General features: G+C 45.6%; 1 protein-coding gene across 1 annotated transcript; it reads left to right on the plus strand.

Moving 5' to 3' along the window:
- The first annotated feature begins 11,436 nt into the window (after positions 1–11,436).
- On the plus strand, positions 11,437–46,060 carry LOC144598677 (beta-1,4-galactosyltransferase 4-like). The gene is made up of 7 exons (XM_078408929.1): positions 11,437–11,531; positions 17,136–17,531; positions 18,251–18,483; positions 19,148–19,335; positions 33,778–33,900; positions 42,259–42,363; positions 42,587–46,060. Exons 2-7 carry the CDS (start codon positions 17,288–17,290, stop codon positions 42,768–42,770), a joined length of 1,077 nt encoding a protein of 358 aa, XP_078265055.1. The 5' UTR covers positions 11,437–11,531; positions 17,136–17,287; the 3' UTR covers positions 42,771–46,060.
- Positions 46,061–63,580: the final 17,520 nt, after the last annotated feature.

A 63,580-nucleotide genomic window follows, 5' to 3' on the forward strand; every position in this document is an offset into this window, starting at 1 on the left:
TAACCGGGAGGCGGGGAGGGAGGGTGGAGGGAGGGAGGAGGGAGGTGTGGAGGGAGGAGGGGAGGGAAGGGGGGGGAGGGGGGAAGGGGAGGGGGGAAGAGGGGGAGGTGGAGGGAGAGGGGAGGGAGGGGGGAAGGGAGGAGGGAGGGTGTCCTCCCCTTTTCCCAGTACCCCTCTTTCCCCGTTGGGCCCGTCCTCGTAGGGTTTCCATTGTAACCGGGAGGTGGGGAGGGAGGGGGGAGGGATGGAGGAGGGGAGGGGGATGGAGGGGGGGGAGGGGAGGGGAGGGGGGAAGGGGTGTGAGGGGAAGGGGGGGAGGGGGAAGGGGGGGAGGTGGAGAGAGGGGGGAGGGAGGGGGGAGGGAGGGTGAAGGGGGGAGGGAGGGGGACCTCTCCTTTTCCCAGTACCCCTCTTTCCCCGTTGGGCCCGTACCCGAGGGGTGAGGGAGGTGGGGAGGGATGGGGAGGGAGTTGGGGAGGAGGGGGGAGGGAGTGGGGATGGAGGTGGGAAGGAGTGGGGAGGAAGGGGTTGAGGGGGGAAGGGGGACCTCCCCTTTCTTTTTTCGTAACACTTGCCCCGGTGACCCACGAGCATAGGGGCCCCATGCTGATCTGTGTATGTTAAGTGACTTGCAATTAAAAACACAACTTTAAAAAACAACCATTTGCTTTTCGCAACAATGTAGCACAAGCATTGTGACGTCACAAGCTGAAGACCTTGAAAAAAAAGGTTAAAAATTTAAAAATGTAAATTTGTAAAGAGCAGACACCCAATAGCAGCTGCTTGGCACAGGGGCATTGTGACATCACAATGAAGATTAATCCGCACCGCAGCGCCCCCCTTCTGTCAAAACTTCGATAAATCAGGGGGGGCAGCGCATTAAAACCTCTGTAACTTAAAAAATATATGACCAAATTAAATGAAAATATCGCGGCCGGTCAGACGGGAGGTTGGTGATCAAGGCGGTGCAAAAACCGTGGCGCGACGGTTTACAGTTTTGCCGAAATCACTGATATATACACAAACCCAGGATACAAAACTATTTATAAACAAGATCTGAGTTTTAATAGTATAATAGCACAAGTGTGCCCGTTGGGCCCGTCCTCGTAGGGTTTCCATTGTAACCGGGAGGGAAGTGGGGGGTAGGGAAGGGGGAGGGAGGGAGGGAGGAGGGGAGGGGGAGGGAGGGGGGAGGGGAGGGGGAAGGGGGGAGCGGGGGAGGGAGAGGGGAGGGAGGGGGGTAGGGGGGAGGGAGGGGAGGGGGCAGGGGAGGGGGGAGGGGAGGGGAGGGAGAGGGGAGGGAGGAGGGTAGGGGGGGAGGGAGGGGGAGGGGAGGGGGGGAGGGAGGGGGACATCCCCTTTTCCCAGTACCCCTCATTCCCCGTTGGGCCCGTCCTCGTAGGGTTTCCATTGTAACCGGGAGGAGGGGAGGGAGGGAAGGGGGGAGGTAGGAGGGAGGTGTGGAGGGAGGAGGGGAGGGGGAGGGAGGGGAGGGGTGGGGAAGGGGAGGGAGGGGTGTAGGGGGGGAGGGGGAGGGAGGGGGAGGGGAGGGGAGGGGGAAGGGGGGAGGGGGAGGGAGAGGGGTAGGGGTAGTGGGAGGGAGTGGGGAAAGGGGGAAGGAGGGGGACCTCCACTTTTCCCAGTACCCCTCTTTCCCCGTTGGGCCCATCCTCGTAGGGTTTCCATTGTAACCGGGAGGAGGGGAGGGAGGGAAGGGGGAGGGAGGGAGGAGGGAGGTGTGGAGGGAGGAGGGGAGGGGGAGGGGAGGGGGGAGGGGGGAAGGGGGGAAGGGGGGAGGGAGAGGGGAGGGAGGGGGGTAGGGGGGAGGGAGGGGGGAGGGGAGGGGGGAAGGTGGAGGGAGGGGGACCTCCCCTTTTCCCAGTACCCCTCTTTCCCCGTTGGGCCCGTCCTCGTAGCGTTTCCATTGTAACCAGGAGGGGAGTGGGGGGAGGGAAGGGAGGAGGGAGTTGTGGAGGGGGGAGGGGAGGGGGGAAGTGGGGGAGGGGGAAGGGGGGAGGGGGGAGGGGAGGGAGGGGGAGGGGAGGGAGGGGGGAGGGGAGAGGGGAGGGAGGGGGAGGGGAGGGACGGGGGAGGGGAGGGAGGGGGTCCTCCCCTTTTCCCAGTACCCCTCTTTCCCCGTTGGGCCCGTCCTCGTAGGGTTTCCATTTTAACCGGGAGGGGAGTCGGGGGGAGGGAAGGGAGGAGGGAGTTGTGGAGGGGGGGGAGGGGGGAAGAGGGGGAGGGGGAAGGGGGGAGGGGGAGGGGAGGGAGGGGAGGGGAGGGAGGGGGAGGGGAGAGGGGAGGGAGGGGGGAGGGGAGGGAGGGGGAGGGGAGGGAGGGGGACCTCCCCTTTTCCCAGTACCCCTCTTTCCCCGTTGGGCCCGTCCCCGTAGGGTTTCCATTGTAACTGGGAGGCGGGGAGAGAGGGGGAGGGAGGGAGGAGGGGAGGGGGATGGAGGGGGGGAGGGGAGGGGGGAAGGGGTGGGAGGGGAGGGGGGAAGGGGTGGGAGGGGAGGGGGAAGGGTGGAGTTGGAGGGAGGGGGGAGGGAGGGGGGAGGGGAGGGGGGAAGGGGGAGGGAGGGGTTGAGGGGGGAAGGGGGACCTCCCCTTTCTTTTTTCGAAACACTTGTCCCGGTGGCCCACGAGCATAGGGGCCCCATGCTGATCTGTGTATGTTAAATGACTTGCAATAAAAAACACAACTTTAAAAAGCAATCAGTTGCCTTTCGCAACAATGTTGCAACCATCTCACACAAGCATTGTGACATCACAAGCTGAAGACCTTGAAAAAAAAGGTTAAAAATAAAAAGATGTAAATTTGTAAGGAGGAGACACCCAATAGCAGCTGCTTGTCCATTGTGACATCACACGCTGAAGACTAAATCCGCACCGCAGCGCCCCCTACAGAAACTTCAATAAGGGGGGGGGGGGCAGCGCTTTAAAACCTCTGTAACTTTAAAAACATACGAACAAATTAAATGAAAATATCGCGGCCGGTCAGCCGGGAGGTTGGTGATCGAGGCGGTGCAAAAACCGTGGCGCCACGGTTTACCGTTTTGCCGTAATCACTGATATATACACAAATCCTGATACAAACCTACAAGATCTGAGTGTGCCCGTTCAAAGCGGGCCCGTTGGGCCCGTCCCCACACCCCCCATTCTCTCCTCCCCCAGCCCCACTCTTACTCTCCAAGTGTGCCCGTTGGGCCCGTCCTCCTGATCTGTGTATGTCAAGTGACCACTATAACCTTCTTTTTTTTTTTTTTCCTAATCAGATGTGCAGCACTTTGGTCAACATGGGTTGTTTTTAAATGTGCTATACAAATATAATTGACTTGACTTGACTTGCAATAACAAAACATCAGTGCTTTTCTGGAAACTTTTCGAAACAATGTAGCCGTCACAAGCTGAAAACTAAATCCTTTTCTGGAAACTTTTCGAAACAATGTAGCCGTCACAAGCCACAAGCTGAAAACTAAATCTGCACCGCAGCGCCCCCCTGAAAAAGGGGGGGGGGGGCAGCGCTTTAAAACCTCTGTAACTTAAAAAACACGCGACCAAATTAAATGAAAATATCACGGCCGAGCGAGCGCGAGATTGGCGATTGAGGCGGTGCGAAAACCGTCGTGCTACGGTCCGCCGTTTTGCTGCAATCGCTGTTACGAATAAATATACGATATATTCAGGTCAAACCCAAAAAAAAAATATAAACAAGATCTGAGTTTTAATAGTATACTAGAACAAGTGTGCCCGTTCAAAGCGGGCCCGTTGGGCCCGTCCCCACACCCCCCATTCTCTCCTCCACCAGCCCCACTCTTACCCGTTGGGGCCGTCCTCCTGATCTGTGTTTGTCAAGTGACCACTATATTTCCTAATCAGATGTGCAGCACTTTGGTCAACGTGGGTTGTTTTTAAATGTGCTATACAAATATAATTGACTTGACTTGACTTGACTTGACTTGACTTGACTTGCAATAACAAAAAACAGCACTTTAAAACAATCCTGGAAACTTTGATAGATAGATAGATAGATAGATAGATAGATAGATAGATAGATAGATAGATAGATAGATAGATAGATAGATAGATAGATAGATAGATAGATAGATAGATAGATAGATAGATAGATAGATAGATACTAGCGAAGAGGGCCCGTTGGGCCCATTCCCACACCCCCCATTCTCTCCTCCCAAACCCCAATCTTACTCTCCCCACACCCCCCTTTCCCCACGACCTCCCCTTTTCCCAGTACCCCTATTTCCCCCACCACCAAGCCCCCTCCGGACGACCCCTGTTGTCCCCCTCCCCAGTCCCCATTCTCAGACCCCGCCACCATTCTCTCTCCCCCAGACACACTCTTACTCTCCCCCACCCCCCCTTTCCCCAGCACACCCCTTTCCCCTACTCTCTCTTGCCCCCAGCACCAACAGGTCCGGGAGGGGGGGGGGCGGGAGCGCCATTGGGCCCATTCCCACACGCCCCATTCTCTCCTCCCCCAACCCCAATCTTACTCTCCCCACACCCCCCTTTCCCCACGACCTCCCCTTTTCCCAGTACCCCTATTTTCCCCACCACCAAGCCCCCTCCGGACGACCCCTGTTGTCCCCCTCCCCAGTCCGCCACCATTCTCTCTCTCCCAGACACACTCTTACTCTCCCCCCTTACCCCAGCACACCCCTTTCCCCTACTCTCTCTTGCCCCCAGCACCAACAGGTCCGGGGGGGGGGGGGCGCGGGGAGCGCATCAGTGAAAGGTCCGGGGGGGGGGGGGGTGCGCATTAGTGAAAGGCCCGTGGGGGGGGTGGGGGAGCGCATCAGTGAAAGGTCCGGGGGGGCGGGGGGCGGGGAGTGCATCAGTGAAAGTTCCGGGGTGGGGTGCGCATTAGTGAAAGGTCCGTGGGGGGCGGGGGAGCGCATCAGTGAAAGGTCCGGGGGTGGGGGGTGGGGAGCGCATCAGTGAAAGGTCCGGGGGGATAGCGGGGGAGGGTCTCCCGGGTGTAGGAGAGAGGAGAGAAGCAAGGGGAGAGAGGAGAGGTGAGCCCATACGCACAGACGCACAGCAGCGCCACGCTGAAAGCCTTCAATAAATCAGCAGGAGGGGGGTTGCGCGAGCTTTTTGACGTCACACGCTGAAGGCAATTGAAAAAACGGCTGTTTTTTAAATTTTTACTAAAACCTCTGTAACTTAAAAAAATACGCGACCGAATCAAATAAAAATATCATTTTCCAGCAGCGTTCAGCGCGGTGATGAAAGCGGTGCATAAATCGTGGCGCTACGGTTTACCGTTTTCCCGAAATCAGCCGAAATCGCTGAAGGGGGGAGAGGAGGGGGGAAGGGGGGGAGGGGGGAGGGAGAGGGGAAGGAGGGAGGGGGGAATGGCGGGTGGAGAGAGGGGGACCTCCCCTTTTCCCAGTACCCCTATTTCCCCGTTGGGCCCGTCCTCGTAGGGTTTCCATTGTAACCGGGAGGGGGGAAGGGAGGGTGGAAGGAGGGGGGAGGGGGAGAGGGATGGAAGGGTGGAGGGAGGGAGGGAGTGGGGAGTGGGGAGTGCTGGGTCCAGGACAGATATTCAAGATATACACGTTCAGGAACCTGAAGCTGTCCACTCTCTCCACCGCTGTCCCATCAATAAAAAGAGGTTCATGGATCCCTGGCTTTCCCATACTGAAGTCCACAATCAACTAACATTGAGAGCAAAATTGTTGTTCTCACACCATTTAATCAGATATTCAATCTCTCTCCTATTCTCCGATCCTTTGTCACCCGATATTCGTCCAGTGGTATCATCAATGAATTTAAATATGGGATTAGAACTGTGTGGTCAAGAGTTTGGAAGGAGTAGAGCAGGGGACTGAGAACACAGACTTGAGGTGTTCCTCTGTTGACGGTTATCAAGGAGGAAGTGTTGTTGCCAATTCATAGTAATTGTGGTCTGCCGATGAAGGAATTAATGATAAGCAGAGACCCAGTTTTCTGAGTTTGCTGATAAGTTTGGAGGGGATGATGGTGTCATGATGCCAAGCTGTAGTTGATAAACAGCAGCTTGATGCAAGTGTTTTTATTGTCCAAGTGGTCCAGTGCAGAGTGGAGAATCAGTGCAATCACATTCCCTTTTGATCTATTGTGTCTGGAGGTGAATTGATCTATTGTCACTGGAGGCAAATTGTAGTGGATCCAGGTCCTTGCTAAGCATCACAAAATCTGTTATAACTTTGTTATGTTAACCACTTTGTAATTGTCCTGCAGCTCGTGGGTGAAAGTTAGAGAGACTGAGAGAGAGAAAGTGGAGTCTGAAAGTTGAAAAGTGGAGATATAAGAGTCTGAAATCTTAAGGTATGGAAGATGATAACTGGAACCATGTAATAGAGCAATGGTGGGCAGATGCTACAAGGAAGGGGAGAGGGGTGGCAAAACTGGGAAATGGACGGTTGGGAATGGGTCAGGAGAGGGAAAAGAACACAGGGGACATGGATTACCTAAAAATGGAAAATTCAACATTGTAGACTGGCCCAGCAAGAATACGAGGTGCAAGTTCTTCCAGCGTGCCTCCACATTTCCTTATCTCCACCTGACTTCATTTGCCCCTGCTTTTTCTCTTTTTTATTTGTCTCTACGAATCACCCACTAGACACGGTCTCCCAATTCCACACCAACACCCCTTTCTCTCTCCTCTCCCCTCCTCTCTCCTCCCCACCTGGTTCCACCAATTACCTGTCACTCCTCCCTTCCACCATTAGCCCTTAACTGGCTATTTTCCCTCAACACTCTCAGTCCTAATGTAGGAGCTCACGTTGTCGACCTCCCCAAGGTTAAGGAACAAACACACCAGCCCTTCAGAATTTAAGAAATAAAATTACAATAAACCTGCAGATGATGGAAATCCAAAATTAAAATAGAAAATGTTTGAAGCACTAAACAGATCAGAACAGATACTGGAAGAGAACAACGACGTTTCGACCAGAAATCCTCACTCCGAAATCAATACTGCTAATGCAGGAAGGAATTGTCAAAGTTTTCACCATCTAATGTGTTGCAACGTATGCCAGCCCGAAAAAAAGACAAATAATCCAATGTTAATTTTGTGCCATCAACGTTTGGAATGACTTATTAAAATACTGGATAAAACGGGACTTCCAATTCATGGACATGGTCCTCGGTGGAGTTGTATGATCGGTTGAATTGGCATTTGTAGTTGTATTCTGCAATGCAAGGTGCTGGTGTCGCGCCGGGAACGTTGCAGAGAGGACGGCTGGCGTTGGGCGAGCTGAGGGCAACAGCTGAGGGAGACCTTTGACAGCAACCCTCGCGCCCGGCGCGCAGCGGCATCTCCGGCAGGCGCGCGCGCGTCCGCGCTGCCCCCCCACACCCCTCCCCCCCCCCCCCCACCCCCCTCACAAGCCAAGCGCAGAGCGGGGTTTGAAGCGCGGACTCGGGCACTTGCTTGCATGCTGTGGCTGGGGGAGGCGCGCGAGCTCGCCCGCCCGGGGCGGTTACAACGCGAGCGCGCGCCCGGGCGGGGTGGTTATAGCGAGAGCGAGAGCGCGCGCGCGCCCTGCTTGTCGTCCCGTCCCGTCGAGGGGTTGATTTCCACGGCAGCCGTCGTCAGGTGAGTGCTGTATCTGCTGTGGATTTTGTACGCGTGTATTTCCTCGTGCGAAGGGGCGTAGGAAGCGGGGGCTTACATTGAAACTGGCGTTTCCGTTTAAAATCAGTTTGTTTAGTGGTAGTCTGGAAGTATTTGTTTCCTGGTGGCACCCACTGGCACTGGGTACAGATGTCTTCAGGAGTGGTGACCGTGCAACGGAGAGGGACCCGCTGGTTGTGATTACACTGATGGTCAACCGCACAGTTGTCAACCGCACTGTCCTGCCCCAGTTGCATGTGTGTGCCGAATCAGTCTCGTTATTTAAAAAAAAAATTTAAAAGCCCGTTTCTGTAGCGCCTTTCATTTTCCCCCAGGATCTCCAGCATTTCTTCAGCGAAGTATTTCCTGTTGGCTAAATAGTGGCACGTATTTAAGGGGACAGTTTGGGGAGGAAAAACTCGATAAATGTGTGTTTAATTGAGAAATTAGCTCAACGAGGTAAAGAAAAAAAGCGATTCATCGTGGTAATCTGAGGAAGTGAAGTGTTTTATTTGGAAAAGTTTTATAAAGCTGCCTATCATATATCTACAGCCGGAAACAGGCCTTTTCGGCCCTCCAAGTCCGTGCCGCCCAGTGATCCCCGTACATTAACACTATCCTACACCCACTAGGGACAATTTTTACATTTACCCAGCCAATTAACCTACATACCTGTACGTCTTTGGAGTGTGGGAGGAAACCGAAGATCTCGGAGAAAACCCACGCAGGTCACGGGGAGAACGTACAAACTCCTTACAGTGCAGCACCCGTAGTCAGGATCGAACCTGTGTCTCCGGCGCTGCATTCGCTGTAAAGCAGCAACTCTACCGCTGCGCTACCGTGCCGTATAGAAACATAGAAAATAGATACAGGAGTACGCCATTCGGCTCTTCGAGCCTGCACCGCCATTCAATATGATCATGGCTGATCATCCAGCTCAGTATCCTGTACCTGCCTTCCCTCCATACCCCCTGATCCCTTTAGCCGCAAGGGCCACATCTAACTCCCTCTTAAATATAGCCAATGAACTGGCCTCAACTACCTTCTGTGGCAGAGAATTCCACAGATTCACCACTCTCTGTGTGAAAACTACTCCAGAATCCAAAGAGTTAAATTTTTTTATCACTAATGCATCCACTATTTCTGGGGCTACCTCCTTAAGCACTCTGGGATGCAGCCTATCTGGTCCTGGGGATTTATCGGCCTTTAATCCATTCAATTTACCTAACACCACTTCCCGACTAACCTGGATTTCACTCAGTTCCTCCCTCTCATTTGACCCCCGGTCCCCTGCTATTTCCGGCCGATTATTTCAAACTCTGTTTTGATCTTTTTTTTACGCACATTTCTGTTTTTGATGGTTTGCTGGATAAGGTAATCTCAAAAGGAGATTCTCTCATGGAACAAAAAGTTAGCTCATTTTCTGTCATGAGTTCCTGACCACCCTTTTCTCTGGGGAAAACTGCCAGGTTATAAAGTTAACACAATGGATGGATTTCAAAAGTGTTTTCTAAGTTTAAAAAATGGAGCAGGAAGTAATGACTATTGTGGCCACACAACCATTGAACAAGATCACTGATGATGAACCTTGTATATGTTTCTATCTGATCCCCATCTCCTTGATTTCCACAAGAATATATATTTTAAAAAAGTATTTTGCTCTTAAATTCTACAGTATTACAACTCTGAGTACCAACATTTTCCTTTTTGCATCGCAAAGGAGTAGCCCTTTCAAAACAGTGTAGATTCAATGATTCAATGCCTAATGCAAATCTTTTCTTTTTTGCATACGTAAAGAAGCTTTTACAATTAGTTTTCAGTAGCCCTCACGTAGGCATTGAATAATTGAATCTACACTGTTTTGAAAGCCCCTATGGGTACAGGGACCAAATCTGCATTCATTACTCCAGATATGGACTCTCCACAGCCCTGCCAATAACATTCATCAATTGATTGTAAAGTGGTTTGGGACATTAGTGGATATGTAAGATGCTATATTAATGGAAGTATCTACCTGGTAAATAAGTAAATTATAGAGACATTATTATTTTTTCAGTACATTACATTGGGATGTGATCCTTTTGCTTATGGATTAATATCTGCCTGTTATTATTGACTGCTCTACTTTGTGCTTGTTGAGGTCCTGTACACCTCACTGGCTCACTGAATCAACCCGACTCAGTTGTTGCAGTCAAAGATTTTGCAAGAACTCTACATATTGCTGTTGACCTTGCAGTCACTATTCAACTGCAGAACCATCCTGTTTCAATCTGAGGGATGTGCAGAGTAATCTGGTCCAGAAATGAACTTGTGAAAACTGAGAGACAAGTACTTTGGTAGACATTGCAGTAGAAAGAGTTAAAAACACATTATAATAGCCTATTGTGTATTCATACCTGCTGCTGTAATCATATCTCTAAACATGCCTGACTGCTACCAGTATTACAGCTTTAAAAATACCTATGCTGTTTTGAGGAAATTGAGAGCTTGATTTGCTGAATCACATACTGAGAGGAGGGTCCTTCTGATAACATTCTCTGTGGCAGGCAGCACAGACACCTCAGTGATTGCCACAATCCAACAACTCCATCTTTTTTTAAATGGATACAATGTTGGTATCTGAGGTACCCTGGTACATTCTCCCCCTTTCTAGATATGGATGATCTATATATCTAATGTAGGAAAATAACTGCAGATGCTGGTACAAATCGAAGGTATCACAAAATGCTGGAGTAACTCAGCCGGTCAGGCAGCATCTAGGAGAGGGAATGGGTGACGTTTCGGGTCGAGACCATATATATATATATATATATATATATATATATAGCGAGACCCGGTGAGCGGAGAGTCTTGGCAGGCGGCAAGGCAGGGCACAGCGTAGCGGCGAGAGAAGCCTGGTGAACGGCAAGGTCTGGCCCAGACTGGTGATGCTGGGCGAGTGGCGAGGCCAGGCGCGAGGCAAGTGGCGGGGCAAGTGGCGGGGCAAGTGTCACGACATGTGTTTTCTGGAAAAATGTGAGGCGAAATCGGAATGGCAGAAATCAAATAAGAAGGCGGAAGCTTTCTGCTAAATTCAGAAGGGTTTGCAGGTCTGCATGACCTCGGAGGTCTTCCTCCCTCTTGGCATGATATTAAAAAGAGATAGGTATTGATCAGGTGAGGGGAGGGGGGATAAAGTTGGTGGAGGGGGGATGGAGTGTGAGTGGGGAGGGGGGGGGATAAAGTTGGTGGAGGGGGGATGGAGTGTGTGAGTGGGGTTCTTTAAAACAACCTTAACTCAATTTCAGTTAATGTGGGGGAGTTTTTAAGGGGGGGTTATCTTTAACAGCTCAGCAGCAAATAAAATCTTTATACAAAAACTCTGTTTGTTCCAGAACTACAGCCAAAACGGTACACGATAGCATGACAATTTTAAGCCCACCTTACCATCGTCCCGTGGTCTTATTGGAAGAAGTTTCATTGAAATAGGTGTAATGTGGCGGTCCCTAGGGATCAGGCCACTCCTTGGGTCAGCCCCCTCGTCACTTGACGGACAGGCGTAAGGGGTTAAAGGTCAGCCCATTGGGAGGTGTGGTTCATCCCTAGGTGGAATACGCTGTGAGCAGGAGCTCACAGCCTAATAAAGACCGTTAACTAAACCTGCCTGGCGTCCTGCCTTTTCTCTGGCCTCCGCCAGGCCACGACATTGGTGACCTCGACATTCATCACGCGTCGTGATGTATCGCAGTAATGCACAACCCGGTCCTGCCGACCTCGATGCCGTCTCGCTCAAACTCCCGACCCTGTGGACCGAAGAGCCTGAGGTCTGGTTCCAGCAGGCAGAGGCACAGTTAGTTGTGCGAGGCGTGACCGTGAACGAGACAAAGTATTTCTACGTCGTCGGCGCCCTGGACCAGGAGACAGCAAGGTGAGTAAAGCCCCACCTGACCGCCCCCCCCCTGCGGCTAACAAATATGCGGGCATCAAGGACCTCCTTATCAGGAGGTTCGGCCTCAGCGAGGCTGGTGGTCAGCCCAGGCAGCACCACCTCCCATACCGCTGGAGGCCACTGGAGGTCGCTGATGGGCATCCCAGTCTGCACCACCACCGGTCACCAGTAGAGGGGGCTGGTGCTATTATCACCGTCGCTGGGGACCGAATGCAAAACAATGTCGCCTACCTTGTGCCTTTCCGGGAAACGCAGGGGCTGGCCGTCAGTGATTCCTTCGGCGGACGGCCAGATCCATCGCGTGTTCACTCGGGATCGCCGCACCGGGGGTCGGTTCCTCGTGGACACTGGAGCAGAGGTGGACACTTGCAGGGAAGGGGCAAGTGGGGGTGGGTAGGGGGGATGGAGTGGGTCAGTGGGGGGAGGAGGAGGGATAAGGGGGATTAAGTGGGGGGTTGAGGGTGCTACACCAATACAGGAGTGGCTTTGGGTCCAGGGCTTACTCAGTGACATGTTACCCATGAAGTGATAGATGAAGCTTAAAACATTCTATTCAATTCAAAATATGATAATCCAGGAATCTCTTTCAAGCAATGACTTTGATTATTTGGAAATTAAGATGTCAGTGTCGCGGTCATAGTGTTCTTTTCACTCTTAGTTTCTGAGATTTGTGTATTAATGGCAATTTGATTTTGTAGTTGCCATATGCTGCCTTGTATATGGATGTTAGTTCACTGTTTAAATACTCCATTAGAGTGATAGAATTTATTTTTGAAATTAATCAAAACCTCATGATTAAAGCAATGCATTGTTGTTTCCTGCTTTAAGCAATTTGTTTACCATTATTACCTGTAGACACAAGAAACTGCAGGTACTGTGTAGAACCCAGAGTGCTGGAGTAATTCAATGGGTCAGGCAGCATCTGTGGAGGACATGGTCGATGTTTTGTGACGAGACCCTTCTTTATAGACTGACATTATTGCATGTTGAGGCAATGATAGTCCTGAGCTCTCTGATACACATCCAATGGTGTATTTCTTTTCCTAATAGGATATATAATAAACATATTTGTATGTTTCTGTGACATTGAGGAATTGACAATTGATGTCTTTGAGTTTAATTTAATCCATATTGTTTTCAACTTTTAAAATGCTATCCGTCAAATCTCCCTAAGCGTAGTGGTTCAGAACCTCTGACTCTAGAGCAGTATGGGATATTCTGTAATGTGTTCTGCCGTGAAGGCCACTGTTAACAATTGGAGTTAAAAAATTAATGCTTTTTAATATTATTTATTACTGCTCACCTAGTCTCTGTAGATTAACATTGTATTTATAAATAAAGTGTGGAGTCAGAGCATACTTTGACCATGGAAACGAATTTGCTTTTCTGTGATGCTGTTTCTGAAGAGGTATGCATGAGTCTGGTAAATATTTAACTGTACACTTCAAAGTCAAAGTCAAAGTCAATTTTATTGTCAATCCTCAGCCAGTTTACACAGACAGAAAATCGAAATACCGTTTCCCACAATCCCGAGGAACAAAGTGCATAAAACAAAAGGCACAGCAAACAACAATCAACATAAAATATAAAATATAAAATATAGTCACTTCAAATTTTTTTTTAAAAAGTGTCTGGTGCTGGATGTGCGTGTGTGTGGGGTGTTAAAGTCCAGGTCCCATAGGGGCAGGGGAGAGAGGAGGAAGGGAGGGGAGAGAGTTCAGCATCCTGACAGCCTGGTGGAAAAAACTGTTCTTTAGTCGGGTGGTGCTTGACCTCAGGCTGCGAAACCTTCTCCCTGAAGGCAGGAGGGTGAAGAGGCTGTTGGAGGGGTGGGAGGGGTCACCCACAATGCTCAATGCTTTGCGGGTGAGGCGGGTGGTGTAAAGGACCAGGAGTGTTGGGAGTGAGGCGCCAGTGATCCTCTCAGCAGTGTTCACTATGCGCTGCAGGGTCTTACGGCTGGAGGCTGTGCAGCCTCCGAACCACACAGTGATGCAGCTGCTGAGGATGCTCTCGATGGCACCTCGGTAAAAAGTGTACATGATGGGTGTGGGGGCTCCCGCTCTCTTCAGTTTGCGGAGGAAGTAGAGGCGCTGCTGGGCTTTCTTGGCGATGGACGTGATGTTGTTGCTCCAGGAGAGATCCTCGGTGATGTTCACCCCCAGAAATTTGGTGCTGCTCACCTGCTCCACAGCAGCACCATTGATGGGATGGACCACCCATCTCTAGTTTACAGTGATGTACTTTGGGTATGCACAGCACAATCTAGTGATATTGATAGCCCCATCTGGACAAAGTGGCTTTGAATTTCTAGTTCTATTTTTTGATTCCCTGAAGAATGGGTGGAAATCTTGCTGCATGCCATGGGTAAGATCACATCTGTTCCAAAATCCATTGAGAGCAGCTTATTGATACAATCTTTGTAGTTACCTCTAAGCTATTTCTTGCCAAATAATACACAGCTTAACTGGTTGGAATCCTTTGAGTTGATTTTATAATAGCATTAAAAAGTAATAGTTCATTGATTCTTCAGTCTAATATTTATCATCTCAACTTACTGACTTCAATAATATTGCTTAATTGTATGTTGCAACGGTAAGGTTGTTTACATTTTTGTCTCCAAAGCTCTGCTTGTTTTGCAAAGTCATTTGTTTCAAAATGAGAGGAAATGAATATACAAGCAAAGATGTTAGATGTTTTTGAGATGGGAAATTATATGGTAAGAGTGCGACGATGTGCAACTAGTTGTGTTCCTCACAGCTTCAGGAATCTGTTCAATCTGTTCAATCCCCTCTGATGCTGAAGGTTGCACATTCTGACTCTAGGTTTCCTTCTGCATTCCACAGTCGTGGGTTGGTGGGTTATTTATAAATTGCTGCCAATATGTAGGGGGAGTTGGGGGAGAATAAGATTGGATTTGTTTTTAAAGGGTTGATTATTGGCACAGACTCACTCAGGGACCCATTTTCATGCTTTGCCTGTTCACGAGATGATGTGTGGGATGAGTATTGTAGCAGAACAGAGTGTTGACCAGATTCTGAGTGGAGGTTGGAGTTGGAGGGGATTGCCACAGTGGAAGCGAGATAACCTATCAAACTGCAGTTAAGTGTGTGAATTTCATAATCGATCCAGTGGGGGCAGAAACAGTCAATAAGCATATAGACACAACATGCTTGAGTAACTCAGCGGGTCAGGCAGCATCTCTGGGGAGAAGGAATGGGTGACGTTTCGGGTCGAGACCCTTCAGTCTGAAGAAGGGTCTTGACCCGAAACATCACCCATGCCTTCTCTCCAGAGATGCTGCCTAACCTGCTGAGTTACTTAAGCATTTTGTGTCTACCTTTGATTTAAACCAGCATCTGCAGTTCTCATTCCTACACGTCAGTAAACATGTGATTGAAAAAAGGCAAGAATAGTTCTAAATGAGTTGGAATCTGGAAAAATGTGGGAACTCAGGGTGGCGAGGGAAATAAGAGATGGTGGCCTTGTAATAATTGCATAGTTAAAAGTATTAAATAAGAGTAATGTTGACTAGAGATAGTGGTGGGTTGTTAATTACATGAACTGAAACACGTGGTATTGGTATTGATGAAAAACAAATATAAATACTGAAAATTATCTAAATTCACATTGAGTATAAAGTGTCAGTACTGATGTTGAGAATAGATGAATTGTGTTCAGGGTTGATGCCAAGATTCCCCATGTGTATGGGTTTGCTTGAATAAAAGGCCAGTAATAAGTATTGAATTGGATGCTTTATAGCATCTGGAATTATGTTTCAGCCCCTCAGCCAAACCACCCAGCCTTGGGCATGCTGAGGGGAACTCCATTTACGAATGTTATACGAAATGGGTTGACTAGAAATCCCGTTGAAAATGACTTTGCAAACTGGACCAAGGTGAATTAGTAATGGTAAGAAAGGAATTATTGTGCTACATTAAAACAAAAGACGAGGCGAAGAGAGAGTAGATGCTCGGGATATCAGTGATGGTCTTGAAGTATGCAACCTTGTGCTGTTGCAAACAGAAGTTAAGTTTAAAAGAATTTAAACAGTTGTGGCAGATTTGAACAGATTATACAGAATGTGTGGCAATTGAAAAGGGTAGAGAATATTTTTTTTAACGTGATTTGTGAAAATGTTGGATCAGTATTGGAGATTATCCAAGTATATTAATGATTAGTAAAGTTTGTGGCAACAGAGTACGACATTTTATACTCAAAGTGAATTTAGATAATTTTCAGTGTTTATATTTGTTTTGTTCTGAAATAAAGTAATTTAATGGTTTGAACTTTGCAGATCTGCTATTCGATATTTCTGTGGTCCTGTTTCAATTTTTGTAATTCATACAGTTCACTGAGAATTTTTTTTAAAAACTTTTGAAGAGCCAAAATGGTCTTTGCCATTTTCAAGCAAACTCTGGGATTCAACAGAATAACATGGAATACTTTTTTTAATGAAAGGAAAGGTCTATTTGCCTTCAAATGCCATTGAGCATCTCTAATTTTTGCTTCCTTCAATATTTGATGCCTTTGAAGTAAACATAATGTATAAGCCCAGAACTGGCTGACTGCATGTGCAAGGCTGGCACAGAGGATGCCAGTGGAAACCAACGTCTACATTTCTCCCTTTTGGGCGGACATCAAACTGCAATGTAGTCATCGCTTGATGCGTTGTGGGAGTAAACTCCACTTGAGTTTGCACCAAGGTGGAGGAAGGAAAAAAACTGCTGCCATTGTTGTTTCCACAAACAACTGTCTGAGAGCTGGATTAATGCTCTTATGATTGAATAGGTAACCAGCAGCATTTTTGGACTTCTGTATTACCATACTTGAATTGTATTTGTTTACGCCATTAATTTTGGGGAAACTAGCAACTTAATATAGCTACTTTTGCAGCCACTGCATCGTGCCTCTACTCTTGTCTATTCGCACCCTAAAAATGGGACTGTAGGAGAGAGGTCAGTGCTTTATTGTTTTGCCGTGAATGAGTTACAACAATATTGCATCGGGGTTTGACTTTTTACCCATACAGCTAATTTGTTATGATGATGCCATCAATCTCATCCTTATTCTAAAATTTAAAAAAATTAAATCTGTATTAGAATCAAATAAATAATTTGCAATCTGGATAGCACTTTGTACATTTTGAAGATTGTTCCATGTGCAGTAACTTGTTTAGAAATATTAGCATTTTTGGAGGCATTTTCAAAAGCCAGTATGCACATAATTGAATCCTGCAGATAGTGTGACGAGGACTATGTAAACAAGTATCCTAGGTTTTGAATTTTGGTAATGTTTAAAGTGAACAAGTTTGTAATATGTCATCCTTATCACTTCCCTGTTTTTTGCTTGTAATTAAATGAAATGTTGTTATAAATAGCACTAATAATTAATAAATAGAATTGATTGAGTTTTCAGAGTAAAGTTCCAGTCTTGGTTAAACTACATAAGTTATTCTTTTTGAGATAGAATCCTTGGTTCTATAAATTGCCATCCATTTTGCAGCAGAAATATTGTTTGAAATCTTTTCTGTGAATGATGTGTGTTATCTCAATTCATTCCATTTTGATTTTTGTCTTCTAGATTCAATGACTAGCAGTACAATCTATACGTTGGACAGTGCGATAATTAGACGGAGAGACTTGCAATAGAGATTTCACAATATTCCTTGATCACTAGTTGATATATCGCTCATCTGTGATCCATTACCTCCACTGATCTACAATTTTATTACAATGGCATGCATTTCGACAACTAGAGGTCTTTCAGGATTCAAGCTTTTGCTAATTATTATTAGTTTTGATTCTATTGTAATTTGGATGATACTGAGTTATGTGGAAGTCAACTATCAATCTGTGATGCAAAATTTTTGGAAGATGACAAGACTGGATGGTGAAAGGATGACATCAGGGGTAACTCCAACAATAACTCCGTCTCCAAATTATCTGCCATTTTGCCCACTTTTAACACCACACTTGCGTAAGTATAGGGATTTTTTTAAATCTACGAGAAGGGAGGAAGAACTTGCAGAATAATTTGGTTTGGAAACAGACAAGTTTATGTAATTTAGTTGGTGAGGATATAGTGAGATATTTCATATTGGTGCAGGCTGAAATAGAATGGTCATGTCAAGAATCATAGTATTAATTCATGAAGTATTGTATTTGTTTAACCAGCAATGACTTATAATTGGGCAGACTTGACCATACTGGCATTATTAAAATAGAAGGAAAAATAATCTGCATTGTTCATTAAAACTGGGGGATGGGGAGTGCAAGGTGCTGTTTTGAAAATCCTTTTCAACCATTGCAATTCCTCTGAGTTCTGCTGTTATAGTTTGGGGAAACTCTGCAGCCAATTTGAATATGTAGAATATTTTTTTGACAGTTTGAAATAACCAGAACATCATGTCGACTATTGCTGTTTACGGAAAAAAATCAATTCCAGTGAATGTTTGAGGGATAAATATTGAATGGATTTGGATTTCTCTGCTTATTTTCAATAAAGTTCACCTTTGTGCCTTTTGGAGTGAATTGTAAGCCTGTGAATTGAATTGAAAGAGCATACACCAAGTGCATGGTGATCATCAATCACTCGTTTACACTAGTTCTATGTTATCGTACATTTGCATCCACTCCCTAAACATTTGTTCTTAATAAATAATGGGATAAACATTTTTTTAAATTTAATTCTTTTAGGTGGTTTAACCAAGTTAATATTTGACGGACAACTCACCTTGGAACAAGCTCAGAAGAACAACCCTAAAGTACGGAATGGGATGTTTGCCCCTCAAGAGTGCCATTCGCTTCAACGTGTGGCCATACTGATTCCGTTTCGGAATCGGGAAAAACATCTCCTGTATTTACTGGATCATTTGCACCCATTTCTGCAACGGCAACTTGTAGATTATGGGATTTTCATCATTAATCAGGTACTTAATAATTAAAGAGTCCTGAGAAGGCTGTAGTTTGACCCTCTCAAATTTACACATCAATTTAACCATAGCATTATATAATTGTAATTCAGTCTTGATGGACATTTAGTTTTATTAAGTTTGGTGATAAATTTAAAGCCTGAAAGGTTTTTCTTGCTAAATGAATATCTATAAATTGAGTTTCTTAAATGAGGAAAGGCTTTCCTTTTGTCCTGGAGGTGTTGACTTTTGTTTGGAAATGGGATGAAACATTTTTGTCCTTTGATTTCTGTGCCTACTGTTGTGCTTATCAATTCTTTTCTTAACTCTTAATCTTCCTTTACTTCCTCCCATCCTGCTTCATTCCACGTGTTTCCTTATTTTCCCACGGTTACGTTCACATTTATGGGTTCATTACACTATTGATGTGAAAATACACCTACAATTTTGCATTATGTTTGTACTGGTAAAATCTCAACAGATTATAAATAATCATCATACGAATCTCTAAATTTTAAAAAAAAATTGACATTGGCTTGGTTTTTATAGCTAGTAAGATGCTTGTTGCTAGCTCACTTGGTAGGAATATGGGAAGCTATATATAAGCTGTATATTATATGTATATGTTTTTGCAGGGAGCCTAGTATAGATGAGGCATGCTGATTGCCTTTTGCTCCATTAGGCTGGTAATGGTGTGTTTAATCGAGCCAAGCTATTGAACGTGGGTTTCCTGGAAGCAATGAAGGAACGCGAATGGGATTGTTTCATTTTTCATGATGTTGATCTTGTACCAGAGAATGACTACAACGCGTACCTCTGTGACCGTGATCCAAAGCACTTGGTTGCGGGTTGGAATTCTACTGGATATAGGTAGGTGGAAATGACAGAATCTCACATGTTATTTGAATGTGTCTAAATGGAAAATTGTATATGCAACTAATAAAAGATCTCAATTTGATTCAGCGTGCTGATTTGATGAAATGCAGTAAAAGGCCAAGGTCCAATTTTTGCAAAATGGCATGAGCATTATATCAGTGATTTTTAAAAAAATTGAACCCCATTGTGAAGTTAGTCAGAGAGAGGGAGATTACGTGGAAGCAGGCCCTTTGGTCCACTGAATATCTGTCAACAGTACTCTTAAACCCATTTTGTTCAATATTCTCACCAACGTCCCTAAATTCTGCGGCTCACCTAAATACTAGGGACAATTTACAGTGGCTAATTAAACTATCAACCCACAAATCTTTAGAAGATAGGATGAAACCAAACACCTGGAGAAAACCCCATGTAGTCACATGGAGAACTTGCAAACTCCACACGAACAGCATGCAAGGTCAGGGTTGAACCTGGGTCGCTGGCACTATGAGACAGCAGCAGTCCTAACTTCATCATTGTGCTGCCTTAGTTGGAAATAGGCAGGTGACTTCAACTAAATGTTGTCTATCAAGTGAATTATTAGAGAACTCAAAGTAACAGTGTATATAAACCAATGAAAAATGGACAATTTGCAGATCTGCTATTCATATCTATGTAGCAGACAAGAAGGAGACTGATAAATTTGTGGTGACTGATGGTTGGTAATATGTTACACTCATGTAGTGGACATTGGGTAGTACCAGTCTTAGAAAATCATTGCATGCTAAGGCACTGGATTTAAGAGGAAACAATTATGACTTTGAGTTGTACATCCTGCAAGCTGGGTATGTATCTATTACTTCTGAAGGATGCTAATCATTTGTCTGCTGCTGCTCCACTTCTGTTTTCTCCCAATCCAAGAAAATAGCAGTAACGGCACCTGCAATGAGGGCAAAGTCCCTGCAGGAACCTTTACTAAATTTTCTTAAGACAGAAGGAGTCTGTCCGGTTGGGTTCATTAACTCTATCCATTGCCTTAATTGCTGCTTGCAACTTTTAACTGCACTTTTAGATATACTGTCATGTGAGGTTCCCACCATTTTTAAGTGAATTGTAGTGTTGGTATCACACCCCGTAGCTTTTGGAATTTAAATTGTTTAGCAGTCCGTCAGGATTGAGGCAATCCATGGAAAATAAACCAGATGAATTTAAAGCTAGATTGACTTGCCTCAAAGAAATGAGAGACTGCTGTGTACTTTGTTTCACAGAGACATGGCTCACACCTGACGTACCTGACTCTGCCCTTCAGCCCGAGGGCTTCCCCCTTCATTGGATGGACCGTACAGCGTCTTTGGGCAAGATTAGAGGTGGTGGTGTCTGCTTTCTAAATAATACCTTGTGGTGCTCAGACGTGGTAGTCCTGGCGAGTTCTTGCTCCCCGGACCTGGAATATCTAACTGAAGTATCGTCCCTACTACCTGCCAAGGGAATTCACCTCCACTATCTTGACAGCAGTTTACAAGGCTCTCCCTTGTCCATTTTACTTGTCACTTCCTCAAAAAATTCCAGAAGATTAATCAAGCATGATTTCCCCTTCGTAAATCCATGCTGACTTGTTACTGCGATCCAAATGCACCACTATTACATCTTTAATAATCGACTCCAGCATCTTCCCTACCACCAATGACAGGCTAACTGGTCTATAATTCCCTGCTTTCTCTCTCCCTCCTTTCTTAAAAAGTGGGATAACATTAGCTACCCTCCAATCCACAGGAACTGATCCTGACTCTATTGAACATTGGAAAATGATCACCAATGCGTCCACGATTTCTAGAGCCACCTCCTTGAGTACCCTGGGATGCAGACCATCAGGCCCTGGGGATTCATCAGCCTTCAGTCCCATCAGTCTACCCAATACCATTTCCTGCCTAATGTGAATTTCCTTAGTTCCTCCATCACCCTAGGTCCTTTGTCCCCCAGTAGATCTGGGAGATTGTTTGTGCCTTCCTTAGTGAAGACAGAACCAAAGTACCTGTTCAACTCGTCTGCCATTTCCTTGCTCCCCCATAATAAATTCACCTGTTTCTGTCTTCAAGACACCCATATTTGTCTCAACTATTTTTTTCCTTTCCACATACCTAAAGAAGCTTTTACAATCCTCCTTTATATTCTTGGCCAGCTTACCTTCGTACTTCATCTGTTCTCCCCGTATTACCTTTTTAGTTACCTTCTGTTGATCTTTAATAGTTTCCCAATCCTTTGGCTTCCCGCTCATCATTGCTATGTTGTACGTCTTCTCTTTTATTTTTATACTATCCTTGACTTCCCTTGTCAGTGACGGTCGCCTTTTACTCCCCTTAGAATCTTCCTTCCTCTTTGGAATGAAATGATCCTACATCTTCTGGATTATTCCCAAAAATACCTGCCATTGCTGTTCCACCGTCATTCCTGCTAGAGTCCCTTTTCAGTCAACTTTGGCCAGTTCCTCCCTCATGCCTCCACAGTCCCCTTTGTTCAACTGTAATACAGACACTTCCGATTTTACCTTCTCCCTCTCAAAGTGCAGATTAAAACATATCATATTATGATCACTACCTCCTAATGGTTCCCTTATCAAATCATGTTCATTACAAAACACTAAATCCAGAATTGCCTTCTCTCTGGTAGGCTTCATTACAAGCTGCTCTAAGTATCCATCTCAGAGGCACTCTACAAACTCCCTTTCTTGGGGCCCAGAACCAACCTGATTTTCGCTGTCTACCTGTATGTTGAAATCTCCCATAACCACAGTAGCATTACCTTTGTTACATGCCAATTTTAACTCTTGATGCAACTTGCACCCTATCTCCAGGCCTCTGTTTGGGGGCCTGTAGAAAACTCCCATTAGGGTCTTTTAACCCTTAAAATTTCTCAGTTCTATCCACAATGACTCTACATCTTCTGATTCTATGTCACCCCTCGCAAGGGACTGAATTATATTCCTTACCAACAGAGCTACCCCACCCCCTCTGCCCACCTGTCTGTCTTGTCGATAGGATGTTACCCCCTGAATATTCAGTTCCCAGCTCTGATCCTCTTGCAGCCATGTTTTTGTAATTCGCACAACATCATACATACCAATCTCTAACTGAGCCTCAAGCTCATCCACTTTACTTTTTGTACTTTGCATTCATATGTAACACTTTTAATTCGGTATTCACCTCTTTTCACACTGATTCCTATTTCATCCTGACCGTACTCTCATATCCCTTCTTGAACTGTCCGTCCCATTAATTCAGGTGTATTTCGGAACTTTTCCTGTACTCTCTTCCCCTTTAACTCCATCCTTACACTCCCAGTTTGTCAATCCCCCCCCCCCGGCTATTTAGTTTAAACCCACACGTGTAGCACTAGCAAACCCGCCTGCCAGAATGTTGCTCCCCCTCCAGTCAAGGTGTAACCTGTCCCTTTTGTACAGGTCACCTCTACCCCAGAAGAGATCCCAATGGTCTATAAATCTAAATTCCTGCTCTCTGCAACAGCCCCTCAGCCACATATTCAGATCCCCTATCTCCCTGTTCCTGCCCTCACCAGCACGAGTTACCGGAAGCAATCCAGAAATAACCACCCTAGAAGTCCTGCTTTTCAGCCTTCTTCCTATCTATCTAAACTCACGCTGCAGAACCTCCTTCCTCTTCTTCCCGATGTCTTTTGTGCCTACATGCATAACCATTTCCGGCTGCTCACCTTCCCTCTTGAGGATGTTGTGAAGTCGGACTAAGACATCTTGGACCCTGGCACCAGGGAGGCAACATACCATCCTCGAGTCTCGCCTGCTAGCAGTAAATTCCTAGGAGTAAATATCACCAACGACTTCTCCTGAACCACCCATAATGAAGCAACGACCAAGAAAGCGCGCCATCACTTCCTAAGAAGGCTTAGGAAGTTCGGCATGTCCCCAACAACACTCACCAACTCCGACAGATGCATCATAGAAAACATTTTATCAGGATGCATCACAGTTTGGTTTGGGAACAGCTCCATCCAAGATAGCAAGAAATTGCAGCTAATTGTGGACGCAGCCCAGACCATCACACAAACCAACCTCCCTTCCATTGACTCCATTTATACCTCCATTTATACCACCCTGGCCACCCTCTTCCCTCTCTCATCGGGCAAAATGGTGAAAATAGATGTGTGAAAATGCAAATCTCCAGATTTGGAGACAGTTACCTCCCAGCTGTTACCAGGTAACTGAACCATCCTACTGCTAACAGAGAGCAGTCCTGAACTGCTGTCTACCTCATCGGAGACCCTCTGTCTATCTTTGATCGGACTTTACTTGCTTTACCTTGCACTAAACTTTATTCCCTTATCATATATCTGTATACTGTGTATGGGTTCGATTGTAATCATGTATTGACTTTCCACTTGCTTGTTAGCACACAACAAAAGTTTATCACTGGACATTGGTACTCTTGACAATTAACTCTCGCTTGCTTGTGTGTCAGACGACGTTCTGCCATCGCTTTGCCACAGCCAGTGCCACATCTGTGCCTCTGCGGAGATCGTCAGTAAGTGGGCCATTGTCTGTACCTCTCCCTAGTTGCATTTGTCAGAGTCCGAGAAGCCCCACTTCTTCAGGTTGAGTCCGCAGCATCCCACTCCTGTGCGGAGGTGGTTTAGGGCTTTCCAGTTAGTATAAGGCAGGTGGGGTCTTGGTGCCATCTGTTGTTTGGTTTTGGTACCTGGCACGATTGGCTCTAGTTTCATGAAGCTGTTCCGACTCTTCAAGCGTTTTTGTCATGTTAGTGATTGTGCAAGGGGTGACGGGGGTCTGTGTTTGCATTGAAGCGTTCTACTGCAGCTGCCCGATCACATCTTCGAGATGGTTCGCCGATGCCAGCCAGCTCGTACAGATGTGTTAAAGTTCATTTTCTCTAGATAGACAATACAACAAAGTTAGTGGTAAAACAGTAAAGTCTTTGTTACGCCAGGCGGGAGTGAGGAGATCAGCACCGGGTGTCTTCAGACACCCAAGCTCACCTCGTGTCCCACTCACCGAAACAAGGGACAAAAGGGTAGAGTTATATCTTTTTCTTATCAGTGAATGAGGTGGCACCACTCACATTATGCCCATACAAGGTAGTGAAAGACCATGTCCATATAAGGTATTGAGAAGTCATCAGTAGGTCAGTTTTTTTTTAAGTACATGCTGCACTTCTCACGGTTAGGCACAGCTATATCTTTTCTCTGCTTAGCTAAGGCGTGTGCAACGGGCAAGAAGAAGCCGGCAACCATTTTGTGTATCTTTTCTTTTTTAAATACTTCAACTCTTTCAGATGTGCAACATGTGCAGATGTGCAACATTTCAGGCATCCTGTGATTTTCCTGCAGGGGGTGTTCAATGCAGAGTCCACCTTGTGTGCATGTTTAGAGCGGCTCCAGACGGGGCTTGCATATTCTGCCACTGAGAAACACAGCGCCAGGTGCTGCAATGCGGATTGTTGTTGGGTCACTTCCAAATGGGCTGTTTCCAGTTTTTCGATGACATTGTTCCGGGTGTTGCCATTTGCCTTGGTTTTCTCAACATGTTGGCAATATGATAACGTGCGATCGAGGACCACATCTTGGTACTTTGGGGCTTTGCAGTGTTCCAACAGGACACCAGTCCATCGCAGCTGCAGTTGGCGTTTCGCACCCCGATTCTGGAGGTGGAAAGCTGCGCTTTGCATTTTTGTTGGGTTTGGACGCAGGGAATTCTGTTGGTAGTATGCTGTCATATTCTGCAGAGCAGCCTCTAGTATGGTCTCAATCTGGATGAAGTCTGAGGATTGTATTACGATGCATAAGTCATTGGCATACAGAAACGACCTAGTTTTCGGGGTGGTGGGTTGGTCATTGGTGTATATATTGAACAACGTTGGGTCCAATGTAGGAATTAACTGAACGGAACTGACTCTGTTCTTCTTCGTCTTCTTGCGTTTGAGGCAGCAGAAATTATGTAACGCCCTCCAGGCGCTGTAGCCAGTGCAATGTGCTATTGTCGAGGGCCGAGAGGTCTACCCCTCCACCAGGGGGATGGAGGACAGTGCAGTCAAAAATGCCGTGCTGCGCTGTTTGCTGGTCTGCTCCACACAAGCAGGCTGCTGATGGACGCAACCCCCAACAATGCACGTTGGCATTGACCCGGCCGACCCCTGTGCGGAGCCGGTTAAGGGCGACCCACTCTTTGCGGGGCATGTCCGAGCCGGGTGGGGCTGTGGGGTTCGGTGCGACAGTGAATTGAGGAGGTGGCGATGTCTGTTCCCAGCTGGTTCTCCATGCTCCTAGTATGTTGAAACCGGAGCCACAGAGGGGCGCTGCATGATGGGAGAAAGGGTGATGAGATGACAGGCGTTGAGGTCCCAGTTGCTGTGAATCCTGGGCGAGGTGGTGCAAAGGATGTTTGGTGTCCAATGTGGTCTTGCACACCAGCCTATGAGTGAAGAACTCTCTGCGAAGCTTGTCAGGTGCGATATCTGCGAGCACCGGCAGGAGATCCGTCGGAGTAGGGCGTAGGCAGCCGGTGATGATCCGCATGGTGTCGTTGAGGGTGGCGTCTAGCTTGCTGGTATGAGCGCTGCGGCACCATGCTGGGGCGGCGTACTCAGCGGCGCTGTACACGAGTGCAAGATCACTGGTTCAAAGAATAGATGTCGTGGCGCCCCATGATGATCCGGCCAAGCAACGCAGGAGGTTGTTCCGTGCCGAGACTTTAGCACAGAGAGCTTCAAGGTGTTGCTTGTAGGTCAGCTGCCGATCTAGATTCACCCCGAGGCATGTAGGAAATGGGTTGTAAGGTAGGGGTGACCCATTGAGGGTGACGGTTAGCTGGCGTTGAGCTTCCTTGTTGTTCAGATGAAAGGCCGTTGTGGTGGTTTTTGCCATACTCGGGTTTAGTCCCCAGGTCTTAAGGTAGCCCGCGACAAGTTCCATATCCGCCGAGAACACATCCTCAACATTTGACCAGCTCCTGTCCGAGTGCAGTAGGGCCAAGTCATCTGCGTATCCATACTGGCGCGAGGTCGTGCGTGGCAGATCGCTGATATAGAGATTGAAGAGCATGGGGGCCAGTACCGAGCCTTGGGGGACTCCGTTTCTTAGGCGTCGCAGTCGGCTAGATTGTCCGTCGCTGGTCTTGAGTACAAAACTGCGGTTGGCAAGGATGTTGGCAAGGAACTGCACTAAATGGCGGTCAGGGATGGTTCGGAGGAACTTCATCAGGCCCTGGTGCTACACAGTATCATAGGCGGCGGTGATGCCCGCCTTGTCACCCTTTTCGAAACTGTCTTCGATGTCATTGGTCAGCTTGACTATTTGGTGGGTAGTGCAGTGTCCACGCCGAAATCCAGCTTGTTCAGCGGGTAGTTGAGGGTCAAGGATTGGATGGAGCCGGGCCAGGAGAAGCCGTTCGAGGAGCTTGTAAGGGACACGGAGGAGTGAGCTGGGCCGATAGTTCCTTGGGTCGTCCGCAGGCTTGTTTGGTTTTGGTAGTGCAATGATGGTGGCTTTCCACCAGATCTTCGGAACTCTGTGTTCTGAAATGGCTTTGGGCCAATGTAGGAACCATATTCTCCTCCACTGATGGAACAGCGAGTGGCTGACAAGTTGAATGTGTGGCTTGTGGGATGATCTACTCCTGCAGTTTATTTTTTCTCAATACCATGCCAAGTATTCAGTTTTTGTGGGCCAGCCAGAGGATCCCAGGGAGATGTTGGATTTCTTCAAAGAAGTTTCAAACATGTCCTTTGATTTTTAACCATGTCTGGTTAGTCTGTTTTGGGAATCTGATGTTGAGCATGTGCACGGTGTGACCTGCCATTAACTAAAGCGGGCAGTTAGGGAGAACACGATCAAAGAAATGTAAAAGCTGTGAAATTCAGAGATAGAGGAAATGTCTAGCGTCCATCTAAGCTTGTAAAATTTTCCATTTTATCCTATCCAACCTTGCCTCTCTTTCTGCAACTTAGAACAAATTTATTTTCTCTTTCCCTGACAAAGGATCTTTTGACCTGAAATGTTATCGTGAGCATCGAGCATTGTTCCTGTGAGCATCGTTCTTATGCTCACCTGGATAAGCGGGGAAGCACTGCGAGAGTCATGTTTTGTTTACTTCAGTGCTTTTAACACCATCCGGCCTGCATTGCTAGGGAGCAAACTGACCAAGATGCAGGTGGATGCTCCATTTGTGTCCTGCATCACCAACTACCTGACTGGACGACCGCAATATGTCAGGCTACAGAACTGTGTCTCGGACATGGTAGTGAACAATACAGGGGCCCCACAGAGGACAGTCCTTTCTCCCTTCCTGTTCACCATCTACACTCAGACTTCAGATATAATTCGGACTCCTGCCCCCTGTAAAAGTTTTCGGATGACTCTTCAATTGTGGGTTGCATCAGTGAGGGGAGGGAAGCTGAATACAGAGGTGTAGTCAACGACTTTGTGTGGTGTGGTCTGAATCACCTGCAGGTCAAAACAGACAAAACTAAGGACTTAGTGGTGGACTTCGGGAGGAGAGGAAAACCCCTGTCCCCCGTCTCCATCAATGGTGTGTATGTGCAGTTTACCTCGGAATACAACTACCTTGGAATGTACCTGGACAGTAAACTGGACTGGTCCAGGAATGCTGAGGCCCTGTACAAGAAGGGACAGAGCCGCCTGTACTTTTTGAGAAGGCTCCGCTCCTTCAACGTCTGCAGTAAGGTGCTGCAGTTGTTCTACCAATTGCTGGTAGCCAGTGAAATCTTCTTCGCTGTCGTGTGCTGGGGCAGCAGGGCGAAGGCCAATAGGATTAACAAACATCAGGAGGGCTGGCTCTGCCTTGGGGCGGAGATGGATTCATGGGAGATGGGCTTGGAGGAGGATGCTCTTCAAACTGCGGAGCATCTTGTACAATACAGCTCACCCCCTCCATGACAACTCTTTGATGCGTATAGGTAGTACGAGTGTCAGGTGTTACGAGGAGAAAGCAGGAGAATGGGGTTCGTAGGGAAAGATAGGTGAGCCATGATTGAATGGCAGAATAGACTTAATGGGCCGAATGGCCTTATTCTGCACCCATCTCTTATGACACACCAGTCAACCTGAGGAGTACATTCAGCCACGGATTGATACCAAGATGCAGTACAGAATGCCACAGGAGATCCTTTTCCCTGTGGCTATCAAACTATACAACTACTCCCCCTTTTGTCATGGGGTAGACTGACGCTCCCCCCACCCGACCCCAAATGTTTGCACATCCAAAATCCTTTCCACTCGCCACTTTAATTTCATGTATCTTGTGTTTTATGACTGTTGGCAGATCAATTTCCCTCCTCGGATAAATAAAGTTCTATCGTATTATATTTTTGTTTCTCTCTCCACGGATGCTGCTTGACTTGAGTGTTCCGACCATTTTGGGTTTTTTCAGATTTCCAACAGAGCAATTTCTAAAAAAAATGACACTTGCAAAGCAATATTATTTGCCACCGCTGAGCACTCTTAGGGTTTGTTATTTTTTCAACTCAAACTGATGCTAATTTGTGCAGTTCTGAATTCATAATGAACAGAAGCAGGCGTAGGCTGTTCTTGTATCGTCACACAGTTATTTCCACTTGCCCCACCTCTAACATAAAGAAGTTTTTGAACATACTCATCCATACTCATCCTAGCTCTCTTGGATTTTGAATTCCAAAGATTCCTCATCCTCTGGGTGAATAAAATGTCTTCATCTTTGCCTGAATGGTGGGCCTGTTTTCTTTTGGAACTCCACAACCAGCTCAGTCAATCAGGGGAAACTTTGGTTCCTAATTTAGTCTTGTCGAGCCACTTAAGCATTTTCACATTTTGGTGTCGTTTCTCAATCTATTAAACTCAAACCCAAATTACAGACCTATTGAGCCTCATCTCTCCTCATGACAAATCTGTGGTCCCATGCATCAATCTGATGCATCTGCACTCCCATTGCTTCCCTTATGTCAGGTCTGGATCTCTACACCATAACACACAAGTGGTCTAGCAATGAAAAAAATAATTGTAGCAAGAGGTCTGTATTCTTGTGCTCATATCCATTTGCAATTATGATTGTATTATTCACCATGTTCATTGTTTGCTACAGATTGCAAACAGCTGGGGCCCCAGTTACATATGAATCGATGTGTAATCAAATTACATTGGTAATTACTTCCCAGCCTAAAAATAACCTGTTTATTTCTTCCCTTTTGTTTTTTTGCTCAATTGCCAATCCACATTATTTTGCCATTGCATTACTCATGATGTTATATGGTCTTATTTTATTGAATGTCCTCTTTTCTGACACCTTATCTAAGGCCTCAGCGACTAAGCGCACTGGTTTTCCTCTTATCTACAAACATAAAAACTTCAATGATTGTACTGCTTACCTTCCATATACTCTTGTTTATGCAATCCAGTAAAAAAAAAACAGTTGATAGTTAAGCACAATCATAGATGAGTACAAAAATGTAATGATCGTAGTGTAATAGTAGACGTCACTGAACCTGTACACAAAGTGTCGTCAAGTTTCTGGCGCCAACAAAGCTTCTAAATTTTTAAGAGTGCACTCTTATCTTGACCTTAAAGGCCCATTGTCCTGGCGGCAGTGATCCTATCCTCTTGAAAACAGCCCTTTGTACAGCATACATGGTTGGAAGATGTAGGTCGGCTCAAGAAGTCAAGTCAAGTCAAGTCAAGTCAATTTTATTTGTATGGCACATTTAAACACAACCCATGTTGACCAAAGTGCTGTACATCAGTTCAGGTTCTAATAAAGGAACAACTAAATGGCACATAAACGTAACAGCGCAATACATAAACAGTTCACAGCGCCCCCTCAGAGGGCCTCAAATGCTAGGGAGTAGAAATAGGTTTTGAGCCTGGACTTAAAGGAGTCGATGGAGGGGGAAGTTCTGATGGGGAGAGGGATGCTGTTCCATAGTCTTGGAGCTGCAACCGCAAAAGCGCGGTCACCCCTGAGCTTAAGCTTAGACCGCGGGATAGTCAGTAGCCCCATATCGGCCGACCTGAGGGACCTGGAGATGGAGTGGTGGGATAGAAGATTTTTGATATAAGGGGGGGGGGGGGGCAAGCCCGTTTAGGGCTTTATATGTGATTAGGAGGAGCTTGAAATTGATTCTGTACCTTACTGGGAGCCAGTGGAGAGAGGCCAGGATCGGGGAAAGGGATGTGCTCCCTTTTACGGGTACGCGTCAGGAGTCTCGCTGCGGCGTTTTGGACCAATTGTAGGCGGGACAGGGATGATTGACTGATCCCAGTGTATAGGGAGTTGCAGTAGTCTAAGCGGGAGGAAATGAATGCATGAATGATTTTTTCAGTGTCGTCAGATTTGAGGAATGGTTTGATTTTCGCTATGGTACGAAGCTGGAAGAAGCTGGCCTTTACCACAGCGTTGACTTGCCTGTCAAATTTTAATGCCGAGTCAAATATCACGCCCAGGTTTTTGACGTGCGGTTTGACCAGGGGGATAGGCTTCCAAGGCTGCCTGTTATCATTTTGATGGAGTCGGGGGGGGCGAATAGGATGACCTCAGACTTGCTCTCGTTTAGTTGAAGGAAGTTCTGTGCCATCCAACATTTTATATCCTCAAGGCAGTGCATGAGGCTGATTAAATTTGACCGGTTGTTGGGTTTCAGGGGGAGATAAAGTTGTGTGTCATCCGCATAGCAGTGGAAAGAAATGCCGTGCCTTTGAATGATTTGGCCAAGGGGGAGCATGTATAGAGAGAAGAGAATGGGGCCTAGGATGGAGCCTTGTGGAACCCCGCAAGAAGGGCTCTCTGTCCAGCTCATTCCACTCTGGGCGGTCAAGCTTGGCCTTCTGGGTGGGTTCCTGGTCCGCAGTGGGGGGTTTTGGTCTGCAGTAGGTGAGCTGGGATGTCTAGGAGGTTTCCTAGCCCGTGGTGTGGGTCCTCTGTCTGCGCGGGCGAGCCGGGCCTTCTGGGCGAGTCCTCGGTCTGCGACAGGCAAGTATTCGGCGAGCAAGCCAAGGCTTCCAAGCGAGTTCTTGGTTGTCTGTGTGCGGTGGGCTAACCGGGCCTGTTGGTGGGTCTGTCTGCGGCTTGCCAGGATACTCCTGAACATCTTCCTGAACCACAAACCTACCTCAACAACTATCTCCTATGGACTTTGTGTTTGGTTGTTCTATGTACTTGGGCTTTGCACTAGTCTGGTTACCTAATATTACCAACTTATTAGTTTGTTGAAGTTTTGATTATTGTATATTTATTTTTGTTATCGTGTTAATGGGCCTGTAAAGCGGCAGCAAACAAGAATTTCATTCTTTTCATAGAGTCATAGAGCATGGAAACAAGCCCTTTGGATCAACTTACCCACTGACCAACATGCCCCATCTACACTGCCTGTTCTTTTCCCACATCTCTCAAAATGTATACTATTCAAGTACCTGTCTAAATATTTTTAAAACGTAGTGATAATATCTTGCTCAACCACCTCCTCCCGCACCTCGTTCCATATGCCTACTGCACTTTGTATTTTAAAACAAAACTTGTGTTTCTTTCCCCATGATAAAAACGGAGGAGAAATACTCATTAAGGGCCTTGCCCATTTCCTGTGGCTCCACACAGAGTTTATTGCTTTGATTCCTGAGGGACCCTAGTCTCTGATTACCCTTTTACTCCTTAATATACATAAAATCTCTTGGGATTATCTTAATATTATCACCAGAGCCATCTGTTGTTCTTTTTTATCCTTCTAATTTCCTTTTTAGGAAAAGCGCCTCAGTTCCCAAAACTCTTCCTCCTCCAAAGACGTACAGGTATGTAGGTTAATTGGCTGGGTAAATGTAAAAATTATCCCTAGTGGGTGTGGGATAGTGTTAATGTACGGGGATCACTGGGCGGCACGGACTTGGTGGGCCGAAAAGGCCTGTTTCCGGCTGTATATATATGATATGATATGATATGATATACTTGACCCCAGCTGCCTACACCTTGCTCTTGGCGAAAGCCTCAATTTCTCTCATTATCCAAGCTTCCCAATGCCCTCCTGCTTTGCCCTTCCCTCCAACAGGAACATACGGGAACTCTTGTCAGTGCACTTTTTAAAGCATCACACTTTTCAGATCTCCCAGTCTTACTGTGTCCAATTTCATTCTATCTCTGTCCCGCCCACTCCCATGACATCAGTCTGAAGAAGGGTCTCGACCCGAAACGTCACCCATTCTTTTTCTCCAGAGATGCTGTCTGCCTTGCTGAGTTACTCCAGCATTTTGGGTCTACCTTACACTTTTCAGACGTTCCTTTGCCTTTAAGTATCCTGCTCCAATCAACTTGAGCGAGCTCCAGTCTAATACCTTCAATGTTGACCTTGCCCCAATTCAGAATTTTAACTCGTATGCCTACCCTGTCTCTATCCATAACTATCTTAACCGTAATAGAACAGTGGATCCTGGGCCCAAAGGCTCATCCATGAAAACTTTTCCTCTCCTCTGTAGGATCCTCTAAATGTTGGCTAAGGAGGCCCTCTTCATATTGCCTGAGGAATATGTCCTGTTGTTGGTGCATATGATGATTTAACAACCTTTCTATTAAATGTTGCTTAGCTTGCAAGATAGTGGTATTCTGGAAAATATCTTTGTAATTTAACCCAGAATTGGTGCGATAGTGAATTGGAAATTTGTTACTCCAGAACCTACTTTTGAGAACAGAACAGACCAAAAAGTTAAAATGCAATTTAATTTTGTAATTTTGCAATTTTATAGACAACTTTCTATAACATTGTTTAACTTGGTTATCACATTAACTTCTATTCTGTTTGTTTCATTAATGTAGAGAATTATTCGGCCAAAGATTTAGCAATGGCTGCCTCTTATTCCAACAGTGCAACTAAGTGTATTTTTGATTATTTGTCAGTAGAGGTCCTAAACTTACTTTTCAATTCACTGCAATTAATATGTCCAGTTTCCATAAGCTAACACATTTAGTCAATGATAAATAGTATTATTTCCCTGAAGAAATACCATGGTACTGATAATTTTTATTTGGGTTGTGCTCCTTGAATACTGTGTAAGCATCTTGTGGTTGTGATAAATTTAATTAGATCTGTCTACATGCTATCATTATTGCACTTCCAATATTTTATCATTAAGTTATTAATTTGGTGATGAAACTTTAGTGGTTTATGGCTGCATAGTACTTGAATCAATTGCTAATTTATTTTACAGCCATTTAATTTGGGGAAAGTTTTCATGTTTGCTTTGATCTTCATGGAAGCAAGAAATTATTGTAAGGTATCAAGCAATGCCGGGGTGAGGTTAAAGCAGAAATGATATTTTCTCTTATGTAGTCAGTGCGTATATTTTAATTATTCATTGGGCGTAAAGTAAAATTCACATTTTTTTTCATTTCCACCTTTCTTTCCCCTCCCCCACTCCCATTCATGCAAATTCCCAAATAACTAGGTTACCCTACGAAGCATTATTTGGTGGAGTAACAGCATTGTCCGGGGAGCAGTTCTTAAAAGTCAATGGGTTTTCAAACCGTTACTGGGGCTGGGGAGGAGAGGACGATGATCTTTTTATAAGGTAGGTTGCTATATTTATAAACGTGGAGATAAGAGATATTTGGATAATTCCCTACTTCGGATCCTTGTCCAGAAGAGATATTTGGATAATTGCCTACTTCGGATCATTGTCCATTTTGATTGTTTTGCTAACATGCGTGAATATGTGTAAAGTCAAAATCAGATTCCTAGATAGTTTGTTAACTGCTGTCTATTTTTAATTTAAAAATAGGCAGAGGTTTATTTTAATGGCTTATCCTAAGTGGCGTTAATTGAACTTTCCTGTCTGAAGCATTGCCCATTTGTTGAGATTTTCTATGCCAAGTAGAACATTGAGCTTTTTTTCCTCAACAAAATGTATGCTAATGCTATTAATTACCAAATCCAAACAACCTTACACATCACCCTTCACGTTATTGTATCATTTAATTTCATACATTTAAATTCATGAACTGAACAACAAATTAAAACCAATTTGCGTAACTTCTACAAAGATTTCCCCACTCCCCCTGGCCCTCTTCTTTCTCTCCAAACCACCCTCCTCCTCCACCTACACTCCTTCATGTCAAGTCAAGTCAATTTTATTTGTATAGCACATTTAAAAACAACCCACGTTGACCAAAGTGCTGTACATCTGTTTAGGTACTAAGGAAAAAAATGAAACATACAGTAGCACACAAACATATCAGCACATGTGGCTTCACAATTCGTGATTTTCCACAATTTGCAAGTCTATCATTTGGCTCACACGTGTTTTTTCATCTTGGGCAGTCTGTTGGACAAAGGCCAATCTCCAACACCCCCCACCCCGCGACACAAAAAATGTGGCACGTAGGCTAGGTGAGGCAACTGATCTCCACATTCTGGGACTTCCGCGATCGGATTTGCCCCCCGGATGGCCAGGGGAGTGGCACTCAGTCCTGGCTGGAGTTGGCAGATCCGTTCCTATAGCCGACTCCCAGAGCCGATCGGTGGGTTGAATATGCTCCCTGCTGCCGAGGATCTGGAACCCAGCCTGGCCAGATATGTTGCCAACGTCTTGGCTGCCTAGGTGGGCCATTGTTTTCCTCTCTGAGGCCGTGACCGCTTTGGTTCTAGCAATAGGGATAATCCAGAAAGGCTCTGTAACTAAGGATGCTGGAAAATCGGTGGTGGACCTGTTTATCATATTGTAAATTATGAAAATTAGCAAGAACTATAAGGGGTAAGAGCAACAACAGTGCAAAAAGAATCATAAAATTAACGGGTGGTCCCTTGAAATTGAGGCAGGTGAAATTATTATAAAGTCATACAACAGCGAAAGAGGCCCTTTGGCCCAGCTTGTCCATGCTGACCAAAATGCCCATCTATGCTATTCCTATTTGCCCATATTTGACCCATATCACTAAATTCTTCCATTTCATGTACGTTTCGGGTCGAGAGAAGGGTCTCGACCCGAAACGTCACCCATTCCTTCTCTCCCGAGATGCTGCCTGACCTGCTGAGTTACTCCAGCATTTTGTGAATGTCTTTCTAAGTGTTATTGTATGTGATTCAACCACCTTCCTCTGGCAGCTTTGTTAAATATACCGACCACATCTGTGTGGAATAAGTTCCCCTTCAGGTTCCTTTTAACTCTTTCCTCCTCTTACCATAAACCTCTGCCCTCTAGTTCTTGATTCGGAGAGGAGAGGAAAATTCAGCATTCACCCTTATATTTGCCCCTCGGTATTATACACCTGTTTCAGATGATCATCCTTCAGGCTCTTACTTTCCAAAGAATAAAGTCCCGGCGTACCCACCTTTTCACAAAAACACAGTCCTTCAAGTCCTGGCAACATAATTGCAAATCTACTCTGCATTCTTTCCAGCTTTATAGCACCGAGAACCGTCACCATCCGATGATGGCACTTCAGAGAATTATGTTCTTGGACTTTACTCTAATGGTTAATGAAGATTTGGCAGACACATGTAGTGACAGTTTCTTATGTCCTCCCTATAGAGAACATTGATATAGGTAGAGATAATAGAGGATAACAAAGAGTTTAATAATAATAATAAAGTCTGTCTTTGAGGTTGTTAGTCATTAACGGGAATGTGCATTAGCAAAATATATTAAGGGGACTAATATCAGATGGAAACCTTGCACCCTAGGTAACCCCAATCCACATTTGGAGACACGTATTTGGGAAGAACATTTTAGCTTGGATGGAGAATTGATTATAGGAAGGAAAACAGTAGAACATAAAACAGTAGTGTAGAAAGAAACTGCAGATGCTGGTTTAAACTGAAGATAGACACAAAAAGCTGGAGTAACTCAGCGGGACAGGCAGCATCTCTGGAGAGAAAGAATGGGTGACGTTTGGGGTCAAGACCCTATAGGCCCCTCAGCCCACAATGTCTCTGCCAAACATAAAGGCAAGATCAATTCTCATCTTCCTGCATATAATCCATGTCCCTCCAAACATTGAGCCTATCCAAAAATCTTTTTCATGTCATTACCACTAACCTGCATGTTCCAGACACTCGCTGCCCTCTGTGTGTAACATCTCCTTTAAACTTAGCCCATCTAACCTTAAAGTTATGTCCTATTAGTATTTGATATTTCCATCCTGCGGAGCGTGGTTCTGACTGTCGACCCTGTATATGCCTCTCATAATTTTACATGCTTCTATCAGGTTTTGGCATTCCAAACATAGTCTGTACAACCTCTCCTTGTGGCTAATACCCTCCGGTCCAGGCATCATTCTGGTAAACCACCTCTGCAGCATTTTCAAAGCCTCCACTTCCTTCCTACAAAGTGGCGACCAGAACTGCATGCAATACTCCAAATGCGGCCGAAAGAAAGTCCTATAAAACTGCATCCTGACTTCCTGCCTTTTATACTGAAAGCCTCGAACAATGAAGGCAAACCTACCATAGCCGTCCTTTGTCACTATCTGCATGTGTTGCCACTTTCAGGGAGTTATGGACTTGGACTCCAAGATCACGCTGTACATGAATGTTATTAAGGGTCTTGCAATAATGGTATTTTATTCCCCTTGCATTCGACTTCTGCAAGTGCAACACCTCACACTTGAAACTCCTGCCATTTATCTGCCCACTTCTATAGCTGATTTACATCCTGCTGTATCCTTTGACAACCTTCCTCACAGTCTGCTATCCCAGCTATCTTGGTGTCATCTGCAAATTTACAAACAATTCATCAAAGTTTACATGTATATCACACAAATAGCAACGGTTCCTGCACCGATCCCTGTGAACTCCACTGGTTACAGATTTCTGGCCTGAATATTGTCCTTCCACCACAACCCTGTCTTCTCAGTAAACAAGTTCTGAATCCTTGTGACCAAGTCTCTGTTAATCCTGCGCATCTTAATCTTCTGGTTTTACTAAAAACCATGTAAGCCCTCATCAATCATCTTCGTTAGCTCCAAAAAAAAACTTGATCAAGTTAGTATGCCATGACTTATCATGTACAAAGCTATGCTGACTGTCCCTAATCAACCCATTCCCTTCAAAATGAGAGAAAATCCCATCCAACAGCTTCTCTAACTGATATGAAGCTCATCAGCCTACAATTTCCTGGAATTTCTTTAATTCACTAACTGAACAAAAGAGGTATTTATTCACAAAATGCTGGAGTAACTCAGCAGGTCAGGCAGCATCTCAGGAGAGAAGGAATGGGCGACGTTTCGGGTCGAGACCCTTCTTCAGACTGATGTCAGGGGGGGCGGGACAAAGTAAGGATATAGGAGACAGAAAGACAGTGGGAGATCTGGGAAGGGGGCGGGTAAGAAAGGGACAGAGGAACTATCTAAAGTTGGAGAAGTCAATGTTCATACCGCTGGGCTGCAAGCTGTCCAAGCGAAATATGAGGTGCTGTTCCTCCAATTTCCGGTGGGCCTCACTATGGCATAGGAGGAGGCCCATGACAGAAAGGTCAGACTGGGAGTGGGAGGGGGAGTTGAAGTGCTCAGCCACCGGGAGATCAGATTGGTTAATGCGGATTGAGCGCAGGTGTTGAGCAAAGCGATCGCAGAGCCTGCGTTTGGTTTCGCCGATGTAAATAAGTTGACATCTAGAGCAGCGGATGCAATAGATGAGGTTGGAGGAGGTGCAGGTGAACCTCTGTCTCGCCTGGAAAGACTGGTTGGTCCTTGGATGGAGTTGAGGGGGGAGGTAAAGGGACAGGTGTTGCATCTCGTGCGGTTGCAGGGGAACGTGCCCTGGGATGGGGTGGTTTGGGTAGGAAGGGATGAGTGGACCAGGGAGTTACGGAGGGAACGGTCTCTGCGGAACGCAGAAAGGGGAGGGGATGGGAAGATATGGCCAATGGTGGGGTCCCGTTGTAGGTGACGGAAATGTTGGCGGATGATTTGTTGGATATGCTGGCTGATGGGGTGGAAGGTGAGAACGAGGGGGATTCTGTCCTTGTAATGAATGGGGGGGTGGGGGAGCAAGAGCGGAGCTGCGGGATGTAGAAGAGACCCTAGTAAGAGCCTCATCTATAATGGAAGAGGGGAAGCCCCGTTTCCTGAAGAATGAGGACATCTCTGATGCCCTATTGTGGAACACCTCATCCCGGGTGAAGATGCGGGGTAGACGGAGGAATTGGGAGTAGGGGATAGACTTTTTGCAGGAGACAGGGTGGAAAGAAGTGTAGTCCAGATAGCTGTGCGAGTCAGTGGGTTTATAGTAGATGTCAGTCACTAGTCTGTCTCCTGTGATGGAGATGGTGAGGTCCAGAAACGGGAGGGAGATGTTGGAGATGGTCCAGAAACGGGAGGGAGAAATTACAAAAGAACAACATTAGCTACTCTCCAGTCCTCTAGTACATTACCGTGGCTAGAGTGAATGCAAAGATCCTCTTCAACGCTCCTGCAATCTCCTCTTGCCTCTCTCAATAAACTGGGATGGAGCCCATCAGGTGCTGGGTATTTATCCACCTTGATGCTCTTAAAGAACCCCAACACCACTTCCTCCTTAATCTCAAATTGCCCTTGCATATTAGTATTCTCCACACAGATTTCACGGTCCTCCATTCTTCTTGGTGAAAGCAGATGAAAAGTACTTGTGTAGTATCTCGCCTACATCCTTCAACTCCATGCACAAATTCCTTCCTTTATCCTTGTAGTCCTAACTTCCCCCGGTTACTCTTTTTTTCTAATCTAGTTATAAAATGCCTTGGGATTTTCTTAAGATGACTCGCCAATCATTTTGTTGCCCCTTTTGTCCCTTCTAATCATCGGCTTTTTGTTTTCTCCTTGGTTTATATTTTTCAAAGGCACTATCTGATGTCATCGTAAATCTTGCATTTGCTTCCAGTTTATTTTTGACCAAATCTACAACCCCTTTAGTCATTCAGAGTTCCCTTATTTTGCCAAAATTAACTTTTACTGATTGCCAGCTTGTACTAGTTGGGTGTTGCAAGGATCTGTACTGGTCCTCCAGCTGCTCAGAACTTGTCAGAAAGCTCCCAGTCAGCACAGACTTTGACATGCATTAGAATATCAAACATTGAACAGTCTAGCACAGCAACAGGTATCTTCGTGCCGACCATGATGCTAAATTAAACTAACTCCATCTGCCTCCACATAGTCTGCCCCTTCTGTTCCATGCCTGTCCATCCTCTTAAATATTGTTCTTTTTATTTGCTTCCATCACCTCCACTGTCCGCGCATTCCAGGTACTTATCGGTCTTTAAAAAAAATATTACTAGCCTGTAAACCCCCTTTTAAGCTTCCACCTCTCACCTTAAACTGATGCTCTCTGGTAATTGGCATTTGTACCCTCCCGAAAGCCTTCACGTCTTTCCTTTAGTGTGATGAACAGAACTGCATGTGGTACACCAAACGCTGCCTAAACTGTTTAAAAAAAAATAAAGCTGCAATATGACTTGCTAACTTTTATACTGAATGGCTCAACTGATGAATACCAGCATGCCATATGCTGCCTTTGGCACCCTTGCCACTTGCTGACAACCTAGTACCCTCTGAATAACCTTGCTTGCTATCCACAAGTCCAACTGCAAAGTCACTAATCAGGCCACCTATACATTTTATACATAGAAGCCCCAGCAATGTTCCTGGTTGAACACCATTGGCTAAAAATGTTGAGAAGCTAATTGACTTATTGGACTCCAGGTATATAATTCCTTTAAAGTGTGATGAAGATGACTTTGGCATGCTTTGCCTTCATCAGTCAGGGAATCGAGTATGTACATTGTGTTACAATTGTTTAAGACGTTGGTGAATCTGCACTGGGAGTATTGTGCTATAGAGAGGTTGTGCAGACTAGGATTTTATCCCTTGAAGCACAGGAGTCTGAATGGTGATCTTATGTTAGTGCACAAAATCATGAGAGGAATAAATAGTGAATGCAGTCTTTTTTCCTTGGGTAAGGAGATCACAAGCAAGAGGGCATAGATTTATGGGAGTTGGGGGGGAGGGGGGGATTTAACAGGAACCGGAGGGGAACGTTTTTCACACAGGATTGTGGTTATATGCAATGAGCTGCCAGATGGTGTAGTTGAGGCAGGTGAAATAACATTTAAAAGCCATTTGGAGAGATACATGGATGGAAAAGGTTTGGAAGGATAAGAAGCATCATGGACAAGTTGGACTAAAGGGCCTGTTTCTGTCCTGTGACACCAATAGTTATGTGCAAAGGGAGATTATATACCTGGATATAGTCCACACAGTAAGTAGTTGTTGCAGATATAACCATCAGTTTAAAAATGCGAAAAGTATGTTGAGATTAATTGCAAGGGTTTTGGATATCAAAGGTAAGGGGGATTTACTGAGATTTGCTAGGCTTTGGGATTCCACATTTTGAATGCTCTGCACCTTTGGTGTTTGCATTAAGAGCAAAGGTACAGATCTTGGGTTGCTGCAGCACACATTCACAGGATTGACTCAAAATCAGAAAGGTGTCCTTGTGGAAGCAATTTTTTTGGAGGCATGGAGTGGACTGGTAGTATTTCGAGTATTCCACCTTCAAAGTCCCAGAGAATTTACTCTGCTTTAAAACTTGAATGGAACAATTGCAAAAGTGTTAGAGCCAGTAAAATGGGGGAAGTGGCTGGATATCCTTTGGCAAATTACTTGCTTCCTGTTTGACAATAGACAATAGGCGCAGGAGTAGGCCATTTGGCCATTCGAGCCAGCACCACCATTCAATGTGATCATGGCTGATCATTCTCAATCAGTACCCCGTTCCTGTCTTCCCCCCATACCCCCTGACTCCACTATCCTTAAGAGCTCTATCTAGCTCTCTCTTGAATGCATTCAGAGAATTGGCCTCCACTGCCTTCTGAGGCAGAGAATTCCACAGATTTACAACTCTGAGTGAAAAGGTTTTTCCTTATCTCCATTCTAAATGGCCTACCCCTTATCCTTAAACTGTGGCCCCTGGTTCTGGACTCCCCCAACATTGTGAACATGTTTCCTGCCTCTAATGTGTCCAACCCCTAAATAATCTTATATGTTTCGATAAGATCCCCTCTCATCCTTCTAAATTCCAGTGTATACAAGCCAAGTCGCTGCAGTCTTTCAACATACGACAGTCCTGCCATTCCGGGAATTAACCTAGTAAACCTACGCTGCATGCCCTCAATAGCAAGAATATCTTTCCTCAAATTTGGAGACCAAAACTGCACACAGTACTCCAGGTGCGGTCTCACTAGGGCCCTGTACAACTGCAGAAGGACCTCTTTGCTCCTATACTCAACTCCTCTTGTTATGAAGGCCAACATTCCATTTGGCCATTCACTGCCTGCTGTACCTGCATGCATCCTTTCAGTGACTGATGCACTAGGACCTTGAAGGTTATTTATAAAGTGCATGTCAGGAGCATGGCTGAATATTGTCTGGATGAATACATTGATGAGATCAAGCACAGACAAGGCCACAGCTTTGCCGACCACTTATGGTCTGTCTGCAATGGCCATCTAGAGTTCCTGGTGGAGAGCCATTTTCATTCCCATTTGTGTCTCACACATCAACCCATCAGTCATCGGTCTCCTCCACTGCCAGGGTGGGGCTAAATACAAACTGGTGAAGCAGCGCCTCATCTGCCTGTCTCTGTGCCTGTGTCTCTCTGCCTCTTTGTGGCAGTAGATGGAGTCATTGGAGTGCAAAACCACAGAACTGTGAGGGGGTAAAAAAGCGAAGGAAATTGGCAACTTTGATTTTTTTAAATGGTGTGTCACATTATAACTCTGCGGGAAATATAGCTGATTGTGGATGATCAGCCATGATCACATTGAATGGTGGTGCTGGCTTGAAGGGCCGAATGGCCTACTCCTGCACCTATTTAATAAATGAGAAAAATGTCTTTCAAATGTAATTATATTTGTTGTTCATGTGTGCTTTGGGCTCATAATTTATTTCATTCTTAGAACTCAGCTGGTAAAAATGAAAGTTGTGAGGCCCCCCCCTCAAGTTGCCAGATACACGATGACTTTCCACACAAGGGACAAAGGAAATGAAGTCAATCCTGATAGGTGGGTTAGAATGTAAACTTTGGTAGCTACTCATCTCCATTCTAGTTTGTTTATTTGTATTTATATTTTTTAGAAGTGAATTTATCATTCTAAATGTAAGTTGTACTTTGATCATTATGGCACAGTATCACCAACCAGACCCAAGTTAATTTATGTCCTACAGTTAATTTTACATTTATTTATTCTGTTGACTGAGCTCTTGAACATCTGATCATTTTTACAGGGGGTGGCTTCTAAGCCAAGTCTATAAAAACTGGAAGAATGATGGATTGAACTCCTGCTCCTACCATGTGATATCACAAGATCATAACCCTTTGTACATTAACATCACAGTGCACATAGGTGGTCCCAATCACAAGCCGGAAATTGCCAAATGGAGTGTCCCTAATCTTATTAGTGGCGTTTAGATTATTGGCTGTTCTTCAGCCACTGTATTGATTCTCCTTTTGAGCTGAATAATCAGACCTTTGAGTTGCTATACCTGCAATAACTCCTCTAAGTGACGTTTTGAAAGTTGCCAGCGAATCAACACAACTGAGGTGTATATAATGATTTTTTTTAACTCAATCTGCTGGAAAATATAGTTGGGCAAACACAGCAAAAAGAAATTACTCAAGTACTACATTCAATCATATTTAATCAGAGTTTAGTGAAGTTCTAGGTTGAAACCTTCACATTTCTACCGAATGGTAGAATGGGAGTACATACAGACTGGTGCTTCAAGATGGGGACTTGCCAGCACCACTTTGGTTAGAGATAGACAACAAATGCCTTGCCTGTAGCCCAAGTATGAATAATACACATTTTTGTTTTAATTTGTTAGGCACTTGCATAGAGGTTTTGGATGTGATGTAATATAATATTTTCCTTTTGAGAAGGCCTGTCAGCTCTTTGCTAAACAATTGGCAAATTTCCGTGTAATTTGAACTCTCCAACATCACCTCTTTCCAAAGCATCAGATCATGGGAAAGGCCTGCACACTAGTAAGTGGTCATATACCTCCGCTGTGAAGAAATCAAAGCCACTTCCACTTGTGCATGCATATAAATCTGATTACATGTTTAAGTGATACAAAATCGATCTACATGCAACTTTCAGAAAAACCTCTAATGGCCACTTTCTTGTTTTCTTTTTGCATTCTGTTTATATATAATTCTGAACCAAATGTAGGTTAATGTACACAAAATTTGGCATAAGGACTTCTGCACCTCTAGTATGAGTGAGCACGTTGAGTTGTTTGGGTCAATCTTAAATTGGTAGGAAGCGGGTGAAACAAACAGAATGAATGTTATCAGCAAACATGGGACAGTAAATGCTGGAAAATGGAGCAAAACTAAAGTTGCTGGAGGAACTTGGCAGGTTCAGCAATATCTATGGAGACAAAGGGACGGTCAACACCTTGAGACGCTGCCTCAGTCCTGATGTAGGATCTTGACTTGAACAGTATTTACCTCCAACCATATAATCAGGAGAGACGAGAGTTGATGAGAGATGTTATGAACTTATTGTCAACTGTTGTAGGGAAATCAAGCTATTGGTGCATGTGTAGAGGATGGGAAAATGATTTGAATTCAATGCAACAGCAATGGGTGTAACAAAGTACTAAAGTACACACTAAGATACAATAAATGTAGCATCATTTTATTGAAGCACTTACAGCATAGGACCTGCAGTACATTACAGCTCCGAGCTGCTACGTCTACCACCTGACATAGGCGAGTTCTTAACGTTATAAAGCATGTACTAGGCGGGACTACTACTAACAAGCACTACGATTGGCTAGCATGCAATAGCCCATCTACATCGCTTCTTTTAGAAGTAAAGGAACAATGGTAGCTTAAGCAATGAAATAAAACTGTTAAGAATATACGAGCAAAGTTACACAAAATCGCCATATCTAACTGGTGGCCTACAAACCCGTCCGGCCCTCGTGCGGTAAGAGACCGCCTCACTTCCTTTCGTGGGAGAACAGACGGGAGAGGAAAGTGGGAACGCAACAGGCGACTTGACAGGACTATTGGGAGACGACATGGGCGTGCCAGGCTCCGACCGACGCGGGGAACCCACGGCAGGAACAACGGTTGGTGGTGGGGAAGCTGAATCAACTGGGAGCGAACATGAGATGCGGGGCGTCAGGACTCGGAGTCGCAGGACGCGGTTCCTTCACCGGAAGGATGTGTTGACGGTTGCGTCTGTAGATTACCCCGTCCACTTCGACCAGATATGAACGTGGCTCCTTGGAAGGGCCGTAAATGTGTCCCAGTCATGCATGGCCCTTGTCGGATTGCAGACGAACCACTTGTCCACGTGCAAGAGGTGTGAGTGGCTTACTGGACTTGTCGAAGAACCGCTTCTGTGTGTCCCGTTGACGTTGTAGTTGCTTCTTCACCACGGGCGGGGACCGAACGTGCGGCTGGAGTAGCTGCTGAGAGACAGGCAGGCGAGACATTAGTCGCTGGGCTGGCGAGCATAGGACAGGATCCCGTGCACTGTTCCGTAGATTGAGTAAGTCCAGGTATACGTCGGATTTGGCACGGTAAGCTCATTCCATGTGTTGTTTCGCACTCCGGACGGCGCGTTCGGCGAGCCCATTGGACTGCGGGAATTCTGGGCTGCTGGTAATGTGTTGGAAGTCCCATCGTTTAGCAAAGTTCTTAAATGCTTGGCTGGTGAATTGCCTGCCGTTGTCAGAGTGAATGCGTGCAGGGGAGCCATGTACGGAGAGGTGCCGTTGCAGCGTGGTTCTGCGCGGGGCCTCTGGATAGCGTGTCTGCTAGGTGCATGTCTTTACATTTCTTGTAGACGATTTGGAAATCAAAGCGCTGCAGCTGCATTATCATCCGTTGCAATCGTGCTGGGGCAGCGTGAATCAGCTTGTTCAAAATAGTGACCAGTCTCAATGGTAACGGTCTTACCAAAGATGAAGTCCTTGAATTTGGTGCAGGCGAAAACCACTGCGAGCAGTTTCTTTTTGATCTGTGCATAGTGCTGCTCCGTGTCAGTCAGAGTACGGGATGCATACGAGACGGGCTTGAAGCCGCCATCAGTCGTGGTCTGCGGGCACGCAGCGCCTAGACCGTACTGGGACGCATCGCAGGTGATGGAAACCAGTAGCTCCAGATCAAAATATGAAAGTGTTGGTGCGCTAGCCAGGTGTAGCTTGAGGGTGTCAAAGGCCCTTTGGTGCTGCGGGTCTTTGTGCGTCAGTTCCCGCAGGGGGGCTGATAATTCGCTACTGTTGGGGATAAACTTCCCCAGGTAGTTAACCATGCCGAGGAATCGTTGTAAACTCACAACATCAGTAGGAACCAGCAGTTCATTGATGGCTGCAATTTTCAGTGGATCTGGTCGGAGACTGCTGCTGGTGAAAACATGTCTGACGTAAGTGACCTCAGGAAGGCGAAACCTGCACTTTAGTGGATTCAGTTTGAGATTAATGTCCCTGGCGCGGTCTTCAGATTAGCATCGTGTTCAGCCAGGTCGCCACCGTAGACAAGAATATCATCAACGATGATGGCGCACGGGTACTCTGCAAACAACTATTCCATAGTACGTTGGAAAACTTCGCTGGCGGAGTTGATGCTGAAGGGCAATTTGAAACGGCCAAAGGGTGTGGCGAAAGTAATGAGGTTGGATGAGTCCGGGTCAAGTGGAATCTGCCAAAAAGAGCTTTTGGCATCCAGGAAGGAAAACACTGCTGCGTTACCATTCTGTGCAACGACATCTTCTGTGGTTCACTTAGGGTAGTGAGGGCGCTTGATAGCAGTATTAAGATCTCTGGGATTGATGCAGATGCGGATCTCCTGTTTGTTTTTCTTAGTTGCGACGACCATGGTGGAAACCCAATCAGACGGGTCAGTTCCTTCGGCAATAACACCCATTGAAACCATGCGTTTGAGTTCGTTGTGTATTCTGTCACGCATGGCATGTGGAACCCGATGTGGCGCTCGGACCACAGGTGTGACGGTAGGATCAACAGTGATGCGATATTTGGCAGGCAGCGTACCCAGTTCATCATCAAAAAGATCTTTGTAGTGAGAAAGTAGTTGTTGAGTAGGCTCATCAGTGAGGCATAGTTTGTGGACCGCGCGTCAGAAAAACACCAGGCCTAGATCGTGGCATGTGTTGATACCGAGCAACGTCTCTGAATTTGATTTCACAATGTAAAATGGCAGGGTGCAGGTCTGCTCATCAACAGTGCACTTTAGATTAGCTTTTCCAAGTGGGTGCAGGATCTCTCCCCCATAAGCCCGAAGCGTTGAGGAGGCTTTATCTATATGTTCGGCATTGCAAATTTTGTTGAACTCCCTTAATGATATGACGTTGACCTTTGCGCCCGTGTCTACCTTGGCGAGTAGAGGCCTGATATTTACGAACACAGTTACTTCAGGGTCAAGTAGCTTGTTAGACGAAAGGAGGAGGGAGTGAATAACAGAGCTGTTATCCGCACTGTTTGAGCAGAGTGCGAGGGGTGACAATTCAGGCTCCTGGGAGTTGGTATCAGCGAATTCCTGTTGAAGCAGGTGCAAACTTGTCCTTGGAACATTAGCAGTCACACGGGAACGACAGCATCTAGTGAAATGGTTCAATGTTTTACAGAAATTGCAAGCCTTTCCGTAAGCAACACAGAACTGACGACCCTTCGCATGAAAATAGTTACAATTCAGACAGCGAGTAGCAGGCACGTTAGAGGTTCTGCGGTAGGAGAAGTCTGTGAGATTAACGTTATGTTGCTGACGTGGACTGAAGGGGACAGGAACAGCATGGGAAGCAGTAATCTCTGAAATACGGCAGGAGTGTATAACCTGGTCTAGGGTCAACTCAGTGTTGCGAAGCAGCTCAGCTCTCAGTTTGCTATCAATCATGCCCCCTCCCAGCTTATCTTGAACAAGTTTGTCCCGCAAATCGACAGCGCGCAGCCATGTGCCTGAGGTCACTAATAAATTGTTCAATAGGTTCATCAGCCTGCTGCAAATGAGCATAGAACTTTGTTCTTTCAATTATATGGTTGCAAGGCACATCACAGAGAATTTATCTGAATTTCTTGAGTAGAACCGCAGGGTCATCTACAGTCTCAGCAGGATCGAGAACCTGGCCGTTGTCACCCAAAACAGCTGGAGCAAAAACGAAGTTGTCAGCTCGATTCAAAGCCTCAGGACCCGCAAGATTGAGCAAAACAGATGCACGCACATCAAGAGGGTCATTGCGATGAACGATGCGAGCATAATGATTGTAGCCACGCTCGAAAAGACGCCAACGTTCAGCAATCTCTAAATCAAAGATCAGAGGGTCCGGGCGACGACATGAATTAGCCATAATGGAGATAACAGAAGCACAAACTAAATAAAGAAAATAAAACACGATAAACGCAGCGGAGTAGGTCCGAGTTGACTCTGACACCATGTAACAAAGTACTTAAGTGCATGCTAAGATACACCGCATCATTTTATTGAAGCACTTGCAGCATAGGACCTGCAGTACATTACAGCTCCGAGCTGCTACATCTACCACCTGATGTAGGCGAGTTCTTATCTCTGACGTACGCGATAAAGCACGTACTAGGTGGGACTACTACTAACAAGCACTACTTTTGGCTAGCATGCAATAGCCCATCTACAATGGGAATGGAGCAGCTAATAAGAATGGTTAAAAATGTCTCCTTCCTTATCTCTAATTAAAATGAAATTGATAGCATCCAGCTCCCTGAAACTTACATAAATAGCGTGGACTTTCTCCTATCACTACATGATTTTACGTTTAATGGCCATTAACTGGGAAAGGCCCTTTCCATTCCATTAATTCCAACACTGGGTTTAAGACTATCTTACTTGCAGTTGAATTGAAGGTAATTTCGAGGCACTGGGGTTAGTTTTACTTGTGTCACTCAACATTAATACTGATCTTTTGATTGGCTGCCAGCCATTATTTGTCGGTATAATTCGTCCCATGAAGCTACAAAAATTAAGGGTTTTTTTGCTTTTATTGAAAGGAAATTTTTTATATTCATGCATATGTTACGTAATAACTTTTATCTGTTGGGGATGATTATAAATCAAGTGTTTGAAGTGATTAAATGTTATTTATGTGCACTGGAGAAGCTGCAGGAGATTTTGCTTTCTAATTATAAGGACGGGGTGATTTAGCTGATGGTAGAATTGTTGTAATTGAGTTGATTGAAATCACCGGCGGTTATTATTGAATCTTCATTATATTACTACCAAACATAATTCGGTAGCACAGCGGTAGAGTTGCTGCTTTACAGCGAATGCAGCGCCGGAGACTCAGGTTCGATCCTGACTACGGGTGCTGCACTGTAAGGAGTTTGTACGTTCTCCCCGTGACCTGCGTGGGTTTTCTCCGAGATCTTCGGTTTCCTCCCACACTCCAAAGACGTACAGGTATGTAGGTTAATTGGCTGGGTAAATGTAAAAATTGTCCCTAGTGGGTGTAGGGTAGTGTTAATGTACGGGGATCACTGGGCGGCACGGACTTGGTGGGCCGAAAAGGCCTGTTTCCGGCTGTATATATATGATGATATGATATGATAATTTAGACAAGTATTTTGACTATCGTTTTAAACATGTATTTATTAGTCTTGGATTCCATTTCCAGTTTAGTGAAGTGAAGAAATTATCTTCCCAGATTTATATCTGGTTCCATATGGAATCATGTTCTTAGCCTCTGTAAATACCTAATGGAACTTTATAATAGATTATGTATGGTGGGAAATTGTTTTGTATACAAGTTCTTTAACACCAAAGAGATTTAAACTATACTTGAACTATATTTCTATCGAATTGCTATTTTTGAAATTGTATATGTCAATGTGCAATAAACTTTAGCTGAAAAGAAAACGTTTAATGTGAGAAGCTCTGAAATATGCTAATTTACTCATTTGTGCACAATAATGGAACCTGAATCCAACGCCAGGGCATTTTTGATGATCTATGGAAATGAATATTAATTTGCACACACTGTCACCTGAAAGCTTGAGGGCCTTGTGAATGTTCAACGGCTAAGTAATAATAAAATGTTCAAGCAAAAAACACACATGGGGATCTTATTTTGTGACCTAAAGATCTGCCCACCAATCATTGGGGGATGAATGGTTCCTTTGGGAGCTACTTTGGCATTGTAATAAAGATGTAGTTTCTATCGCAAACCGAAACCACAGTGGGACAAAACTAGAAGCTGAAAGAATCTTTCAGGTGTTTGGATTTGAAGACAATGATTTTAAATACTTGAGAATTTTTGGTGTCATCTACGGCAATTCAAGCATTAAATATTACTGATCCTTGCAGGGTTCAGAAGAAACCCTGTATCTGTTGCCACGTCATTTGTAAAGCATGTGAACAAATCTTGGATTTTATACAGGAAATGTATTTCAATTCCTGAACAGGTGGGTGCTTTCATGATTGATATCTGGATTGCTGCTGTTATATTAGAAGTAAGACACTGTTCTAGGTTGTGTGTAAGATTGCATTATGCAGCTTATGTACATTAAGACCAGTTTTATTCAAAACTAGACCAAGTATTCGGTATTCACCGAGGAGAAGGATATTGAATTATGTGAGGTAAGCGAAACAAGTAGAGTAGTGATGGAAATTATGAGGATTAAAGAAGAGGAGGTACGGACACTTTTGAAAAATATAAAAGTGGATAAGTCTCCAGGTCCTGATAGGATATTCCCTAGGACATTGATGGAAGTTAGTGCAGAAATAGCAGGGGCTATGACGGAAATATTTCAAACGTCGTTAGAAACGGGGATGGTGCCGGAAGATTGGCGCATTGCGCATGTTGTGCCTTTGTTTAAAAAAGGTTCTAAAAGTAAACCTAGCAATTATAGACCTGTTGGTTTGACGTCTGTGGTGGGAAAATTAATGGAAAAGATACTTAGGGACAATATATATAATTATTTGGATAAGCAAGGCCTGATTAGAAACAGTCAACATGGATTTGTGCCTGGAAGGTCATGTTTGACTAATCTTCTTGAATTTTTTGAAGAGGTTACCAGGGAAATTGATAAGGGCAAGGCTGTGGATGTTGTCTATATGGACCAGTAAGGCATTTGACAAGGTTCCACATGGAAGGTTGATTAAGAAGGTTAAATCGTTGGGTATTAATAGTGATGTTGCAAGATGGATTCAACAATGGCTGAATGGGAGATACCAGAGGGTAATGGTTGACAATTGTATGTCAGGTTGGAGGCCAGTGTCTAGTGGAGTACCCCAAGGATCTGTGTTGGGTCCACTGTTGTTTGTCATTTACATTAATGATCTGGATGATGGTGTGGCAAATTGGATTAGTAAATATGCAGATGATACTAAGATAGGTGGTGTAGTTAATAATGAAGTAGAGTTTCAAAGTCTACAGAGAGACTTGGGCCTTTTGGAAGGGTGGGCTGTAAGATGGCAGATGGAGTTTAATGCTGATAAGTGTGAGGTGCTGCATTTTGGTAGGACAAATCAAAATAGGACGTACAGGGTAAATGGTAGGGAATTGAGGAATGCAGTGGAACAGAGGGATCTGGGAATAACTGTGCATTGTTCCCTGAAGGTGGAATCTCATGTGGATAAGGTGGTGAAGAAGGCGTTTGGTATGCTTGCCTTTATAAATCAGAGCATCGAGTATAGAAGTTGGGATGTAATGTTAAAATTGTACAGGGCATTGGTGAGGCCGAATCTGGAGTATGGTGTGCAGTTCTAGTCGCCAAATTATAGGAAGGATGTCGACAAAATGGAGAGGGTACAGAGGAGATTTACTAGAATGTTGCCTGGGTTTCAGCACTTAAGCTACAGAGAGAGGTTGAACAGGTTGGGTCTTTATTCTTTGGAGCGTAGAAGGTTGAGGGGGGACTTGATAGAGGTTTTAAAAATTTTGAGAGGGACGGACAGAGTTGACATGGGTAGGCTTTTCCCTTTGAGAGTGGGGAAGATTCCAACAAGGGGACATAGCTTCAGAATTGAGGGACAAAAGTTTAGGGGTAACATGAGGGGTAACTTCTTTACTCAGAGGGTGGTGGCTATATGGAATGGGCTTCCGGTGGAAGTGGTGGAGGCAGGCTCGATTTTATTATTTAAGAGTAAATTGGATAGGTATATGGATAAGAGGGGATTAGAGGGTTATGGTCTGAGTGCAGGTAGATGAGACTAGGTCAGGGAGAGTGGTCGGCGTGGACTGGTAGGGCCGAACGGGCCTGTTTCCGTGCTGTAGTTATTATATGGTTATATTATATGGTTATTATAAGTGGACCCGTTGGGCCCAAACCTCTCCTGCATTGGTGCAGCGACCTCTCCTCCCCCTGCCACCCTCCCTCACCTCCCTCCTCCCTCCCTCTTCCCCCTCCCTCCACCCCCTTCCCCTCCACTCCATCCCCCTCAAACCCCCTTTTCCTCCCTAGGAGATAGAATTAAACTTTACAATGTGAATAACTTTAAAAAAGAACACCGATTTCAATTAAACTTCTTCCTTTAGCACCATTGGTGAGTAAGGTGGGCCTAAAATTGTCGCGCTATCAATACACAATAGGTGCAGGAGTAGGCCATTCGGCCCTTCGAGCCAGCACCACCACCATTCAATGTGATCATGGCTGATTATTCTCAATCAGTACCCCGTTCCTGCCTTCTCCCCATACCCCCTAACTCCGCTATCCTTAAGAGCTCTAACTAGCTCTCTTGAATGCATTCAGAGAATTGGCCTCCACTGCCTTCTGAGGCAGTGAATTCCACAGATTTACAACTCTCTGAAAATGTTTTTCCTCATCTCCGTTCTAAATGGCCTACCCCTTATTCTTAAACTGTGGCCCCTGGTTCTGGACTCCCCCAACATTGGGACCATGTTTCCTGCCTCTAACATGTCCAACCCCTTAATAATCTTATGTTTCGATAAGATCCCCTCTCATCCTTCTAAATTCCAGTGTATATAAGCCTAGTCGCTCCAGTCTTTCAACATATGACAGTCCCGCCATTCCGGGAATTAACCTAGTAAACCTACGCTGCACACCCTCAATAGCAAGAATATCCTTCCTCAAATTTGGAGACCAAAACTGCACACAGTACTCCAGGTGCTGTCTCACTAGGGCCCTGTACAACTGCAGAAGGACCTCTTTGCTCCTATACTCAACTCCTCTTGTTATGAAGGCAAACATTCCATTGGCTTTCTTCACTGCCTGCTGTACCTGCATGCTTCCTTTCAGTGACTGATGCACTAGGACACCCAGATCTCGTTGTACGTCCCCTTTTCCTAACTTGACACCATTCAGATAATACTCTGCCTTCCTATTCTTACCAGCAAAGTGGATAACCTCACACTTATCCACATTAAACTGCATCTTCCATGCATCTGTCCACTCACACAACCTGTCCAAGTCACCCTGCAACCTCATTGCATCTTCCTCACAGCTCACACTACCACCCAGCATTGTATCATCTGCAAATTTGCTAATGGTACTTTTAATCCTTTCATCCAAGTCATTGATGTATATTGTAAATAGCTGCGGAAGGGTTAGTTAGCAGTCTTGATGTGCGTGGCCCCTTAGGCAAGAGTGACCATAATATGGTTGAGTTCTTCGTTAGGATGGAGAGTGACTTAGTTAATTCAGAAACAATGGTTCTGAACTTAAAGAAAGGTAACTTTGAGGGCATGAGACGTGAATTGGCCAAGATAGACTGGCAATTGATTCTTAAAGGGTTGACGGTGGATATGCAATGGAAGGCATTTAAAGACCACATGGATGAACTACAACAATTGTTCATCCCAGTTTGGCAGAAGAATAAATCAGGGAAGGTAGTGCATCCGTGGCTAACAAGGGAGATTAGGGATAGTATCAAAACAAAAGATGAAGCGTACAAATTAGCAAGAAAAAGCAGGAGGACTGGGAGAAATTCAGAGTCCAACAGAGGAGGACAAAGGGCTTAATTAGGAAAGGGAAAATAGATTATGAAAGAAAACTGGCAGGGAACATAAAAACTGACTGCAAAAGCTTTTATAGATATGTGAAGAGAAAAAGATTAGTTAAAACAAATCCCTTGCAGTCAGAAACAGGTGAATTGATCATGGGGAACAAGGACATGGCAGACCAATTGAATAACTACTTTGGTTTTGTCTTCACTAAGGAAGACATAAATAATCTGCCGGAAATAGCAGGGGACCGGGGGTCAAATGAGATGGAGGAACTGAGTGAAATCCAGGTTAGTCGGGAAGTGGTGTTAGGTAAATTGAATGGATTAAAGGCCGGTAAATCCCCAGGGCCAGATAGGCTGCATCCCAGAGTGCTTAAGGAGGTAGCCCCAAAAATAGTGGATGCATTAGTGATAATTTTTCAAAACTCTTTAGATTCTGGAGTAGTTCCTGAGGACTGGAGGGTAGCTAATGTAACCCCACTTTTCAAAAAGGGAGGGAGAGAGAAAATGGGGAATTACAGACCAGTTAGTCTAACATCGGTAGTGGGGAAAATGCTAGTCAGTTATTAAAGATGGGACAGCAGCACATTTGGAAAGTGGTGAAATCATTGGACAAAGTCAGCATGGATTTATGAAAGGTAAATCATTTCTGACGAATCTAATAGAATTTTTCGAGGATGTAACTAGTAGAGTGGATAAGGGAGAGCAAGTGGATGTGTTATATCTGGACTTCCAGAAGGCTTTCGACAAGGTCCCACATAAGAGATTAGTATGCAAACTTAAAGCACACGGTATTGTGAGTTCAGTATTGATGTGGATAGAGAACTGGCTGGCAGACAGGAAGCAAAGAGTAGGAATAAACGGGTCCTTTTCAGAATGGCAGGCAGTGACTAGTGGGGTACCGCAAGGCTCAGTGCTGGGAACCCAGCTATTTACAATATATATTAATGATTTGGGAGATATCTTGAATCTACAGTTTTGGTCTCCTAATCTGAGGAAAGACATTCTTGCCATAGAGGGAGTACAGAGAAGGTTCACCAGATTGATTCCTGGGATGGCAGGACTTTCATATGAAGAATGACTGGATAGACTTGGCTTGTACTCGCTGGAATTTAGAAGATTGAGGGGGGATCTTATGGAAACTTACAAAATTCTTAAGGGGTTGGACAGGCTAGATGCAGGAAGATTGTTCCCGATGTTGGGGAAGTCCAGAACAAGGGGTCACAGTTTAAGGATAAGGGGGAAGTCTTTTAGGACCGAGATGAGAAAGTTTTTTTTCACACAGAGAGTGGTGAATCTGTGGAATTCTCTGCCACACAAAGTAGTTGAGGCCAGTTCATTGGCTATATTTAAGAGGGAGTTAGATGTTGCCCTTGTGGCTAAATGGATCAGGGGGTATGGAGAGGCCCCATACCCTGAGCCTGGTAACCACAGGTTACTGAGCTGGATGATCAGGGGGGTATGGAGAGAAGGCATACTGGGTTGGATGATCAGCCATGATCATATTGAATGGCGGTGCAGGCTCGAAGGGCCGAATGAGGTACACCACATCCACCGGCTCTCCCCAATCAATTTTCCTAGTTACATCCTCAAATAATTCCAGAAGATTAGTCAAGCATGATTTCCCCTTTGTAAATCCATGCTGACTTGGAACGATCCTGTTACTGCTATCCAAATGCTCCGCAATTTCGTCTTTTATAATTGACTCCAGCATCTTCCCCACCACTGATGTCAGACTAACTGGTCTATAATTTCCCGTTTTATCTCTCCCTCCTTTCTTAAAAAGTGGGATAATATTAGCTACCCTCCAATCCACAGGAACTGATCCGGAATCTATAGAACATTGGAAAATGATCAGCAAACCGTCCACAATTTCTAGAGCCACCTCCTTAAGTACCCTGGGATCAGGCCCTGGGGATTTCAAGATTCAAGAGATTCAAGATAGCTTTATTTGTCATCCAATATTGGACGAAATTCAGTCACCCACAGTCCAACAATAAAAGTATTAAATAGGCATTAAAATTACACAACCCCAAAAAAAACCAAAACACAGTCCAACAATAAAAGCATTAAATAGGCATTAAAATTACACAACCCCAAAAACACACAAAAAAAGAAACATCCATCAAAGAAACATCCATCACAGTGAGTCTCCTCCAGTCCTCTCCTCACTGTGATGGAAGGCCACAATGTCTTTCCCTTCTCCTGCCGTCTTCTCCCGCAGTCAGGTTGTTGTGGTTGCAGGCCGCGCCGGACGGTCCGCAGCGGCCGGAGCCTAAGGCGAGTCCCAGCCGCTCCCGCAGCCTCCGAAGACGGCTGGCTCCGCCGATGATAAGTCCGATCCGGGGCGGGCGAACACGCTGCTGCTGCCGCTGTTGCTGCACGTCGGGGCGGTCGTGGCTCCCGACATTGAAGCCCCCGCCCAGCAGAGAAATATCCCTCGGCATATCTTAGGCCGCGCCGGACGGTGAAATGTCCGCGACCCAAGCCCCGCGATCCGGGGCGGGCAAACCCGCTGCTGCTGCCGGAGCTCCCGATGTCGGCATCCACGTGGCCCGAGCCTAAGGCAAGTCGCAGCCGCTCCCGCAGCCTCCGAGGACGGCCGGCTCCGGTGATGGTAAGTCCGATCCGCGGGCTCTGCGAACCAGAGCCCTGGAGGCAGCCAGCTCCAGGAGTTGGGCCGATGGTAGGCCGCAGCAGGAACGGAGACACGGCCCAGAAAACAAAGGTCGGGTCTCCGTTCGGAAGGGACACCTATTTACAATTTTACAGTTCCCCCCCTCCCCCCCACATACACACATAGTACACAAACACAAAAACACCACATCACAACTACAATTAAGACAACAAAAACACAAAGACAAATGGACCGCAGGTAAGCCGCAGCTGCTATGGCAGCGCCGCCATTTTGGATCAACCTTTATCAGCCTTCAGTCCCATCAGTCTACCCAACACCATTTCCTGCCTAATGTGAATCTCCTTCAGTTCCTCCATCACCCTAGGAACTCTGGCCACTAGTACATTTGGGAGATTGTTTGTATCTTCCTTAGTGAAGACAGATCCAAAGTACCTGTTCAACTCGTCTGCCATTTCCTTGTTCCCCATAATAAATTCCACTGCTTCTGACTTCAAGGGACCCACATTTGCCTTGACTATTTTTTTCCTCTTCATATACCTAAAAAAGCTTTTACTATTCCCCTGTATATTATTGGCTAGCTTACCCTCGTACCTCATCTTTTCTCCCCGTATTGCCTTTTTAGTTATCTTCTGTTGCTCTTTAAAAGAGTCCCAATCCTCTGGCTTCCCACTCTTCTTTGCTATGATATACTTCTTCTCTTTTATTTTTATGCTGTCTTTGACTGCCCTTGTCGGCCACGGGTGCCTCTTACTCCCTTAGAATCTTTCCTCCTCTTTGGGATAAATTGATCCTGCAACTTCTGCGTTGTTCCCAGGAATACCTGCCAGTGCTGTTCCACTGTCTTCCCTGCTAGGGCCTCTTTCCAGTTAAATCTGGCCAGCTCCTGCCTCATGCCTCTGTATTCCCCTTTGCTATACTGTAATACTGACACTTCCAATTTTCCCTTCTCCCTCTCAATTTGTAGAGTAAAACTAAACCATGTACCGTTTTGGCTGTAGTTCAGGAACAAACAAACAAACAAACAAACAAGAGTTTTAGTACATAGATGATGATATTTGGGTGTCACATCTAGGTCCAGCATTTATTGTCCATCCCTAATTGCCCTAGTGGTTGTGGCAAACTATCATGTTCAGCCATTGCAGAACTTGGAAAAGTATTTTTATAAAGTTTGTTAAGTGTTGGAGATTAACAAGGGAAAGAGGGTAGCAGAATCTCTGCAAAGCCAGTGAGCATGGTGCAGCTATTAGAATACAGATGAGAAATATTCATTTATAAAGAATCTGGTTGACGAATTCTCGGCGATGAATTTTAAAACTCCATTTAAAAAGGTGTCTAATAGAAACAAGGAATTGCAAGTGTTCGTTTTCAAAAAAAAGGCGCAATGTGCTGGAATAACTCAGCCGGTGTGGCAGCATCTCTGGTTGAAAGTTTTACTTTCCTAGGAGTAAACACGAGCTACTTGTCGAAGACCACCCATATCAAAGCAATGGGCAAGAAAGCACATCAACGCCTGAGGGAAACTGCTGTTCCCAAAACATAGAAACATAAAAAATAGGCTGCACGGGGAGGCCATTCGGCCCTTTGAGCCAGCACTGCCATTCAATATGATCATGGCTCATCATCCAAAATCAGTACGTTCCTGCTTTCTCCCCATGTCCCTTGATTTTTTTTGTCCTAAGAGCTATATCTAACACTCTCTCGAATATATCCAATGAATTGGCCTCCACTGCCTTCTGTGGCAGAGAATTCCACAGATTCACAATGGGTGAAAAAGTGTTTCCTCATCTCAGTCCTAAATGGCCTACCCCTTATTCTTAAACTGTGATCCCTGGTTCTGGACTCCCCCACATCGGGAACATTTTTCCTGCATCTAGCCTGTCCAATCCCTTAAGAATTTTATATGTTTCTATAAGATCTCTCATCTTTCTAAATTCAATTGAATACAAGCTCATTCGATCCATTCTTTCATCATATGACAGTCCTGCCATCCAGGGAATTAACCTGGCGAACCTACGCTGCACTCCCACAATAGCACGAATGTCCTTCCTCAAATTAGGAGACCAAAATTACACACAATACTCCAGGTGCAGTCTCACCATGGCCCTGTACAACTGCAGTAGGACGAGCTTGCTCCTATTCTCAAATCCTCTCGCTATGAAGGCCAACATGCCATTTAGCGTTAGGTCACGTGTGGTGGCGCCGTAATGGCTGCGGCTCGCTGGCAGTCTGTCCTTTTTCCTTTTTTGTTGGTGTTGGGGTGGTTTGTTTTTGGCTATGTGTGGGGTGGGGTGGGGGAAATCTTTCTTTTTTTAGGTCTCTTCCTCGGGGCGATGCTCGGCTGCGGGGCCTTCCATCGCCCGGTGCAGCTCGGCCGCGGGGCCTTCCATCGCCCGGCGTGGCTCGGCCGCGGGATTTTCCATCGCCCGGTACGGCCGTTGGACATTCCAGTGCTGCTCGGCCGCGGGGCCCTCCATCGCCGGTACGACTCGGCCGCGGAACTTACCATCGCCCAGTACGGCTCGGCCACGGGGCCTTCCACCGCCCGGTACGGCCGCGGGACTTTCCAGCGCCCGGTGCGGCTCGGCCGCGGGACCTTCCATCTCCTTGCGGGGGCTGTGCGGGTCGGTCGCCTTGGTAGGGGTCGAGCTGTCTGTCCGTGGGAGGGGCATGGGGGAAGAGAGGGGAAGTTTTTTTGCCTCCATCACAGTGAGGGGGTGTTTGGAGTCACTGTGATGGATGTTTGTGTTGGGGTTGTGTGTCTTGTGTTCTTTGTTTTTTGCTCTGTGACTGCTGGCAAATGAATTTCGTTCGGTAAACCGAATGACAATAAAGCTATTCTGTACTCTGTATTCTGTATTTCCTTTCTTCACTGCCTGTTATACCTGCATGCTTTCAGTGACTGATGTACAAGGAAACCCAGGTCTCATTGCACCTCATTGATCTTGCTATTCCCCCATCTCTTGGTGAATGGCGTACACGTTTAGTACCTTGCCTATGCCCACTGACTCCAAGCAAAAATATTCTCTTTTATCCTCACCCTAGTTACCCTCATGTTTTTAAATGTATGTTAAAAATGTCTTGGACCTACATGCCAAAGGAATGTCATGGTCCCTTCTGGCTCTCCTAATTGCCTGCTTGTATTTACTGCTTTCTTTCTATTCCTCACTGATACATGTTTTAGAGATACAGCACGGAAGAAGTGCCTTCAACCTAATGACTCCACGCTGACCAGCGATACCTGTACACTAGCACCATTCTACACCCTAGGGGACAATTTACAGAAACCGAATTATTTACAATCCTGTACGTCTTTGGAATGCGGAAGGAAACCGGAGCATCAGGAGAAAACCCACGTGGTCTCCGGGAGAATGTATAAACTCTCTACAGACAGTACCTGTAGTCAGCATCGAACCCGGGTCTCTGGTGCTGTAAGGCAGCAACTCTACTGCTGCTCCACCGTGTTGCCCAAATTGGATCTTCCTGAACTTTGCAAATGCTCCCCATTTCTTTTTAGACCAAACTTACTTCCAGGGTACCCTTACTTTGCCATTCCTGTTCCTGTTCCTCCTCCCTTGTTGGAACATGGCGGACCTTAGCTCTGGTCAACTGGTCTTTATATAATTCCCACATGCCACATGTGACCTGCCCAACAGTAGCTGCTCCCATTTTGCTCTTGCTGGCTTCTGCCCAATAATGAAGTAATTTGCCCTTCCTCAATTTAGCACACCAACAGTACAATTCCACTCACTTTCTTAACATATTTTATAATAGACCCCAATTACCTTCTGGGGGAGAAGTGTCATGCAATGGAGCCCTTGCACGGTAGGTCATAAGGTCAAAGGGAGTGACGCAAGGAGTCGTTCAAGCGTTCTGGAGGACAAGCAAGCTTATCCATCATACACTCGTCAGACACGCAACACGTACGTCCTGCTGAGTTACTCCAGCATTTTGTCTACCTTCGATTTAAACCAGCATCTGCACTTCTTTCCTACATATTTTGTCCGTTCCACTACAAAATCTCCTCAAGGTATGTCTACTTTGAAGAAGTTCTCTCTTCGATGAGAGTTCAGCAACATCCTCTCTCACTGCTCCCCCTCTGTGCTTCCGCTATATTATTTGGTCAGGCCAAACCCTTGGCCATCCTTTTCTCCTTAACTTCATCCAGCCTGGCTACACTCCCTGTCTCCATTGTCTTCCAATTGCAGCATTTAAGTGAGCTGATTTAAATCCCTCCACCACTGGAATCCATAGCCTTAAAGGCTTTGCAGGAATACCTTTTGAAATGTAACCAGAGCCACTGCAATTGGTCTCCTGGGTACCAAAGCGAGAAAAAGGAAGTGTAAAATATCAGTAAGCTCTTTTTCATTAAGCCCTAAGGAAAGGCACAAAGTGCTGGAGTAACTCAGCAAGTCAGGCAGCAACCCGGAAGACGGGTGATGTTTTCAGCTGGGACCCTTCAGAATAGTCTGAAGAAGGGTTCCAACCCGAAATGTCGCCCATCCACGTTCTTCAGGGATGCTACCTGGCCTGCTGAATTATTCTGGCATAGGTGTCTTTCTCTGGTATAAAGCAGCATCTGCAGTTCCTTGTTATTACAAGGAACAGTGATTTGTGAGTTCTACAGCTGGTATCTGGCTTATCTGTCATCAAAAGAGCATCTTAAACTTAAATATCATTTTCACCATAGAAAGAGGTCCCAAAGAACGCTACGACAAATGGCACAAAATAACACAAGGACAAATTAGTCCACCCAATCAATGAGTAAAGGTAGGAAGAATGTAGGAAATAAGTTGCTGGTGATTATGGAGAAAATACCAGAGCTCAGAACCAGAGCAGAGGGAACCATATGCCATAAGTCATTTCCAGAAAGGTGGGAACAAAATAGAAAAATGGAATTTAAAAAAAGGTCTGCTTCACAAGGAGAGAAATATTGAAGAATATATCCTGTCTAATTTCAGCTACGAGATCAATTATTTACTTTGGTACAAAGAATTAAAACAAAAACAATTTTTTTTAGAAAAATGGCAACATTCTGCTAAACATCACTGTAAAGAGTTACAAGAGTGCTGATGCATTAAACGTAGAAAATTAAAATGCTGTATGTCAAATGATGTTTTGGCCTTTATTTCCAAAAGGAAAAACAGAATTTGAAACAAAAAATAAAGGATAGTGAGAACACTCAGCAGTCAAGTAGCATTTCATAGAATCATAGAGGAATCTTTATGATTTAGAGGAATAAAGCACCAAACAGGCCCTTTGGTCCATCATGTCCTGCTGATCATCAACAACCTAGCTATATTAATCTCATCTACAGTACTTCATTTATAGTCTTTTATGCCTTGGCAATTCAAATGTTCATCCAGCCCTGCCCAATGTATCTCTGACAATGACCGACATTGTGTCCTCCATGGGGGCCTGGCCCTGCAGGAAAGTCTCTCCCATTTTCACTAGTTCTTGCTACCTCTAATTGCAGAAACTTGTCTTCTACAAGAATGAAGAAGTGTTGTGGATTATACTGGGGTGGTGAGATTGACATGGTTCAACAGGCAGTGCATGCATGATGTGGTATGTAGCGTGAGGTTTGCAGCTGTACTAAGTTTATCGGGATGAAGTTACGCAGCCAGATGTGATTAAGCACTGTAAATATGTGGTGCCATTCATAAAGATTTTTGGTTGGGACTGAGGTGTTGCAAGTTTAGTGGTGATTTTGGCTTCAGAGTCTCTGGCAGAATTCTGGCAAAAAACTGTGACAATTCAACGGCTGCTGGGCAGAAGACTGTACTGGCAGCCATAGTAAGTGCTCGCCTCCAGCACATTGCTTGTACTCCAGAAGGTGTTGTGTGGCACCAGTACCGGTCAGGGGTCGTGACCTTGTCCGACGTGCAAGGGCCCGATAGGTTAATTCATTTACACAAGATTATACAAAATTGCTAATAATTGAAAGACTTGCAAGAGATTTGATTGTCAGTTTATTTTTAATACATTTGCTCACAGTCAGTAATCTTTTGCCTTAACGCATTGAGCACAGTTGTAACAATTTTAATGGTGCATGATGGTAAGTTGCTTTTTTTTGTGCATTGTTGAAAGCAGTCATGGTTGCACCAATTAATTCAGAATCAGCAGGAACTCAAGCATGTTTTCAGTGTACAACCAATTGTGTCAGTCTCGGTAAACATCGGCAATCCTACTCCAGTGTAGAGGTGGAGCAAATGATTAGTTTAGACTTTTAAATTGTGTCGCAGAACTAAATGACTTAAGACCCATTGAGAGGGTTGAACTGTCTTTATTAGTTTAAATCATTTTTGGATATCAGTAGTTTACAGCCACAGTTTTAATCAAGAAAGCTACAGTTTCTGAAAGCAAAACATAGTGTTGGTATCTTACTCTACCTCCTCCAACAAAAAAAAAGTTGCCATTCAATCTGCTTTGAAACTCCTTGGTCTCACCTTGACCCTATTTCCTCTTATTTTTGATATCTTTCTGGTAGAGCTGCTGCCTCACAGCATGAAAGACAAGGGTTCGATCCTGACTACAGGTGCTGTTTGTATGGAGTTTGTACTTTCTCCCTGTGAAGGGCCTGTTTCCACCGGGATCTCTCAACCATCTCTAAACTAAGCTGCATGGTTGTCGTAGGTATCTGCACCAGACATTGAAGTTCTGAGACCTCTGCTCGACCTTCATGATACGATTGTGGATTACTGGGGCAAACCCCGTTTCATTCAGTCCTACCAGAAGATGTACCCAGTGGCAGTTGTGGTGCAGACTCGCTGGCAGTCTGTTCGTCTTTTTTCCTTTTTTTTTTGTTGTGTGTCGGTGTTGGGATGGTTTTTGTTTTTGTTTTTTTGGCTGTGTATGTGTGGGGGTGTGGGGGGTGGTGTGGGTGGGGGGGTGGGGGAAACCTTTCTCTTTTAGGTCTCTTCCTCACGGCGCGGGGTGCGGCTCGGCCGTGGGGCCTTCCATCGCCCGGTGCGGCTCGGCCGCTGGACTTAACAGTGCCCGGTGCGGCTCGGCCGCTAGACTTAACAGTGCCTGGTGCGGCTCGGCCGCTGGAATTTACATCGCTGGCGCGGCTCGGCCGCAGGGCCTTCCATCGCCCGGCGCGGCTCGGACGCGGGACCTAACATCGCCCGGCGCGGCTCGGCCGCGGGACTTTACATCGCTGGTGCGGCTCGGCCGCGGGGCCTTCCATCGCCCGGCGCGGCTCGGCCGCGGGACCTAACATCGCCTCGCGCGGCTTGGCCACGGGACTTAGCTGCGCACGGCTCGGCCGCGGGGCCTTCCATCGCCCGGCTCGGCCACGAGACGTTTCAGCGCCCGGTGCGGCTCGGCCCTGGAGACTTCCATCCCCTTGCGGGGACTGTGCGGGTCGGTCGGGGACGAGCTGTCTGTCCGTGGGCGTGGGGAAGAGAGCGGAAGTTTTGTTGCCTCCATCACAGTGAGGGGGTGTTTGGAGTCACTGTGATGGACGTTTGTGTTGGGGTTATGTGTCTTGTGTTCTTTTTTTTGTGTGACTGCTATATAATTTTGTTCGGTACCTTGGTACCGAATGACAAATAAAGCTCTGTTGAATGTTGACTGTTCTGCAAAACTCTTAGTTCTGTGTTATTTACGTTGCTTAATTCAAAAACTTAAAAAACCCCTTGATTTAACCACTGTTGCAAAAAGATCTGAGACTTGT

This window comes from Rhinoraja longicauda, chromosome 12 (assembly GCF_053455715.1).
Source record: "Rhinoraja longicauda isolate Sanriku21f chromosome 12, sRhiLon1.1, whole genome shotgun sequence".
NCBI classification, from domain to species: domain Eukaryota; kingdom Metazoa; phylum Chordata; class Chondrichthyes; order Rajiformes; family Arhynchobatidae; genus Rhinoraja; species Rhinoraja longicauda.

What these genes read in the sequence shown, in the direction of transcription:
- LOC144598677 (XM_078408929.1), top strand. Translation starts at nt 17,288, where the DNA reads ATGGCATGCATTTCGACAACTAGAGGTCTTTCAGGATTCAAGCTTTTG. An exon ending in GGATTTTCATCATTAATCAG is followed by an intron (nt 18,484 to 19,147) that starts GTACTTAATAAT and finishes TTGCTCCATTAG; the next exon opens with GCTGGTAATGGTGTGTTTAA. An exon ending in AATGAAGTCAATCCTGATAG is followed by an intron (nt 42,364 to 42,586) that starts GTGGGTTAGAAT and finishes TCATTTTTACAG; the next exon opens with GGGGTGGCTTCTAAGCCAAG.